The 72,089-nt window shown below is 37.8% G+C and overlaps 2 protein-coding genes across 2 annotated transcripts in view; both read left to right on the plus strand.

Annotated features, from left to right (window-relative positions):
* Positions 1-6,618: 6,618 nt before the first annotated feature.
* LOC149819568 (putative cyclic nucleotide-gated ion channel 5) lies at positions 6,619-43,071 on the plus strand. Its single transcript, XM_089983259.1, has 8 exons — positions 6,619-7,074; positions 8,651-8,846; positions 9,888-10,461; positions 13,220-13,432; positions 37,130-37,431; positions 40,301-40,412; positions 41,709-41,945; positions 42,029-43,071. Exons 2-8 carry the CDS (start codon positions 8,788-8,790, stop codon positions 42,743-42,745), a joined length of 2,214 nt encoding a protein of 737 aa, XP_089839385.1. The 5' UTR covers positions 6,619-7,074; positions 8,651-8,787; the 3' UTR covers positions 42,746-43,071.
* A 28,426-nt stretch (positions 43,072-71,497) lies between these two features.
* Positions 71,498-72,089, plus strand: part of LOC149819569 (uncharacterized) — a 1,989-nt gene continuing 1,397 nt past the window's right edge. The window contains exon 1 of the mRNA XM_089983918.1: positions 71,498-71,566. The gene's annotated coding sequence lies outside the window, so the exon portion shown is untranslated. The remainder of the gene's footprint in view (positions 71,567-72,089) is intronic.

Genomic DNA, 72,089 nt, shown 5'->3' on the forward strand with positions numbered 1-72,089 from the left:
AGTGAGAGAAACGATTCTGCGAGTCAAACTCGACCAAAGTTTTAAAAATGGTTTTGAAAATCACTCGCCTCTGTTTTGAAAATTTGTGGGAAAATTATGTGGAATGGGATCCGCCTGTCGATACGAGGTTCAACCATTCATGGGGCCTTTACCAGGGGTAATCGAACCAAGGATCAATTGTGTGCTTTAACTAAGTTAAATTATCTAAATTATGCTCTATTTTACAAGAATGCACAAAGAATCAGGCATGTGTTATGGAATTTTGAAAAAATGCAAGTTTGAGAAATAACTAAGCGAAGTCCTAAACTGGCTTAGTAGCAAAGAGGGGCATCTGTAAGCACCCCAAATTTTCACTCACCTCCCTGACACTTCCACACAGTCATCACAACTAGTCCTCCGAGAGCTTCAGAGGGCAAAATATTAATTTTTGAGCCTGGACTCTGCAAAAATTCCAAATTTTATCTACAATTCTCAAAATTTTCATATTTTGGCTCAAATCTTTACTTTCAGTCGTAAATTTTCAAAGTCTTACTCTTAACAGGAAACTGGAATCTCCAATCTCTGGGTCAGAATTGTATTTCTCGAGACATGTTATTGCATATCATCGCACCACATTTCATTGCATAACATGTCATTTCGAGGTCCAGAACTCGTGACTTTAAAATTCTCAATCCAGATTTAAATTTCAAACTCTTTTGAAATCAATTTTCAACCCCTGGATCTTCAAAATTGTCATCTTTTTCCATTTTAACCCCCATGACCCTGAATTTCAAAATGTTTTCTTCGAAAAACAATCTGGATAATTTTCAATATTGATTCTTAAATTTTGTCAGCTGGACCAGCTCTGCCTGAAGAAGGGGACGAGGCTCTGAACCTAGAATTTTTATCCCAAATTCGCAAAAAAAGATTTTGAATTTTCGAAAATCTCTTTATTTTAATCCTTTTATCAGCAATTTCAAAATCGTTTTAGAAATTTGCCCTGAAGGGCCACTTTCTTTCAAAAATTTCTACAGTTAGGCCAAGTAATGTTTTTTAATTGCCAATTAGCATAGGTTTTTATGAAAATTCCAAAAAGAGGTGTAAAGTTTTGCTTTTTCCTTTTTAAGTTTGTGTTTCTGAATTTCAACCAATAAAGAGGCAATGTGGGGTCCACCTTGAGGTGGCGCCACATTAGCTTTTCTTTAGAATTAGTTTTTTGCTTAAGCTTTCTGAAAAAAGCCTAAAAGGTAAGAGCTTCCTCTTCTAAGGTGGCGCCACCCTAAGGCATCTCCAAAATTCAAATTCCATGAAGAGCCCACCCTAAGGTGGTGCCATCTGATGATTTTCCTTTTCTTTTATTTTTATTGTCCAAAAGCAATGTGGGTCCACCCTGAGGTGGCGCCACATGTACTCCCCCTCACAAAAAGGTAAAGATTTGCTTGAAATTTGAAAATCCAATAAAAGAGGAGTCGTCCCCCTCTGAGGTGGCACCCCTCCAAAAAAAGCGATTTTCTTTATTTTGTTTGTTTTTATCTCAAAATAAAAAGTGCCCCCCACCCTGAGGTGGCGCCACATTAGCTTCTTTTAAATTAGGTTTTGTTTTAGCTTTTTCAAAAGACCAAAAAAAGTAGGAGCCATCCTCTCTGAGGTGGCACCATCCCCAAAAATATTTTCTTTGTTATTTTTTTTATTCATTATTTCAAAAAGGCCACATGGAGCCCATCTTAGGATGGTGCCACATTTGATTCCCCTTGAAAGTAGCTAACCTTTAGCTATGTTTTAGTAAAAGCAAATGAAAAATTTCAAAATCAAAGTCGTCCTACTTGCTTTTCCTAAAAGGGTCGACCCACCTAATCATCTGGAATTTTGGTTGGTGCTCTCCCTCCTCTTTCTCTCTCCTACCACACGATTTCTTCTAGCTCCTTATTTCCTTCCATCTTCCACTTTCCATCACGTGTAGCCGTCTTCCTCCATCCTTCTTCCTTCAGTCAAACATCCAAGGAACACCAAAGTACCCAAGGATCCAAGCATCCTGCATTTTGAAAGCTCCCATCTTCCTCTCTAGATCCCTCTCATAACACGCCTCCCCTTGAGCTCCCTTTTTCCTTCTTTCCACCTTTCATCAAACCTTCAAGGAGTAGCTGAACCTTCAAGGAGTACTTGGATCACCAAGAAGCAGCCCGACATTGAGGAGCTGACCTCCACCTTCTTTCCTCCAAACTAGTGGCTGAGTGACAGCCGAGTACCAAGGAGTTGACGTCCATCGCCACTACTAATATCAAGGTAAATACTATTCTCCTTGATAGTTTCCTATTTCGTAACGAAATGCGGATCTATTAAGAACGATGGCTGTGAGTACAAATAAAAAATCTAGATGAAAATGGATTCATGAATAATGCAAACTCACCATATGAGCCTATCTCTCGGAATGCCAAGTGAAAGGTGGATTCGCCCAAACCAATGGACCGAACTCCCCTTCTCAATGGTGTATATCGAACAAAATCAAATGTCTCCTTGATCTATCGGCATCATATCATCTTTATCAGCATGTTTTTCATATTAGATGCATTTTATTAATATTTTCATGATTTACTTCAGCTTAGCATGCATATTATGTAGTTTCATCATTTCCTGTTTAATTTATGTAGAGTTCTGAATTTAGCGTGTAGTCCACTCGTTTTCTCATGTTCGTATTTTCTTCAAAAAAATCCCAAAAAATTTATGTAATATGCGGATGGTTGTTCCTGATATTTTGCAAAAAATTCGAAAACATTTGAAATTATCTGCTTTATTCAAAGTCTGAAATACCAAACTGGGTTTCTGGGTGAGGAAAACGATGGATGCATCAAGACCCAAATTGTAAAATCGAGATCTCCCTCATGGGAGATCCGATTACCGATCCAAAAAATGCAGCAGTCTCAGGATTCGATCTATTATTTAATATGATTTTATCATATATTTTTGAAATACTTTATTGCCTGTCAAAAACCTGAGACCAGAGGACATGTGTTAGAGTCTGATATGAGCTCTTGGGACTCTGGATCCACTTGAGTCGACTGTTGCTCTCTGGGGTATAACTCAAAATCCGAGGCTACAAAAGGGAAAGTTCATGTTCGGGATGTCCACTATTTGGGTCTAAAATTTTATAATTTTTGGAATAGATTTGATCACTTTTCAGTAATTTTAGAACAAATCGGTAGTTTTGGTGCTCGTTCATATTTTTCGGAATTACAAAGTAGTTATCGTATTTAATAAAAATGAAATTCGTTTGTTTATGTGTCAGCAATATCCTTTTAAAATTTCAAAATTTTTTGTGGCATATTACTATTTTTTTGTGTGGATAATCCTATTAAATTCGTGCGTATCAGAATTGGATCTATGCTACTGAAGTCATTGTAGATCAAATTCTAGGGCTGCAAAAGCCAAAGTTGTTTATTTTTATGTCTGTCAACGGCCTGCAAAGTCTTAGATATTTCTATGGTGAATTACTTTGTTATCGCATTAAATACCGTGTTTGGTTCGCGCCCGCGGGCAAAATTTACATATTTAGGACTTTGTTCAAATTTTTGCACTTAGATGATACCATTTCATGCATTTTTGTTATTCTATTCTGTTTTGAGAATAATAGGATGTTCCATGTCAAATTTGGCATGATTTTGAAGTCGTTGGATATTCGATTTAGCCGCATTATCAAAAAGGATTCCCGCAGGACCCCGATCCGCGCAAAAAACAGATGAAATTCAATATTTTGGCCAAAATCCACAAAAATTCTTTCTGATTTTATAGTCCCATCATGTTTAGCATGTCATCATATTCCATCTTCAATTTCATCATCATTCAAATTTCAAAACTCCCGAATTTTATCAAAATTCCTTAAAAAACCCTAATTTCAAAGGTATAACCTCGTTATTAGGAGTATTTTTTTCATTTTAACCACAATTCCGAATTTTAAATCTTTGTTATCCTATTTTCTGACATTTTCATGATTTCAAATCATATTCATATCAAGGAGGCATCAGATTGGGGTTTATATCTAGATAAATCCGATGATTTCTGGATATTATCGAAAAATCTGGAAAAACCTACATATTTGCACTAACCTAATTTCAAGTTTTGCAGGAGCATTCAAATGGAGGAGCTTAGTCTGTTAGCTTGCCTTTTCTTTTATTTTTTTGTCATTGATGTAAAATTTTAAGTGTAAATTTAGAATAAGAGTTATTTTCCTGCTTAGATTAGGATGCTTATCATATAGTTTAAATTCTCATATTATCCTGATGTTGACTCATGCATTCTTCTTTGAAAATTACCATGGATGAACACGAATGACACATGCACCAACTCTTAGGGAGTTGACAAACTCGGTGGAGTTCGTATTTGTGGCCATAGTCAGAATACAGACGAGACTTAGATTTGACATCTTTCTATTAGCCACACTGAGCTTACACTCTTAGGCTATTTTCTAAAAAAAAAAATCATAGCATATTTCCATTTTAAAAATATTTTAGAGTTAGCTAAGTTAAATTCCAAGCATATTTATGGACATAGTCAGAATATGTAGTGAATTTACCTTAATTCAATTCTAAAATGCATATTTTCTCAAAATTTCCCTAAAAGTTCTTCATAAAATGGCATTCATTCATCTAGGATAGCTTGCATCATTTCTTTTTGATAAAAAACAAGAAAGTCTCATTTCAAGAAAATCGATTTCTTAAAGATATCCTGCAAAATTTTAAAGAGTTTTGATTTTCTCAAAATTTTGAACTTTTTGTTCTTGAAAAGCTTTCCCTTGAATTTTCAACGATTTCCCAAATCATCTAAGTTGAAATTCCTAGAAAATATTCTTTCTTAGAATCCGTTTCTCAACTTTCCAAAGAGAATCTTCAAGTCAAAATCGATTTCCAATTCCTCGAGATTTGATTTTCCAGAATTTTGATTTTCTAAGGTTTGATTTCCCTTCTTAAAAGAATTTTCCTATGAACTTCCAACAATTTTCCAAAAGCAATTTTCAAGGTTGGAGTCTTCCGACAAATAGTCTCTCTCCAAGTGTTTATTTTCTTCCAAAATTCCTTCCATTTTTCGAGGATTTTCACTCATTTTTCCAATTCCTTCACGATTTTCTCAAGGTTCTAAAAAAAAATACATTTTATCAAGGTTTCTCTGAGAAATCGATTCCCATTTTTTTCAGCAATATTTCCCATTCCAAGATATTTTCCAAAGCATACATTATGTTTTTCAATGTGCATTTTACAAAAGTTTCATAGCACATGCCTGGATTCCCTGTGTATTTAGGATAGAATACAAATTTTGTTAATTTAGGTAAGTTAAACACACTTTTGATCCTTGGTTCAATTACCCCTTGTAAAGGTGCCAGGAATGGTCGAACCTCATACCGACATGCGAGCCTCATCCTACAAATTTTTTCGCTATTTTCAAAACAGAGGCGAGTATTTTCAAAAATCATTTTCAAACTTTGGTCGAGTTTGACTCATAGAATGGTTCCCCGCTCTCCCGCAGAGAAGGAAATTTTTTTGCGACGATAACAGTGCCCTACTCTCTCGTGATTTGAATAATAAAGGCATGTTTGGGATCCTTGCATTATGATGGTAACATGGCTTCAAAATGCGGTCTTGCCAAAAAATGTGGTTTTAACTTTTAAGGATGAAGTTGCCAAAAACATTCTCTTACCAACTGCGTCACAAATAAATGTGTACGGCCTCACACAATTCTTGAGTTCAATATGCCATTTTCAATTTTTTTTTTTTAGAAATATGTCACAAGGACATGGTTTTTTATTTTTTAATCAATAAAATATTTTTATAAATACGTTAGTCTAAAGTTTTTATTAAAATATTATTACAAAATATTGACAACCATTAGAAATATCAAAATGATGTTCATTATGTGTTAGGGTTGTGGTAGCATCCCATAGCGTATCTGACTCGTGTCACCCATGAGAAGCACTCTAAATGGCACACCACTGTAACATATAGCTCATGAATGGTGTAGAAATGTGGTGTTGGTAGATTCCATCTCAATGTAAATAGATACAAGTAAATAAAAAAGCATTTAAAGATCATAAATTTGCACACAACAAAAAAATCAAATGTAAATTGTAGAATCTGATCAAACAGGTATTCGGATTCAAGTTTTGAAAATAATCTGAATACTTAGCAACCTTGAAAAAGATGTTCCCAATGATGTTTGGAATTGAATAATAAAGCGTCTCTCAATCAATCAAGAGTGGCCGTGTGCTTTTAACATAAATGTGAAAATTTATTTGTGATAAACATGAAAAACATATCTGACCAAAACTGCACATTTAGGTGGATTTCGGGTATCTTGTCTTATATCTTACTATTTTATTTCTTCTAGACAGATGAGGGGGGTAAGAATGCGCCAAAATATTTTTCTTTGTGAACTTTCAACATAAAGGCTATGTATGGGGTTCATCTATCGTTCTTTATTTGTTTGAAAAGTTGATAAACTGCCTCCGCCCCGCCACCCCCCCCCCCCCCCCCGAACAGGACAGGAGAGTGATCGTGTTGATCATTAGCCATTTTACCGAAGTATGCTCACGTGGCAAATCTCTCTCTCTCTCTCTCAATTGCCTTAACTTGGTCTAACTTCCCTCCTTCCTTTAGAAACGGCAGGTTTCCTTTTCTGGGGAATATTGACAGGTTGTTAGTCTTTCTTGCAAATTCTGCCACCCATCTTCGGGCATGATCACTTGTATTTCCTTCAGATTTAACCCACCAATCTTTTTTCACTCCCTTTCCCGCAAGCAGATGATTTTCTGTTTTTTCTCCTCTTCATCCCCAAGAATTAGGATTTCCAAGAAGAGTTTTGGGATCTGTGGTGGGTTTCGGGTGTTTTGATCTGGAGAAGGGGTCCCTGCGCACATGGATTTGGTGGGACTGTCTTGGGGTTGCCTGGGTGGCACTTGAGGTTCCTTCGGATGGGGCTTTGTTTGCGTGGGACGAATCTGTTTGTGGAGTTATTTGGCTCGTAATATTGTTTGTTTTATTTGGCGAATTTCGTGATTCCTTTTGGGTTGTGAAGATTCTTCGTGGTAGTCTTGGGCCTCTTGGCATAACGGTACAATTTTTGGATCTCCTGTGTTTATGTTCCCTTTCATTGCTTTTATCCCTACATCCATGTTGTTGCAAGATTGCCTAGAGGCGAACTGTAACAGTTTGAATTGCAACTTTAATTTTTCTGGACGTGCATAGGAATGCAGATTTTTTTTAGGGAAAATATTGCAATTTTACTGAAAATGCCCTAATATTTGATTTTTGACGAATGTGCTCATTTGAGCACAAGTGAGATACGAAAGAATTTCGTGATCATTTAGGGATTATGAAGTAATTTGTTTTGGTTCACAATGAAATGGTTTGCTGAGCGAAGTACATCAACCTCCATAGAACTAATGTAGAATTGAATAGTTATTTTTCCCTGAAAAATAATCAGTTAGATTAAAATACGGCCTTTTTTTCTTTGCATGAAGTTATTATAATGTTAGAGAAAAGCAACATTTTGATTTTTTTCCTACTTGAGTTAAAGTGAGTCATAATAATGTTTTATAGTTCTAAAAGAACTTTGATATGAACAGAAGTAATTTTGTAATCAAGGGATCTTATTTTTTGGAAATCAATAGGTTATTTTGGCAATTCTATGAAAATTATGAAGTTATTGCAACTTTACAACCAAACTGTTTACCAAATACAGAACATTAAACTGTTCAAAACAACTAGAATATGAAAGATTTTAACATGAAATATATATTTTATGGGGACCTTCTATCCCTCCGAAGGTGGAATTTAAGAGTGAATTTACACAAAGAAATCACATTCTTTTAACTATGATTTTTTTCCCTTCCCATATGAAGTTGGTTTTAACATTTTTTGTTTAACAAAGCGAGTACTATTTTCAAATAAGAAAAGAAAGCAAGAAAAGACTAGTTTTCTTGCAATCTTATATTGGTGTTTTTTTTCCTGCTCTTGTTCGAATCTTGCCCACGTGTCTAGAGCAGAATACCTGATTGCAACCAACTTGTCATTTTTTATCTTATTGTTGCCATTGCTATCTGTAGATTGTGATTATGAAATTTTAATAAAAATAATGGTTGCAAAATATATTTTTTCTCTATATGAAACCCTATAAGCTTTTTTGTTCCCTTTTCTTTGGTTCTCCTTTGTCTCTTGGTTATGTTATAGTTTGGTGTAAGTCCTGGTACATGGCTTGCATTTGTAACATATACATAGAGGCCAATTTTGTTTAGCTTCCAGAACAACCTTGTATTTGAAAATCTCCTATAGCTATCTAGGAGATCTCAAAAAATGTTAATTATTTTGTACATGAGATATAACATGGATATTCCTAATTGGGCCAGGGCCTGATTGGGACTTTCAAAACCAGGCTTTGCTTAAAACTTAAAGCGGTCTACATTTTGAGCCTGTACCCAACCCTATGACCACCTCATTTGGGTCGCTAACTTGTCAGGTCATGGGCCAAAGTCAGGATCTCTTGACAGCATTTTCCTGCTATATTTATTGGCACGAGTTGAATGGTATTGTCAATTATGTTTTGTTTTCCCTATAATACTCAGAATTAGACCATCATTTTATTTATTGCAGTTTTTAGGTCCCTTGTGACAGTTTTTTTTTCCTTCCAGGCCTTCTGTGCATTTGCTTTCGTGGTTCTCTCAATGTTCGGTTTAAATGATGCAGTTTATTTATTATCTGATGTTTGGCTAAAATTTAAAAAGTTTAGCATCTTACAGTAGACTACAGCAGTTAACCAATAGCAAAAATGTTTGACTGTGGTTATAGATCACAACTTATGGGAGGTCAAAGAGAAAAGTTTGTAAGGTACTCCTTTCTTCTTCAAGTGTCTCATTGTGTTATTTGCTTCGTAAGCTTGCTTTTGTCATTTCTTTTTATAAGATATATTTCTGTTCAGATTAATGGATTCTGGATCAGCATAGCAACTGAGGCTTGCTCTTGTTTTTTGGCATGGCCCTTCATGCAATGCCCTAAAAGATGTTTAAAACCAATAACTGTTCATTTGTTTAGTTCCAACTGTGGCATGGTTGATTGGACCATTTCACTGTTTGCTGAGGTTGTGTGTGTGTGTGCACGCTTGTGCACAGAAAAAACTAACCTTTAGATCATGTTCATCATGAACTAATTTCTTTTTTCATGTGGTCAAGTTGACTACAAGATGATGTTTTGGCGTTTTCATGAATTGCAAGCTGTTGATTTTTTTCTATCTTGAAAAGTGAATCTAATGATGAACTAGATTGAATTGTTTTATCTGCTGCGATGACTGACTGAACTTATATAAACTATAAGCATTGCCCATGCTTTGTTTCCTAGTGTCTCAAGAGTATTCATATCACAGATAATTATCCGTTAAATGGAATGGCAAGATTGAGCACAGGATATGCAGGTTCCATTTTCCACTTTTTGCAGTCAGGTCAATACGTTTTGGCATTTTCATTGTTAATGTTTAGTTGTGGTTACTTCTAAAATTTGTGTTGACATTTTGTAGCTTTAATTTGAAATCCAAGTTCAAATAGAATGACTCTAGAAGCTGATATCATTTTTAAATGCCAACAAATATTCACTCGTGCTGGTTTTGTTATCCAGGACCAGGTCCTTATATAAGTAGGTTTATCACTGCATAGGCTCATAGGTTTCATTTTTAGGTCTTGATAATCATATTGTTGTTGGGTGTTTGACGTGGTTCATCGTTTTATCCTAATACATAGCTAATATCTGTACCATGTTGACATATGATTCTAGTTACCTTCCTTTAAGTGCAAGCTTTCATGTTTCTAAAGTTGGGCTTTAATTGTTGGGTTTCTTAGTGGGATGTTCGTGGTGATATGGATGCTGATTTTGCTGTAGGCTGGATGATTTGGATTCTCGATCTTCAATAAGTTCACAACATGGTATTAAGCGATGCGGATTTAACTTGGAAGGGTGGAATTCATCAAACCAGAGTACATCAAACTCCTTTAGGAAGGGAATGAGGAAAGGGTCTCAAGGACTTAGATCACTTGGTCGATCGCTTCGGTTTGGTGTTTCTCGAGCAGTATTTCCTGAGGATCTCAAGGTGGCAGATAGGACAATATATGACCCACAAAATAAATCCCTCCTAAAATGGAACAGGCTTTTTATTGTGTGTTGTATTTTTTCAGTATTAGTGGATCCATTGTTTTTTTACCTTCCAGTGGTTGATAATGGGTCAAACTGCCTTGCGATTGATCGGAATTTATCTGTCACACTTATGTCTTTGCGCACTGCCCTTGACTTGTTCTATGGAATTCGCATGTATCTGCAATTTCGTACCGCTTTCATTGCTCCATCATCAAGGGTTTTTGGTAGAGGTGAACTAGTTATAGACCCTGGGCAAATCGCTAAACGGTACCTGAAAAAGCAATTTATTATAGATTTCTGTTCTGTGCTGCCTATTCCACAGGTAAAAAGAACTGTTCTTATTTTCTTCTTTTGTTTTCACTTATATAAACTTGTTTTGCCTCCTTAATGGCAAGTTCTGTATGTTCTGGACAATATGACAAGTTCTATACATGTTCCTAGTGATTGTTTTTAATTTCTTAATTTATGCTATGTTTGGGAGCTAGGCGTCTGGCAGAATTGGAAATGCTAAAGCATCCAACTCCTGGATATTGTCAAGCCCCCCCTAGAAGAGGTATTTGTGAACTTGTTTTACAAAAGGAAAAAAAAAACTTAAACTATGTCCTCAACTCCCCAAATGCACAACATCTTCTTCCAAATTGCCATTATGAATGGAGTTTGAGACAAATTATCCTAAATATTCAACTGCCAGCTTCCGAACAGAGCCTTAAGATATTACAACTTGATTTAACCTTAGATTTAAAATTATGTAAGTTCAAGTTTCATTTTGAGTCTCTGGAATTTGACGTTTGAAGAGAACTCCTTCCATGGAAAAGCAAGAAAAAGGTCCTGCAGTAATTATTAAATGCATCATGCAAAATTACATCATTATCCTTGGTCATAGCAATTAATCTAATGAACCATCATCCTACTCCAAAACTTGTTAGGAACAAAATATTTTCTTGATCTTGTTGACACGCTTCCATTGGCCACCTGCTGGAATAGACTGACTACTGGAGATATTCGTGTTACTTCATCATCTGCAATTTTTGTGGATTTTTACCATTTCACTAAATGTTTTCCCCTAAGTAAGCAATCTCTAGTTTTGTACTAGTTTAGTAGAACGTCCTCGATGATGAAAAATTTAAGGTGCTGCATGTTATGTTCACATTAATGCTCACCTAATTCATATAGGCAATTGGGTCTAGGTGCTTGTCGGAAGACATCCTAACTGTTTGAAATTTTGAATCAATATTAGGCCAGTAAGAGAAATCAGCATACCCAACTCTAGCTTAGAGTCTCCGTGTTGCTGTTATTATTGTGATTTTATAACTTATGAATGGGGTGGACTAATGTTGAATTGGATGGGATGATGTACATTGTTGATTGTCTTAGAGCCAAGGGCATGAGATCCCCATCTGTGGGTCTTTCACTGCCATATTGTCAAACCACCCTATGACCTAGAAAGATGCCATTGCCCATTACACGGGTGCCCACCATTGACTCATGCTGAGTCTATCCAAGTTTTCCAAGTTGAGACGTTCTTCTAGGTAAGCATCATACTCTGCTGTCAATGTGAATTGCCTGTGTGGGATTTTGTTCTAGCCTAAGGTGAGCAGTGGCTGGACCTACGAATTGGCAGAGTATTATAATATGATTATTTTATTCAAATCTGCTTTGTAAGCATGACCTTTTTTTAATGAGCCAGAAGTAGGTATTTGAGTTGTGTGCAGTGTGCCATGATTCTGATCTTCTAAACAGCATTCATGGTTTTAACATTATTTTCCCTGAGACTACAGAACTTGTTTACTCTTTTCCATATCTTTATGAACTTCAAATGTGGAACTTTGTTGGTTTGATATTTATTACTGGTAGTAACTGCCAGTTGTCTTGTCCTCTTTGTGCTTATAGCTGTATTTTATTTCAGAAATGATGCCCTGATTGAACTTTCTAATCTGGGTAACTTTGTTTACGTTTTTTTAAAAGCATTTTGTTGAGTTGATGATGCTATCTATAATTTTCTGCCATGACCTTATATTGACTATTGTGATATCGTGATGCTTTTACTAATCATTTGTTAATACAAAGTATCAATTCAAATGTGAGAATATGATTTAGTGTACAAAAGTAACAGTTTATTCATTTCTAAATTGATGCCATAGAGCCTTGTGACTAAGCCACTCATGTTACTCAGGACACCATTGTTTATTACTAGGCTGCACTAAATATTAGAAGCGCAATTTGATAATTTAGATTGCTCAAATTGTTTGTACTTTTCCATGATGGAAATGATGTTCCATCACTTAAGCTGAAGTGAGGTGGTTCCTAAGAGGACCAATTTGCTCTGAGTATGGTTACTCCTTGCAAGTGACTTAATTTGAGAAAAATTAAAGACCTTTCAGGATGATACTAGTTTAAAGTTTAAACATCTGCGTGCTCTCATTCGACCCCACATATTTCCTTCCTCTGAGATCTTTATGCATCCAAAGTTTATATTACTATATGCTATTCATGATTAGTTTCTTTGGAATAGATATATGAGGAACCTCAAAATCCAGTCAGTTGTAAAACTTTAGGCACTGTTTAAGTACACGTAAGGATATGCAATATGCATCCTTGTAGCTGGAATGTGCATCTCTGGTTAATAAGAAAAACCATTTTTCTGATTAGCTTATCAGTGGTGTCAGCTTTGCTTATAGGCATATATAGTTAAAATCATAAATATTCTTGTATCAGTTGAACTTAAGAGAATTTTGTGTACAGAATGTTCCATTGATCAAGTTCTTGGCCTTGTTTAGGTTTTCACTGCCAGAATTATCTGTGTTTGCTTATTGTTGTGCCAACCTTCTAAACGGAGAATCATCTCTGGGAAATCTGTGTAGATAATTCCCTTTTTAGGAAACTAGGTATGTGAATCCTTGTTTCCTGTGTAGCATTCTTAGCCTTCAAGAAACCTGCCTGTAATCCTAATTATCATTTGGTGTTTAAAGATGCATTCTTGGTACATTGTGGAGTGTTTTATTTTTGTTGTTTTCTATTGGAGGTTTAGCTGAAAATAGTAACAATAGACAATCATGTCGACTTTTTTGTATCTTTTGCAGATTGTAGTTGCTAGATTTCTCCATAATTCAGAGGGTTCAGTTGTGTTGGCTACAAAAACTGCACTGCATTATACTATATTACTTCAATCTGTTCCAAGGCTTGTCCGAATATTTCCATTAACTTCAGAGCTGAAAAGGACAGCTGGTATCTTTGCTGAAACTGCTTGGGCTGGTGCTGCGTACTATTTACTCTGGTACATGCTTGCCAGCCATGTAAGTGCTAAGATATATTTATTTACTTCATATATTCTTTTTATGTTCTCTTGTTTGGAAAGCCAAGGGGCAGATCAGATGGGCTTGTCAACAGAGGAATTTAGTGTAGTAGGATACAATAGCTATAATGATAGCATTTTCACTTCTCTCATGTATAATCCAATTACTCTGGTACGTGCTTGCCAGCCATGTAAGTGCTAAGACATATTTATTTACTTCATATATTCTTTTTATGTTCTCTTGTTTGGAAAGCCAAGGGGCAGATCAGATGGGCTTGTCAACAGAGGAATTTAGTGTAGTAGGATACAATAGCTATAATGATAGCATTTTTGCTTCTCTCATGTATAATCCAATTGTTTATTATTGTTGCTTCCCCTCAAGGGGGAAAATATGTCAATGAATATGAAAATAACTTTATCGAGGGTGACAGCTTGTTTTTTCCCTTTTTGTTCCCTTTGTTTAGCTATGTCAGATCCTGCTGCCAATATGGGATATTGCCATTTTTACAAAGTTTTTAATATGATTAGTATATAACAAGACATGATACGAAAGTCGATCAGTGCAACAGTTTAGTTTGTGGCCATACATGGATGATATTGTAAATCAAGCCTGGTTCTTTGCTGCATGCAAACCAAGGCTGTAGCTGCACGTGAACTCAAGAGGAATAAAAGAAACAGATCAGCTATGTCTCAGTAATGAAATCTTGAATACAAGCACAAACAATATGGGTGAGACCCCATATATATACAAGATGTAGGAAGCATGAGGGCTAGTCCAACTAGCCATTGGGCTAGTCCCAATGGTTACAAGAATAAAATGAAAAATAAAAATAAAAATAAAAATACAAAACTGTGCCTAATGGGTAGAACCTATTAATGACAGAAGACAAATATATATATATATATATATATATATATATATATATATATATATAAACACTCCCCTTCAAACTTATGGTGTGATAACCAAAAGTTTGCTAAGGAGAAAAATAAATTGAGGTGAAGGAAGGGCTTTGGTGAAGAAATATGCTAGCTGGCACTCGAAAGTCACATACGTCAACTCAGTTGTTCTTCTTAAATACTTTTCTCTTATATAGTGACAATCCATCTCTATATGCTTTGTCCGTTCATGGTATATATATATATATATATATATATATATATATATATATATATATATATATATATATATATATATATATATATATAAACACTCCCCTTCAGACTTGTGGTATGATAACCAAAAGTTTGCTAAGGAGAAAAATAAATCGAGGTGAAAGAAGGGCTTTGGTGAAGAAATCTGCTAGCTGGCACTCGAAAGTCATATACATCAATTCGGTTGTTCCTCTTAAATACTCTTCTATTTTATAGTGACAGACCATCTCTATATGCTTTGTCCGTTTATGGAAGGTGTGGTTGCTTGCAATGTAGATGACACTTTTGTTGTCGCAACACATCTTTGAAGGTTCAAAGATGACAACTCTCATGTCTTTGAGAAGACTTTCTAACCATATAATTTTTATAGTTGTCGTAGTTATGACACAATACTCGGCTTTCATTGAAGACAATGAGACTTTTGTTGCTTTTTGCACTTTTAGGATATTTAAGAGTCCCCTAAAAACAGACAAAAAACAGTCTTTGAGACTATCATTAGGATTTCCTCCCAATTTTGTATCAGTATAAGCTATTAATTCTAAAGAAGAAGAGGAGGATAAAAAAACTTTTAGTTATAGAGTTTTTTATAATCCTTAAAACTGCACTCATACGTACAATAATTAATGCATGTTGAAACTGACTTGCTGAGTGAACTGCATGAGCAATATCTGGTCTTGTAATGGAAAAGTAGGTTAGAGACCCAATCAACTAACTATATGGTGTTGGATTTTCAAAAAGAGTTCCATCTTTCAACCTTAATTTTGCGTTGACAACTTTCAATGTATTAACTTGTCATATGAAATTTTTGATTTAGCTATAATATCTACGATGTACGACACTTTTATACCTAAAAGGTATCTCAAATAACCAAGATCAAGCATATCAAAATGTTTCTTAAGAATATTTTTTATTTCTTTAACTCTCTTTTTATCACTTCCCGGAATGATCATATCATCTATATATAGCAAGAGAATAACAATGTTAGTGCCTTTATTCTTGGCAAAAATAGCAGTGTCAGTGTAATATGATCGATAATTCAAACTTATCATAACTTTGTTAAATCTATCATACCAAGCTTTAGGAGCTTGATTTAAGTCCATACAAAGCTTTTCTAAGTTTGAGTCTTACCATCTTCAATATCAAATCCCGGCGGAGGATCCATATACACTAATTCATTAAGCTCACCATTAATAAAGACATTTTAGACATCTAATTGTTAAATAAGCCAATGTTGAATAAAAGCTACAATTGTTAAGGTCCTAACACTAATCATTCTTGCTATAGGTGCAAAGGTTTCTTCATAATCAATACCATACTTTTGATAATACACTTTAGCAACTAACCTTGTCTTGTATCTTTCTAAGGTTCCATCACTTTTTGTTTTAACTTTAAACACCCATATACATCCTTATGAGCTTCTTTCTTAAAAGTAGGTTAACAACTTTCCAAGTATTGACTTTACGGAGAGCATCTAGTTCCACGCACAAGATAAAAATGGGTTAGAGCCTATATATCAGATAGAAGAGATGCATGGGAATCCATGCAAAAAGAAGGCCCCGAGTCAAGAATCCAAGAGGACATACCCGAAGGAGAGGATGATGCGATTGCGGCACTGTACGTAGAAGGTGATGACTTTACAAATTATTGAAGTGCCTCCACTAATTGTGCAATGGACAAATCTTTGAATTATCTTCCTTTCTTATTTGTCTAATTGCTTGTTTTGGATGAAGGATCTCCAATGGAAGCCACCTTGGTCTTTAATTTTGGACAAGCTAGTTTGATATGCCCCAACTCATTGTAAAAACGACAAATAATCCTCCTTGGTCCTCTATTGTTTTGTCGGGACGAGTCTCTTCTTGACAAATTTCACCAAGTGCTTCATTCAATGGAATAGGAGGAGATCTATGAAGGAGAGATGCCCACACTTGTTCAAATTCTAGACGAAGGCCATGAAGGAATTCGAAAAAATATATTTTTTTCATTTGCCTTTGTCTAAGTTCAATGGCGGGTCCCTCTCATTGAGGCTTAAGAAGTACTAGCTCATCCCATAATGGAGACAAGACACATTGTAACACCCCAAAATTTTTTAACCCAAATTTATATGATTTTTTTTCCATAACAGCGAAAAGAATAACCAATATAGGGTTAAGCATTTCAGAACATTACATTTGAGAGAAAACTCAACACAGGTATTTCATTTCATTATGATATCAACATTTAAATTATCATAAACCCAAGAAATCACTAGAACAGTAAATCAACAATCTCGATCCAATATCTCATCCCGCAACCGCTTATAAGTCTACTCGTTTACCTGAAAATGGTAAAAATTATAGGAATTAGACTACCACGTCTAAGTAGGAAAACTGTAACTTTTAATGCAGTCTAGCATATAATGTAGGTGTCAAAAGTGAATCTCAACATATGTCTAAACAAGTAGGCAATTTATGCAACAGAAGCCAACCTTCGTATACATGAGTATGTGAACAGTTATACAACAACCATAACTAAGCAGGTAAAGCATAGTGTGCAACATTAATAAGAGAGGTATGGTATGCAACAGTCATAATAATAACAGAGTGTAACATTAATAAGTAAGTGAGATGTGTATTGCAATTTTCATAATTATTAACATGTACAACTCTCACGATAAGTGTTCAACTACCTGGTATATACACATTTCATAATTTTATTTCATCATAAGCTTAGAATATAAAGCATGTTAAAGAACATAAACACATACCTCCAGTATTTCCACTCACTGTGATACCTAACTGCTCTAAAATTGTGTTTAAATTATCTTACTCTGCGGGTACACACGGGCACAGGTGACCATCTCAGAAGAGAACGTTCGGGGGTATATTATTCAAGAGTATTTTATTAACCCGAACATTTTAACTGAGACTGAATCCCCAAGGAAGCGACCAATAGCCTAGAGAATCTCCCCAAGGGCTCAACTCAAGACAGGATGCATCCCTAACTTCTGCAGAAGACATGAAACTACCACCTAGGACACATAGGTAGTCCTGGTCCCTAACTCCGAAGACGGGGACCAACGAGCCACTTCATGCTCGAAACACAACACAAGTCCTCGAAGTTTTGTACCACCTACCCTCTCCAAGGTAAGCCTCAAAAACTGGTTTTATTAGTTAATCATTTTCCCGAAGTTCAGGACATTTCCTAACTTCCTTCTACTGCCATAGCAGTAGATCCCAACCTTAGTCATTTTACCAAGGTGTATAAACCATCCATATACTTTTTCCACATTGATTTCTTAATCCCACTCAGAGTATTCTGGTGCTTTTAAACCAGTCAAGTACACCATAATTACAATTAAGTTTTCATCACTCTTATTAACATAGCACATAAATCAATAGCACAAGTACCTGCATCGGGTAACCCATTCATATTGCCCCTTTAGGCAATGCACATATCCATATATCACTAAGTGCACCATCATACGATTGAAACCAATATAACAACCTCATTTCTCAAACGCAATTAATATGTTGCATACAAGCAATTCAAATCGTACAATTTCTGATAAAAGACAGTTAATGCATATGTTTGATCATTTGTTTATGATTCCACTGACTTCATTGAGGTACAACTCCTGATCTAAAATAGAAGTTGGAATGTAATAGAACTTACGGTTTTATGTGGAATCTAGGCCGAAATTAACAGAAAGTGTAAACCCATTCAGCCTATTTCAGTTATACAAACACAGGAAATTCAGTGCACAAGAGAAGTGACGACTAGGTATCATTAGCTAACATACTGTAATTCTTAAAACAAAACCTGGATCGCTCAGTCATTGCACAACATTTTACCGAATAATTAAGTACCATATATCATGCTGAGTTACGCAAGAAAACAATAAAGCCAACTAGACTTCGTTCAACCATATGAACTAACTATTCTTTAACATTTCAGTTCAGCTAATATACAACTTGTGCAATAACAATCGGTTCAGCCACGTACTATACTTTACAGACTAAGTAAGTATCCTACAGCATGCTGTGTTACGTAGGAAAACAAAGAAAGAACCATATTCCATTCAGCTATCAAAAATTCCTGGTATGTTTTACTAAATGAAATAGACGCATGCGGTGAATCAGGAATTTACGTAAACCTGTTATGTTTCCCTAAATGAAACAAACACCAATCGGTTAACAGGGATTATACATACTCAAATTAGGATAACAAGAGTTACATAAACCATGCTATGTAATATTAAATGAAACAACCTCAAAAGATTGGTTAACAGGAGCATGTTAAGTTTAACTAAATGAAACAGACTCCAACGCACCCAAATAACACAAGAAAGAAAATCAGGGAGATATTACAGATCAAAACAATATTTCTAGGTATTTCTTGTCAATCGAAAACAGTATATATGTTTTTTTCATTGACCGCACCAAGAAAAATTAAACAAGAATCGACACCCCTCATCAAGTTTTACCTAATACTACGACAAAAACCCCAACTGATGGGATTAGGTATTGCCGGGTTAGGGTTTAGCAAGAAAACCCCCAAAATCGCTGCCATCACCACAGAGGACCCCGATTCTTGTCTCCCAACACCAAGAATCGAACCCTTTCTCCAAATCTAGGTTTATCATACTCTAGAATATGAAACCCCCCAATCATCTACTGTCTTTTGTTTCCTGGCAGCCAAGAACCCTAACAAGAACGACTGAACATGCAATAGGTGTGCTTTCTTGACCGACCCACAACACACACAAGTTACAATCAACACCAAACAAGAAAGGTGTAGAAATCCTACCTGTTTCCGCGCTCAGAAGTTGCTGTCGCAGAAGGAGGGTTGCCGGCTCCGGTGAGGGTTGCTGCTGCAGCGAGGAATCGAGAGTTGAGGAAGAGAGTGAGATACAGAGGGAACCTAAGAAGAAGGTGAGAAAGAGAGACTCGTTTCCCCTCCCTTTATGTATCGTACCCCTCCTCGCATCTCCGAGAACGACGGGCGTAACCCCCTCCCCTTCTTGACTCTGTTTGCCAGAATCGTGCCCTAAGCACGATTCGTGTTTTTTAAGCTTTTACATTCCTTGCTCGGTTCGGGTCCTGCGACCCACGATGTTGGATCCACTATCAAAGTGGATCCAGGTCCCAAGCGAGAGGCGGATCCGGGTCAATAATAAGTTATGGATCCACTCTAATGTGGATCCGAGTTGGCAGCTATTTGACAGATCCACATGGATCCACCTGAATTCGAGTAATGGATCCATAAATTGGATCTGGGTGGCTCCAATGTGGGTCCAAACCCCAATTACCCAAATCTTTTATTATATATATTCTTTTGGATCCGGTAATGGATCTTGGACCCAAAATGCATAAAATTACTCAAATTTTTGGGTTATTACATCCTACCCCCTAAAAAGAATTTTGTCATCGAAATTGCCTGTAAAAGTCTTACTCGAAAAGATTAGGGTACTATCTCATATATTAGCTTCAGGCTCCCACATGCTTTAATCGATGCCATAATGTTGTCATCTCACCTTGACAAAAGAAATGGTCTTAGATCGTAAGACCCGCTCGCTTCGATCTAATATTTTCACAGGCTTTTCTTCCAAATTCTCAAATGGTCTCATGTATCTGGGCTTAACTCTCCCCCTAAAAAGAATTTCGTCCTCGAAATTCCATTGCAGGATTCTCGTAGAGATCGTAGTTTGAGGGAATTGGTATCAACAAGGACACACGTATGTGTGTGAGCCTCTCAACATATATCCCAACATATCAGGATCATGACAACACACAATGAGTTTCTAAGAGAAGTTTGGAGCTAAAAGCCGGTCTCGATAAAATTCATACATGATTCCTTTGATGGCAAAATCTGTACTAAATCGCGGAAAGTCTTAACCTAAGACAGTTAGAGTGTATGTTCACTACTTTCTACTAGTTTAGTCAATGACGTTAGACACAACATGAGTTTCATCTATTTTATCATAATCATGTCATTGTTTGTTGTCCTTGCTATTTCTAACAGACTCGTTCTGAATAACCTCCACTTATTCTCATTTCTCAAGACCTTGCGCAACTAGTTGTCTCCAATCGAGACCTTGCTAAGGTGTAATTCTCTCACCGAATAGCTCATCTATCCACGAAAGACATAAACATAACATTGTATCAAGATCTAAAATCAATAACGATCCAATTCTGCTATAACTAAAAGCCAAATCTATTGATTCATGACAAGTTATCTCCACCACTCTTGGCAAATCTTCACAATTTACCATACTCTTTATAACAAGATTCACGTCAGATCACCTGGTCTGGGAAATGCACTACCTCACAAGGAATTACCACCCTAGATGGTATACCCGGTCTTGAACAATACACTTCCTTACAGGAATTCATTGTCTTTGCGGCTACCCGCTCTTGGACAGTGTAATTCCTCACAGAGATCTACAACTCTAACCGGATTACCTGATCTTAATCATACGTACCCCTCACAGATAATCCTTGGTGACAAGTTCTCAACAGGTGCCAAAATAGTGATATATGCATAAGTATAAATAACCACTCTCGAGGTCGATAACCATCGATATGGGCACAAACATACATATCGTCCACATGCATCACATCACTTTATATGACACTAAAAATCATGAAAGCACACCTTTCACCAATAAGGTTTTCATGAACTACAGTCTACTATTGAACCTAAGCATATATCAGGAATCAACTAAACCTCAAGATACATAACTTTTACGTAGTTTGAGTTATGCATACAGGACTCAAATCATATATGTGTCTAAGACACGCAGATCATTTCATGTGCACTGATAATTTTGACATCATATCACATTCGATGATTTCGATGTGAAACACACACACATATCTACTAAGAAATTTAGTCGGATATTCGTGATACGCACATCGATCGTGCTACGCAAGCATGATAGATTCCTTCAGACAATCATAACACCATCATTTATAATAAAACTATGTAAGCGTGACACATCATTAGCCTAGTAAGTTAAACTAATTAGTTTTAGATGTGAATTTCCCTATATACCAATATGGGCAATACAATAAAAAGAATAAGTAACATGACTAATAACAACAAAACAGATTATACTCACAGAGCGCTTGCAGGGAGTGGCACGATCGTGATCTTGATTTAGTGTTCCCAGGCTCTGATACCATTTGTAACACCCCGAATTTTTTTAACCAAAATTTATGTGATTTTTTTTTATAACAGCGGAAAGAATAACCAATATAGGGTTAAGCATTTCAGAACATTACATTTGAGAGAAAACTCAACACAGGTATTTCATTTCATTATGATATGAACATTTAAATTATCATAAACCCAAGGAATCACTGGAACAGTAAATCAACAATCTCGATCCAATGGCTCATACCGCAACCGCTCATAAGTCTGCTCGTTTACTTGAAAATGGTAAAAATTGTAGGAATTAGACTACCACGTCTAAGTAGGAAAACTGTAACTTTTAATGCATGTATGTCATGAATCTAGCATGTGATGTAGGTGTCAAAAGTGAATCTCAACATATGTCTAAACAAGTAGGCAATTTATGCAACAGAAGCCAACCTTCGTATACATGAGTATGTGAACAGTTATACAACAACCATAACTAAGCAGGTAAAGCATAGTGTGCAACATTAATAAGAGAGGTATGGTATGCAACAGTCATAATAATAACAGAGTGTAACATTAATAAGTAAGTGAGATGTGTATTGCAATTTTCATAATCATTAACATGTACAACTCTCACGATAAGTGTTCAACTACCTGGTATATACACATTTCATAATTTTATTTCATCATAAGCTCAGAATATAAAGCATGTTAAAGAACATAAACACATACCTCCAGTATTTCCACTCACTGTGATACCTAACTGCTCTAAAATTGTGTTTAAATTATCTTACTCTGCGGGTACACACGGGCACAGGTGACCATCTCAGAAGAGAACGTTCGGGGGTATATTATTCAAGAGTATTTTATTAACCCGAACATTTTAACTGAGACTGAATCCCCAAGGGAGCGACCAATAGCCTAGAGAATCTCCCCAAGGGCTCAACTCAAGACAGGATGCATCCCTAACTTCTGCAGAAGACATGAAACTACCACCTAGGACACATAGGTAGTCCTGGTCCCTAACTCCGAAGACGGGGACCAACGAGCCACTTCACGCTCGAAACACAACACAAGTCCTCGAAGTTTTGTACCACCTACCCTCTCCAAGGTAAGCCTCAAAAACTGGTTTCATTAGTTAATCATTTTCGCGAAGTTCAGGACATTTCCCAACTTCCTTCTACTGCCATAGCAGTAGATCCCAACCTTAGTCATTTTACTAAGGTGTATAAACCATCCATATACTTTTTCCACATTGATTTCTTAATCCCACTCAGAGTGCTCTGGTGCTTTTAAACCAGTCAAGCACACCATAATTACAATTAAGTTTTCATCACTCTTATTATCATAACACATAAATCAATAGCACAAGTACCCGCATCGGGTAACCCATTCATATTGCCCCTTTAGGCAATGCACATATCCATATGTCACTAAGTGCACCATCATATGATTGAAACCAATATAACAACCTCATTTCTCGAACGCAATTAACATGTTGCATACAAACAATTCAAATCATACAATTTCTGACAAAAGACAGTTAATGCATATGTTTGATCATTTGTTTATGATTCCACTAACTTCACTGAGGCACAACTCCTGATCTAAAATAGAAGTTGGAATGTAATAGAACTTACGGTTTTATGTGGAATCTAGGCCGAAATTAACAGAAACTGTAAACCCATTCAGCCTATTTCAGTAGGAAATTCAATGCACAAGAGAAGTGACGATTAGGTATCAATAGCTAACATGCAGTAATTCTTAAAACAAAACATGGATCACTCAGTCATTGCACAACATTTTACCGAATAATTAAGTACCATATATCATGCTGAGTTACACAAGAAAACAATAAAGCCAACTAGACTTCGTTCAGCCATATGAACTAACTATTCTTTAACATTTCAGTTCAGCTAATATACAGCTTGTGCAATAACAATCGGTTCAACCACTTACTATACTTTACAGACTAAGTATCCTACAACATGTTGTGTTACATAGGAAAATAAAGAAAGAACCATATTCCATTCAGCTAACAGAAATTCCTGGTATGTTTTACTAAATGAATTAGACGCATGCGGTGAATCAGGAATTTACGTAAACCTGTTATGTTTCCCTAAATGAAACAAACACCAATCGGTTAACAGGGATTAATCTGAACCTGTTAAGTGCTACTGAACTATACATACTCAAATTAGGATAACAAGAGTTACATAAACCATGCTATGTAATATTTAATGAAACAGCCTCAAAAGATCGGTTAACAGGAGCATGTTAAGTTTAACTAAATGAAACAGATTCCAATGCACCCAAATAACACAAGAAAATCAGGGAGATATTACAGATCAGAACAATATTTCTAGGTATTTCTTGTTAATCGAAAACAATATATATTTTTTTCATTGACCGCACCAAGAAAAATTAAACAAGAATCGGCACCCCTCATCAAGTTTTACCTAATACTACAACAAAAACCCCAAACCGATGGGATTAGGTGTTGCCAGGTTAGGGTTTAGCAAGAAAATCCCCAAAATTGCTGTCATCACCACAGAAGACCCCGATTCTTGTCTCCCAACACCAAGAATCGAACCCTTTCTCCAAATCTAGGTTTATCATACTCTAGAATATGAAACCCCCCAATCATCTACTGTCTTTTGTTTCCTGGCAGCCAAGAACCCTAACAAGAACGACTGAGCATGCAATAGGTGTGCTTTCTTGACCGACCCACAACACACACAAGATACAATCAACACCAACCAAGAAAGGTGCAGAAATCCTACCTGTTTCCGTGCTCAGAAGTTGCTGTCGCAGAAGGAGGGTTGCCGGCTCCGGTGAGGGTTGCTGCTGCAGCGAGGAATCGAGAGTCGAGGAAGAGAGTGAGATGCAGAGGGAACCTAAGAAGAAGGTGAGAAAGAGAGACTTGTTTCCCCTCCCTTTATCGATCGTACCCCCTCCTCGCATCTCCGAGAACGACGAGCGTAACCCCCTCCCCTTCTTGACTCTGTTTGCCAGAATCGTGCCCTAAGCATGATTCATGTTTTATAAGCTTTACATTCCTTGCTCGGTTCGGGTCCTGCGACCCACGATGTTGGATCCACTATCAAAGTGGATCTGGGTCCCAAGCGAGAGGCGGATCCGGGTCAATAATAAGTTATGGATCCACTCTAATGTGGATCTGAGTTGGCAGCCATTTGACAGATCCACATGGATCCACCTGAATTCGGGTAATGGATCCATAAATTGGATCTAGGTGGCTCCAATGTGGGTCCAAACCCTAATTACCAAAATCTTTTATTATATATATTCTTTTGGATCCGGTAATGGATCTTGGACCCAAAATGCATAAAATTACTCAAAATTTTGTGTTATTACACACTTCATGTCTCCTTGCTTTGTGGATTTAATTTTTTCTTGCAAGAAGTATTGTCTTGCAAGATCCTTTTGAGTGAACATCCCTTTCAAGAAGGTCCATGCTTCATTTGTCTTCTTGAATTTGGTTAGATTTGTGAGCAACTTTTTCAATATAGTATTTTAAAAAGATATTTTCAGTAAAAAATGTTTGTGCAAACCGTGCATCAAATCATAAAAACCGGTTCACACTAGTGATGAAGTCCGGGTCAAACTCAGGGAACGGGAAAATACTTTGTATTCAAGCAAACAGTTAACTACTCTTTATTGTCAAAAATAAAAAGAATTACTTAAATAAATAAAAGAGAGTGTTGCCCTCTGCAGAGGGCTTAAACAAATAAATAAATGAAATCTTAATATAAAAATAAGAGAAAAGTCTTCAGTGCTTGAGCTTCTTGTCCCTCCTTTCTTCTTCTATGCTTTAGCTGGTTTCCTTTCTTCTGAGGGCTCCTTAAGGGGCTCTTTGAAGGCCTGAAGGGCCTTTTGAGAAAACCTTTTGGGGACCTCAGAGGGCTTTTCGGGGGTACGAAAAGGAGCTCACCACACATCTAAACGCTTCCTTGTAAGAATAAACAGACAAAATACAAAATAGAGAAAGAAAACTATGAGAAAATCACAAGTTAGTTTTGAGAAAAATCATAAAAACACTAAACAAACTATAAAATAGCACTACACTACAAGACAAAATAGCATAACTAATTCTATAACTAACATGAGTTAAGTTATGAAACTAATTAACTAAAAGACAAATTAGCATAACTAATCAACTAGCTAACAAGAAACAAGTTATTGAATAAACTAAGAACAAATAACAAGAAATAAACTAAACTAATTAACTAACAATAAAACGTGAACAATATTTAGCATAAAATAACTAATCTAACGTGAAAACTATACTAACTGAATTAAAAAATAATAATTTTAATTAACTAATTAATCAAGCAAATAACAAATTGATCTATCTAATAAAAATTGATAGTTTAATTGCAAGAAAATAAAATCGGGTAATATAATTAAATCAAATAATTGAAATCTAATAATTCTAATGACATAAAACTGAACCTAAATGAATTTAATTGCTGAGAAAAATAAATTTAATATTGAATTAAAAATCAACTAATAAACTAAAATTAAAACTACCTAAATCGACTAGGAGGATTTCTACCTAAAAAATGATAATTAATTAACAACTAAATTATGATCTAAATACCAAAAATATAAATTCTCGATTTGTAAATAAACTCAACTAATTGCTGATAACAATGATTAATTTTACTCTAATTTGCTAAAAAAAAATAACTATCTACTCTACCTACCGATTTCTAATATAATGGAATAACGAGTTAAAAATTAATTAAGGCTAAACTAACTAATCTAACATGCTGGAAATAATGAAGGACATAATTAAAGACCTAAATGAACGAGTTTATGAAAGAAAACACACAAGAAATGATTAAATCTACTTATTGCAATTCATAAATTAACTAAAAAGATAAAAACCCTAGTTGGCTAATATTATTAAATCTAATCTAAATTTAAGTAAACTAATTTTTGAAACTAAATTAACTAAATCTAAGAAAACAATAACTATCGTGAAACAAGATTAACAACTAAAAAAACAATTATCTATTGGCATGCAAATCGAGAAAAACGCTGATTTTATGATTTTCTATTTTTTCCTTTTTTTTTAAAGTTTTCAGATGCAAGAAAACTAAACTAAACTAGATTAAATCAAATGAATATGCAATGAGATGATTTATGATATGCAAAAACTAAAACTACGATGAAACAAAGAAGAAGAAGAAGAAGAAGCAAATCGTACGATCCGCTTCCGACAGATGGGTTGAAAAAAAGAAAATAATTTTTTTCGCTGCAATTAAACAAACTCCGCTCTCTCTTCGACGACGGGGTTTAGAAGGATTGAAAAGCATAAGAAGCAAGAAGAATGAGGTAGGCAACCGGTCGATCAAAAAAGGGGAAGAAAAGAAGAAAGGGAGGCAGAGAGGAGAGAAATGTAATAAAATAGAACTTCAAACAGAACTCCAAAAGCAAGCTCATAAAAGATCTCTTTCAATGAACACAAAGGTTCATTCAATACACTCACAAGAATAAAAAATACTCAAGAGAGTATATACCAGAGTTACTGAAAACACCTAGGTAAGTGGGGAAGCGTGCTTCCCCGAAGCGCATTTCGGAAGAGCGCTTCCTTGAAGCGCGTTTCGAAAGCGCGAAATGTCGTGCTTCCGAAACGCATTGGAAAGCACGATTTTTTTGGGGGAAGCGTGCTTCCCCCATTTTTTTCTTTTTTTTGTATTTTTCTTTTTTTTGCTTCCCCTTGCTTCCTTGGCCGCTTTCGGTTCGCTTTTGAGACGATTCCTGATTCGCTCCTAAGTCGTCCCACGCTTCTCGCTTCCTAAAATTTTGAAAGTGCCTTGCTTCTCGCTCCTGCTTCCTCGACTGGCAACCATGGTATATACACCAAGAGAGAAAAAGAAAATATCACATTCAAGTGGGGAAAACCCAGACAAAAAGTGAATACAAAGTCATGGGGTATTGCCTCATATTTTAACAAGTAACTCGCTCGATTAAACGGAAACACACTTCCCATTAAAAGAAAACACACTTCCCATTAAAGGAAAACACACTTCCTAATTAAACAAGGTGTTTCTCTGCACGTTTTGGAAGTGCCACATTTCAAACTTTCGAAGAGCATTTTGGGGAAGCACGCTTCCCCAAGCCAATTGGTGCTTCTGGTAACTCTAGCCCGACCCAATAACAAGGCTAAGAAAGAATGCCATAAAAAGGCAATACGTACATAATTCAATTTCCAAATAAGTGAGTTCATATCAAATATCCAATTTTAAAAGACAAGTTTCGAATCAAACCCAAAAAAAGTTAAGTAAAAACCTTAGTATAAAAATTGATGCAATTATATGCACAACAATATGTCAATGGATGCAATTATATGTAATACAAGATGTCTCATGACAATTTTTACAATTTTGAATAAGCAAATAACGAGTCATGCCCAATATAAGCACTCTTCATAAAAGTGGTGGAATTATGAAGTTTGAGATTCCTTTAAAAGATCATAAATCCACTAATGAAAACCAAGTGCACTAAGCATATCACATACAAAAGATCAATACATCTCATTAAAGAGACAATAACACATATGACTAAGAAGTTAGAGCTAAATTATAAGTCTATTATGAAGCAATTGAAGACAATCAAATGGAGATTCTCAAAGAGCTATATATGTCCGCACATATATGATCACACTAAACAAGAGAATTTTCTCACAATGTAACATTTTTCAATAAGCATGATGTAAAATATCAATATGCAAGAGAGAAATCACAAAAGATAATCACATTTTTTATACGATAACAAGTCATGCTTATGCCTTTCAATAATTAAGGCATATACAAAAAAGAAAATCTTAATCCAACATGTGTCATTTGAAAATAATCTTTACTTAACAGAGCAATATTGCTCAGATATATATGAAATAACATATTAAAAAATGCCTCAACACGATAAAAGATTATGCTTGATCACATTATAATATATTAAAAAAATTCAAAGATAGTCTATACATGTGTTAAGAAATATAAATTTTAGTATTTTGCAAAACATATATAATTATAAGAAGCCACATATTCAACTTGAGTGGATACCTACAAAGGTGTTATCCAAAGAATACACTCACAATACCTACAAAGGGAACCAAAAAGAGGTGTTCTATAAAGAACACACTCACAATACCCACAAAGGGAACCAAAAAGAGGTATTCTAAAAGAACACAATCACAAATCCCACATGAGGATACACAATAAGGCATAATATATAAAAAAAATGATCAAATAAATGAGTGTGTATAAGTATATGCAAAATATAGTTTTTCACTGCACATTTCCATAATCTAAGACATCAAAACACCACAATTTTCACATACTTCACAAAAATATTTATTTTTAACATAACTCTTTTTTTTAAAACTTGCCATACATATAAAAAACAAGAAGCCAAAGATACATACCAGAATGTGAAATCTTTGAATACATTTCTTTTATTAGTATGAATCATTTCTAAGACTGACCTTGCTCTAATACCATATCACGAAATGGTGTGGATTCCAATGCACTCCATGATGATCTCCAAGACTCAAAACATTATACATTTAAACAACAAACTTAAAAATTAAAAGACATATCAAAATATAAATAAATAATTTTATTCATAATGGATATTTAAAGAAATGCAAAATAAAATTACATTCAAGCCTCATCACTCTCTCAACCTTACACATTCACACACACTCTTTATTTATAGAGGAGAAAGAGAGGAAGAGGTAAAGTTGAGAAAGAGAGGAAGCCCTCTCAAAAGCCAAAAAGGAGAAACCTCCCAACGGCTAGGGAGCCCTAATACTACCCATCACTCTCTCGACCTTACATATTCATACACACTTTTTATTTGTAGAGGAGAAAGGGAGGAAGAGGTAAAGGAGAGGAAGCCCTCTCAAAAACAAAAAAGGAGTAGCCTCCCAACGGCTAGAATTCTAGCGGTTGGGACTAAGTCAACTTGTTTGACTTAGTCCTCAATATATATATATATATATATATATATATATACAAAAAGGATACATTTAATCTTAACAGGTGCTATCATATCTCAATGATTTGTTTATATGGTATTAATCGTGTTGTGCACCAATTTGTCCATTTCCACCTCCTTGCCTGAGTAAATTTAGCATTATACTTCCTATTATGAAATATTTAACACAAATATCTATCTAAAAACCCCATCACTTTATTCTCTTCAGTTACCATTGGGAATTTGATTTCTGAAATGATGCTTTTGATCAATGTTCAACTACTGGCTTTTGCATTCTTTTGTGATTTGATGGTGCTTTAAGAAGCATTTACATGTCCATCTTTTGTCTACTGGGGAATGAAACTAAGTGGTTCATGTACTGATGTAGAGTTATGTGGTTGAGGTCTTTTTCACTGACCTCAAGGGGATTCATATCCTGATATAGGGTTGTGGTTAAGGTTTTTCGTAGTGATCTCAAGGGATTCATATCCTGATATAGGGATATATGGTTGAGGTTCTTCTTGACTGTCATCATTTTATGCCAATAAGCATGCATGTATTGTAAGGTTATACCAGGAGAAAGTGTAACTATACAACATAAAATCTTAATTTTAGATCTTAGAATTAGACAATGCCGCAAAAGGGATAGACATAGGATAAATCCTAGAATTAAGTGGTGGGCACTGAAAGGAGCTAAACAAGGAATGCTTGTAGAGCAGGTAGTTAAGGAAGTTGATGTTAGAAAGTGACTTGAAATACATTGGGTTCAATAATGAACCCATATCTATGCACGTGAAGTGCAAATATACCCATTAAAGGGAAACAACATAAGCACATAATGTGCTAACACATAAAACCCATAAAAAGGGAAAAATATGACATAAAGTCATAAGTTGCATATCATTGAAGAATAATGGAGAAGGGGTAAAAACCCCATTACAATGGAGCATAAGCTCCCTCAAGAAGTAAGAAATACAAAGGGGAGAGCCCCTATTTATAACAACAAAAAGGAGCCTTGGAGGGGCTCCACTCATAGACGTTAAAGCCCCTCCAACGGTCACAAATGTTACCGTTGGAAGGGGCCCAACGTCTATTTGAGTAGGCCCCCCAAGGTACCTTTTGGTACTTGAGAAAAAAGAAATAAAAAATAAAATAAAAATAAAAATAAAATAAATTACAATCACATTCATAAAGTGAATGTGCGTAAAATAGAGGAAAAGACTAAAATACCCCTACGGCTAAACAAAAGGAAAATATATATTTTATATATATAAATAGGAGGATACATATACATATATACCATATATGTATATGTATCATCTTTTATATATATAAAATATGTCTAATTACAACAATTGATGGGTACATTTTAACACCCCCCCTCAAGCTTTGCAGGGAAACGAAAAGATTGAAAAAAGGGCAAAACTCTACGAGGCTTCGGCGACTCCAAGAGGCTTCGGCAAGGATGCAATGAAACTTGAAATAGCCTTCCTCCAATTGTCTTCAAATGATGAACCATTTCCCGAACCATCCAGGGTACTTCCCTTTGTCCTATCTCCAAGATCCTGAGAAAAGAAAACAACAAAGAACAAGTAAACAATATCTTTGCACTTTACTCAAAAAGGAACATTCCTAACAAGGTGCAAAATTTATGCATAATATGATAGTTACTTTAGTATGAAACGAAAAATTTAGAAAACCAAAGTTTCTAAATCATACATTATGTTAAAAAAAATGAGCGGAAGCAAATTATGCAAAAATTGCAAGAATGCATAATGCATTCATAAGGTCCACCATTGGACAAATATAACCCCATAATGGGGAATAACAAAATGATCCACTAAGGGATACCACAAGAAGCCTACGAAGAGGCATAACATACATATGCTTTATTGAATGAGAGCCCAAAAAAGGGCATAAAGAGCATATGCATATACGAATCATAATATGAATTGATACTCAAAGAACTAAAACATGCTTCAAACATGTAGTGAAGTTCCAAAAAAGAGAAACGAAGTCTCCAAGCATACTTTAGGCAAAATAAACCCAAGAGTTCACAAGGTTTTTAAAAACATTTATGAAAGTCACACTTAATAAAAAAAACATTTTACATATAAGGGTGACAAAAACCATAAGCACTTAATATATAGATTAAATGCTAAGAAATCAACTTGATATGCATATCAAAAAGATGATTTACTTGAAAAACACAAGTCATGAATGAAATTTTGCAAATTTCAATAATAGTTTATTCATTACAAACAACTTCCTCATTAGTCCTCCAAAACCCATAAATCAAGTGTATAAACTACTAGATCAAGAATATAAAACCATTAAAGGCAAAAGACACACACAAAGGTGTGTAAACGAACCTCTTGTCTACATATAATAATACTTGAAATAAGTGCATCTACGACAAGAGCAAGAGAATACATGCCAACATGGACTAAAAAATATCTCTTGTCTACGTAAAAATACACTTAAAACCAAGTATGTTCAGCTACTAGAACAAGAGTAATAAGCCAACCATGGGCTAAAACATAATACATCTCTTGTCTACATAAGATGGCACTTGAAATGAGTGAAATAAGCCAACCATGGACATACATCTAAGCGACTAGAACAAGAACACAAACGCCAACATGGACTAAGATCACACACGATGGTGTGAATCAACGTGTCTTGTCTACATATAAGATCACTCAAGACAAGTGTGTTCAGCTACTAGACCAAGAGAGCAAAAGCCAACAAAGGGCTAAAAACACACAAAGGTGTAATAAAATTCTTGTCTACATATGATGACACTTAGATAATGGGCATAAAAGGAAAGGACTTTTGAGGCAATAAAGCTTGTAATGACAACATATAAATAAAACCTCGAATGAAACAATATTCCTTTTAAAAAAGAATACTCATAACAATAACATTTTGGAATAAATGCATGTAAAAAGTATCTTCAACAAGATACTACAATCGATAAAATAATATTCTTGAGAACAAATGTGTGAACATACACACACCAAGAACACTTGTGAAAAAACACAAGAACACATGTGCACAACAAGCACAACATACGGAATCACAAATGTGCAAGTGCACTCATAAGATTCTTAAACAAATAAAAGGTTGGGCTATAATCCCAAAACACCTTGATTTTAAATATACCTTAAAACATTTAAGGTTTCAAACACCATATGTCCATCACATTTACATAGAGGCATCCATAATATCAATGGCCACAAGAGAAAAAATGAGTGACACACTCATAATTAGAGATCAAATAACAAATCATTTTAGAGTCCCAAGGTGCCCATAACTCACCTCAACAACCATCTATAATATGGAAGGTGGACAATCTAAAATGATACAACACGAGGTGCCCATAACTCACCTCGACAAACATCTCTAATATAACAAAAAATAAGGCCAAATAAATGATGCATTAAATAACATGTGATGGACAAATATAAGTGCCACAAAAGGGCAGTAACCACATAAGGAATCATTTTCCAAATAAAAGTTTTTACCAAGAGGACCGATTAACAAATTGAATCAAAGGTCCAATATAATCCATCAAAACAATTTTGCATAAACACGAATTATGCTTAATCTTCAAAAGAAGTCTTGTACCAAAAAAGACTTATTAAGCAACAAACACAACAACATAAAGAATTCATCAAGACAATCAAGCTTTTAATCAAAGAAATCATAAGAACCGTAATGGTTCAGAAAGAAGGCTTTAACACAATACTCAAGGAAAGAATATTCAAAAAACACTTGAAAATTTATAGATTTGGAATTAAATCCCATACAACAATTTTAAAATATTCTTTGATTGTGATGAGATATGCGGACACATACAAAGTGCTATAAGCACTTACAATGATTTAACAAGAACTCAATATCTAAATTCATTATATTTTTCACAAAAGAAATGTGCATAAAATACAAAAATACACAAAAGTGAGCAAGTATGCACTTTATAAAAAGAGCAATGCTTGAAATTCTCAAATTTTAATTATGTAATTACATGCTTGATAAGTGCAATTGAGGACAAAGAAAACCATATTATGGCCAATGTAGGCATCTTTAAAGATATTATTAAGAGGTTTCGAAACCTTATGAAAAATACAAACCAACAAGTTTATAAGGATGAAAAATGAAATCATTTATACCAAAAAGGATGTAATAGATGAACTATGCACTCTATGTGGGAAATTCCTTTTAAAACAATCTTTCCTAATGGTTTATCATAGATAATTTTTCAAAAAAGAAACATTGAAAAAGATGAAAATTGATGATGGGGTTCCTCTTTTGGATCCTACACCCTACAGACAGCTTGTAGGATCTCTGATGTATCTGAGTATTACCAGACCAGATATATCCCATGCAGTCCATACTGCAAGTCAGTTTCAGCATACGCCTACATCCGTTCACATGAGTGCCATCTTACGAGTCGTAAGATACATAAAGGGTACTCTAAACAAGGGAGTTTTTCTGTCATCTTCTTCCGATTTAAAATTAATCGCTTATACTGATTCTGATTGGGGAGGTGACCCAAATAACCGTCACTCCACCACTGGTTTTTGTGTATTCTTAGGTGACTCACTGATTTCATGGAGATGCAAGAAGCAACAAAAGGTGTCTCTCTCCTCAACAGAAGCTGAATATCGTGCCATGGCAACCACTACCATGGAGATTGTTTGGATTCATCAACTGCTTGAAGACATGAGAGTCACAATAGAAGGGCCCACCAAGCTGTGTTGCGACAACAAGAGCGCAATTTACATTGCGAAAAACCACACATTCCATGAGCGGACCAAACACATTGAAATGGACTGTCACTACGTTCGCGAAACATATCTCCGAGGAGTCATTGATCTTCCTTATGTTACGTCCGAATATCAGTTGGTAGACTTCTTTACCAAAGCCTTGTGTGCTCTGCGGTTCAACTTCCTTCTTGGCAAACTATCGGTCATCCTGCCCTAAGTTTGAGGGGGGGTGTTAAATTATGTAATTCAATCTTGTAACTTCGTATATATATTTTACATATATAAGGTAATACATATACATATATATAATATATGTATATGTATCTACCTATTATATATGTAAAATATATATATAATTCTATCTTTAGTCTTAGGGGTAGTTTAGACATTTTTACACATATTCTTTTTCGAATATGTTTTGTAATTTCTTTTTCCCTTTTTATTTTTATTTTTTCATTTAATAAATGCCTTGTACCTACCTTGGGAGGGGCCCAACACACTAGTCGTTGGACCCCTCCAACGGTCACATTTGTGACCGTTGGAGGGGCTCCAACGACTATGTGGAGCCCCTTCCAAGGTCTTCTTTAGCCCTATAAATATGGGCACTCTCTCTTGTATTTAGTAGTGGTTGTTGGGATTTATTGCCCAACCATTTTAGTGTTTATATAACTTATGAGTGCATTTGCACTTTTGTGATTTCGTATTTTGTGCTTTTGGTGCACAAGTGTTCTTGGTGTGTGTATGCTTGCACATTTATATCGTTCCGTTGACATTAGTATCTTGTTGAAGATACTTTTACAGAAGGTTGTCATGATATCGGAGAATCAATTTGGTTTTATGCCTGGAAGATCAACTATGGAAGCTATACATCTTCTTAGACAACTTATTGAGAGAAATAGAGAGAGGAACAAAGATTTACATATGGTTTTTATTGATTTGGAGAAGGCATACGATAGAGTACCTAGGGACGTTCTCTGGTGGACAATGATGAAGAAAGGTGTTTCTCTCAAGTACATTAGTATAATTAAGGATATGTATGAAGGAGCAGTAACCAATGTCCGCACTTGTGGAGGGGTGACAACCAATTTTCCTATAACGGTTGGTTACATCAAGGATCTGATTTAAGCCCTTTCCTATTTGCTATAGTGATGGATGAACTTACGAGATCAATTCAAGAAAATGTGCCGTGGTGTATGTTGTTTGCTGATGATATTGTTTTGATTGATGAGTCTAGAGCTGGGGTTAATGCTAAGTTAGAATTATGGAGACAGACATTGGAAGCAAGAGGTTTTAAGTTGAGTAAGAGTAAGACAAAATATATGGAATGTCGGTTTAGTAAGCAACGAAGTAGTGATGGGAGTGTAGTGAAGCTTGGTGAGCAAGAAATACTGGTGGATGATTGTTTCAAATATTTGGGATCTATCATTCAGAAGTATGGAGAAATTAATGGAGATGTAAATCATAGGATAAAGGTTGGGTGGATGAAATGGAAAAGTGCAATTGGAGTGTTGTGCGATCGTAGAATGCCATTGCAGTTGAAGAGAAAGTTTTATAGGACGACTATTAGGCCCGCTTTACTATATGGTACGGAATGTTGGGCTGTCAAGAGACATCATATTAAAAAAATGAGTGTAGCTTAGATGCGTATGCTTAGATGGATGTGTGAAAATACAATAAAAGATAAGATTCAGAACGAGGAGATACATAAGAAGGTAGGCGTTGCACCCATTGAAAATAAGATAAGAGAGAATCGTTTACGGTGGTTTGGACATATTCGACGAAGGTCTAATGATGCTCTAGTTAGAAGGATGGAGAAATGGGAAAATATATTAGTTAAAAGAGGTCGGGGTAGGCCTAGGAAGACTTGGATGGAGACGATAGGAAAGGATATGAATGCTTTGAACCTCACCGAGGACATGGCATTGGATAGAAATGATTGGAGGAGAAGGATTCATGTGGAAGACCCAGAATGATTTTCTTTGTTGGGTCATATCGCCGGCCCCAATTGTTTTGGGATGAAGGCGTAGTTGTTGTTGTTGTTTGAAGCATGCATGTGTTTTACAGTTAGAATACCTATGAGAAGTGTCTCAACCTCATTGACATGGACCCTTGATAGTAGTTTATAGTGGATTGTATGATTTTTTCATGCATAACATGCCATCTGCTTCTTTCTGCTTCTTAGCAAACTCTCATTGGTTTCACCAAAAGGAGGTTACATGTTGGGAAGGTTTCTGTGGTTTAGTGCATATGTTCTGTTACTTGTGCACTATTTTGACTTAGCGGTGGCAGTGGCTTCTGTGACGGGGATGCGTATTTCTGTCATTTATCTCTTTTTGTTATATTTTTTCAATCCACTAGCAGTTCAGGGTATATGGGTATTTTTGTTGTTATATGATGTATACTTTAAAAGTCTGTCATCTGTGGTGCACAGAATAAATTCATGCTTCCAAACTCTTGAATTTGTCATTGTACATATAAACTTATCACAAAACATTATCATTGTGCAGAAAATGTTCATCAATACATCCATGGAAAACAGATTATCGTCTCTATTGCTAGTGATATTGCAAGGCTTTTCCTTTGAATTTGTTCTCTCTGAAGTTGAATAAACAAACACTAACATTTGGTTATGTATCTTTTTTTAGTCTGTTGGTGCTTATTGGTATCTTCTAGCTGTTGAACGTGAAGATGCATGTTGGCGTAGAGCTTGTAGCGATCCAAGTTGCAATTTGGATTACCTATACTGTGGCAATCAGAACTTCGTAGGTTTTGCCACCTGGCAAAATATAAGTGGTGCTGTCTTAAATAAGCAGTGCTCAGCAGGAGGTGACAATGATCCTTTCAACTTTGGGATATACACTCAAGCCCTATCCTCAGGCATTGTTTCATCAAGAAAGTTCTTATCGAAGTACTGTTATTGCTTGTGGTGGGGTTTACAGAATTTGAGGTAAGCACTCATGTTTTGAATCATTACTAGCATTCATGATGGATTGCTTGCATTAGACCAATATCTGTAACAGATCCTTGTAGATCATGGTACTATTGGCTTATAAAATTCACATTCTTCATGGAACAGCAGCCTATCTTAGATTAGATCTTGATTTCAGATTGTTTTTATCATCAGGTCAATTTTCCAGTCTAAACTCAAGATGGGTAAGGCTTGGCAGACCTTGGCCCAACCTGAACCCAGGTTTTTTACATTTTTTTTCACATTTCTCAGCCTATTCTTAATATACTAAAAGAACTTCAAAGAAGAAAGAATAGGGATAGACCAATAAAAAGCAATGCTGCAAAATTAAGAAAAACAACTATGAAGGAATTTCTGTATATGGTCAGCTTAATTAATGAAGTTCGATAGATTGGTTGGTGTTCTAGAAAATGCAAAGAACAATGGTATTTCTCATTAAGGATATTAATGTGAGGTACTTCAAGGGTCAAATTGATATGTTTTCTCATTATGACATGAAGAACAGGTTTTCTCCTTAGTGGGTGACAGGCTGCTGGAGTAGTATTGGGGCTTTTGTATGTTGCTGCAGGGATTTGGATTTTAATAACCTGTGGTAGCTCTAATCTTGATCAACCAATTGTCTCCTTGGTGGGCATAGGCTGATACAAGGATTTGGATCCATTCTTCCACAGTATAGATGATTCCAGTTGAGTAATTGATCCAAACTGATACAGTCTGATTTGTTTTCTGCTTCACTACACTAAAACACATAACATGGTTCTGATTGATAGGATTCCTCTTGGTCTTGATGCATCATTCGTCACCCACATGATCCCAGCCCATGAGTCCTTGTGACCTTCACACAAGCAAGCCACAGGCTTAGTCTGGGTTGTGAAACTTCCACCATGCTCGCATGCTTGAGCCTGCCTGTAGTGAGTCCTCTGCACCATGGTCAAGCTGTTTCATTGACCCAAACCAGCCTACCAGATCCCATTTAGAGGAGCTGGGTTTGTCACAGCCTTGCACCACTACTTGGTGCTGTATATGGTCTACAACTTAGCCAACTTGAAGTGGTTTGATCAGGTTAAACTAGCATAAATTCCCACATCTTGAACATTACTAAATTAGGGCTGTTTCAGCCCAACAGAAACTTGCAGTTCAACTAAGAAACTTCACCAGGGCATACAATATTTGAAAGTCCAAAGTCCACTAAAATTTTTATCACGTCTTTGTGCATCACATCCTAACTAAACTAAATCTGATTTACTTAAATTTAGCAATGCTATCCAACTGGATTATATCCTGGCTACCTGTAACCTTGACAACTTGTTTTGTGAATAATCTGAACTACTACATGCTGGGCTGAATTTTGTCAGTAGTGCAGGCTGTGCAGCTTGGTTAGGTTTTAGCTCAAGCTGAACCTGCTTGATCGACTGACACTGTGGCCAGTTTTTTGTCCCCTGCAACTCTAATGTGTCATTGTGCTGTCTCTCCTATGACAGCCTTATTATTTTTTTAATATGCAAGCTAGGGGAAATCCCCATGGGTTCGTACCCGAGGCCCCTAGGTTATGATAGTGCAACCTAACGACCCAGCTTTTGCCTAGTTCTTTGGGTAAAATAATTGGGATATTATTGGATTAATGTTCTTAAAAAGGACCCAAGTGTTAGTCCATTTGATTTTGTTGGGACCAGGGTGGTTTTGCTAGAAGCATCAACCAACCAGAATTGGGTTAGTTGAGTTTGTGTCAACCAACCAGGATTAGCCTAGTTGAATTTAGCTTAAACTGGGCCATCAAAACTTGCACGAGCCATTTCAACTAGATGGATTCCATCTTTGTTCATAGCCTTTCCATCCATTTGGGGAATGAGACCTTCCATAGCTCGTTGCTTTATGTCTGGTCTAGTCGCTACTTAGAAATCCTGAAAACTAGAGTTTTCCGACTGTTGATATCTGTCTGACTGGACCTGATTCAAACAAGTGGCTCAGCTGATTCAGAACAAACTTTGAACCTTCTAAACCAATCATTTGCTGATTTTGTATCAGTTCCATCATAATCTTGGTTATCATGCATAACTTATTCCTTGACATTGTTTCTACTTTCTTCTTTGACAACTTCCTCTTGATTTTGTGTATTGAGGTGTACTCTTCAATCCAGATCCACAATTAAAAACCACCAAAGGTCGGGTCCATATAATTTTTAGATCAGTTTCCTCGATTGACCCCTGGCTGCAGATGGCATCATAGGTACACAAGCTTGACCAGGACTTGCTGCGTTGATGTTAAAATGCCAAAATCAAGAGTAGAGTTTCTCCTGCAGAAGACAAGACCTATTGACTTGTTCGTGAGTCAAGGTTCTTATATGATATTTTAAGGGAGGGAGAAACATCAGAAAGTTGCTTAATCATCATTTAGGGTATATGGCCGTTATGGTGAAAAAGGAAACCAAAATAGTGGCAATCAACACAATAACTAACAAAGGCAAAGAGGAGAGTTGTGAGAAGAATCTAGCTAAAACTGTAAAATAATGAATTTATCATGGTTATGAGTGATTTTGAAAAATTAATGCACCTGAAATGAAATATGAACTTTTGAAGCATTGTGAAGTGCAGTTTTAAAATGAGAAGTTGGTATCTTGAGATAATTCTAAACAGTTGTCTGCTGTAGCCTGTGAAGTCATTAGTGTTTTCTCTAAAAAATATCCTTCACTTTGTCCTGTTTATTCCACATATTCCCATGGTTTTATGGCAGAACAACATGATCTGACATTTTGGTTATATTCTGTTTCGGAATGACGAAATCTTAAGAGTTTAGTAGGTACTTTTTATGGCCTTCGAGAGGCTTGTGTTTAACCTACCTTTGCTTGCAGTACTCTAGGGCAAGGTCTCCAAACCAGCACCTACCTTGGAGAGGTCATATTTTCTATCGCACTTGCAATATTTGGTCTCATCCTATTTGCTCTTCTCATTGGAAACATGCAGGTACATTATCTGAATTTCTGCAATTACATGTACGAAAAGGGCATAAATTTTCATTGTTTTACTGTTTCTGCTGTGCTTTTTTTACTTTATGATATCTTCATTACCTACTTTGAGGCAATTGCAACCTGTTCATACTTGGTGTGTAGGGTGTGTGCATGAGAGAGAGAGAGAGAGAGAGAGAGAGAGAGAGAGAGAGAGAGAGAGAGAGAGAGAGAGAGAGAGAGAGAGAGAGGTGATTTGCTATTTTTGATAGGGCCTCAAATTCTGAAAGATTAAAAAAAATACTGGTCCAAATGGCAATTATGTAACTTTCCCTATAAGGTATCCCTTGACCATCCATTTGACACAATCTTAGTGCGTCCACATGGTAAGATTGTTTGATACATCGTAATGGTTCTGGTCTAGGAGAATCAGATCTACACAAACCTAATGCGGATGTTAAAGGGATGTCATGTCTTGTCAAAGTCCACTCTGGGCTGTTACTCTCTCTCTCTCTCTCTCTGAACTTGTACTTGGAAAATATGCGCAGTGGCATCTGCCTTTTGACTCGTTTTTTTTTCATACACAATCATCGGAGGCCTCCCCGACTTTTGTCCTTTTAGACTGTCATCGTGGTGGTGCTGCCTGGAAACAAATGCAAACTGTTACCGTGCTGGATTTTGCCAGATATAACCCACGAATGGCTTTTTTGTGTTTTTATCATGCAAGATATTGGCCACAAGATGGCTGGAGTCAACATGATGTGGTACATCTTGCTAGTCTTTTGGCAACGTGAATGACATGAGTGTTCACACACACATACACACATAGATGTCCATATGACCTGTATATGTAAAATGCTTATCAGAGCTATTTGTGGAGATAATGTTTGAATTTCTGAAAGAAATATGGCAAGAAATCACATTTCTTCAAGCGTCATGAGCTCATTTAAGATTTTTTTTAAAGGGAGGGGTTTGTTGGGGGACTGTGGTCAAACCTGCCAGAACAGTAAACTATAGTACGACTTACCATGTCTGGATTCAAGATGAATTTGACTTTGATGCACATTATGTTTGTGTTTCCAGTGCTTTCTGTTGGAAGACCCCTCATGCATGTATTTCTCTGTAAAGTTCAACATAGATATGCCTATGGTCAGATCCTCTGCTTTTCTAATGCACAGGCACGAATGCATTGTATTGTACCTGTATCAGTTTAGCCACTTCACAACAATGGTTGTGTCAAGCCATTTTTTGCATGTATGTGACAAATGAGTTCTTCTCTCAAGCATGTGTTTATGCTTTGTTTTTCAATTGATAGACATATCTGCAATCTCTAACAATTCGTCTGGAAGAGATGAGAGTGAAAAGGCGTGACTCAGAGCAATGGATGCACCACCGATTGCTCCCCAAGGATCTGAGGGAGCGTGTGAGACGGTATGATCAGTACAAGTGGTTAGAGACACGAGGAGTGGATGAGGAGAGCTTGGTTCAGAGTCTTCCCAAAGACCTAAGAAGGGATATTAAGCGCCACCTTTGCTTAGCTTTAGTCAGAAGAGTAAGCATTTACTCGATTCACATACTACCTTATATCATATTGAACTTTCACTCATGTTTCTTCTTGGTGATACATTTATTCAGGTACCACTGTTTGAGAGTATGGATGAACGCTTACTTGATGCTATATGTGAGCGGCTTAAACCAGCCTTGTACACGGAGGGTACTTACATTGTGAGGGAGGGAGACCCTGTGGATGAGATGCTCTTCATTATACGCGGTCGACTAGAGAGTGTGACAACAGATGGAGGGCGTAGCGGCTTCTTCAATCGGGGCTTACTAAAAGAAGGAGATTTTTGTGGAGAGGAGCTTCTGACCTGGGCTTTGGATCCCAAATCAAGTGGCAATCTTCCATCTTCTACTAGGACAGTAAAGGCGCTATCAGAAGTTGAAGCCTTTGCTTTGATAGCTGAGGAGTTGAAATTCGTTGCAAGCCAATTCAGGCGCCTGCACAGCAGGCAAGTGCAGCAGACGTTTCGCTTCTACTCACAGCAGTGGAGGACATGGGCTGCCTGCTTCATCCAAGCAGCATGGCGACGTTACTCCAAGAGGAAGAATGCTGAATTCCGACGCATGGAAGAGGAAGAAGAAGGTGCTGGATTTGGTGAGATGGATGGTGATTCTGTTGCAGCTGGCTCATCTGGTTTTGGGGCAACAATCTACGCCTCGCGATTTGCAGCTAATGCACTCCGAGGCCTTCACATGATAAGGAAAACAAGGAGTTCAGGTGGCGGTGCAAGGGATTTGGTAAAACTTCAGAAGCCACCGGAACCTGACTTCGCACTGGAAGACAAGGATTGAGGCGGCATGCAGAGCCGCCTCCAAAACTGATATTTCTTCCATATTTCTGGTCCTGCTGGTGACGTCTGTGGCAGAATGGCTGGGCTGGAACTGATCCTTCAGCCTGAACAAATGACTTGCGGTTGTATAAATTGTTGCATGTAATTATTTATTATTATTATTATTATTATTTTTTTATTTTTATCCACTGAATAGACCCGCCCCCTAGTGGGGCAAACCCCAAATGGGGCCCATGACCACAAGCTACGGACACACCCATTGTAAATTATGCCAAACATTTGAGGACTCGCAGACCGCTTATCTACCATAAATTTATGGTTTACTACTATGAGTTGTCTTCTATTTGCTATAAATAAATAAATAAATCAAACATGAAATCCATTGTATGTAGATCACATCTTTGGAGTCTGATTTGATCAAAACAACTTGCGCCAATGAAATCTCGAGGGGTATGAAGATAGGGCTGACTTTGGTATGAGTCGAACTTCAATGATATGCCCGACTTATATCTTGAGAACAAATAAGGAATTTCACTAAGCTTTTCCTAAAATTGGCCAAGATTTTTTTTGCTGAGTTTTGTACACCAGTGCTTCATGACTCTCTCTCTCTCTCTCTCTCTCATTTCAGAAAAAAAGTGGCAAAAACAACTAGCAAGAAAGCAGGAAAATATTATCAACATTCATCTTGTTGAACATATATATATATATATATATATATATATATATATATATATATATATATATATATATATATATATATATATATATAGGGTGCTCCAGAAGCACATACTCACACCTAATAAAAGCTTTATATTTTCAAAGTTCATGATTTTTTTTTTGTTGATCAGTCCCTATAGATATGATCTATAAGCATTATTTAGTAGAAAACAAATTTTGGATCACGTGATTATAGCATACATGTAGGTTTTTAAAACCATTAAAAATCAACGACTCACAATGTATCAAAATTTTATCACTTAAAAAATCATATTTTTATGTCCAAAAAACAAGATCCAAAGCGTGATTCTTATCAAATAAGCTAGGTTGAGTACATCCATAAGGTCTGATTGAGAAGATACAACCTACAACTATGATTTCTAGTATGTAGGAGTAGATGCTCCCTAAGTGTAGCATTACTTATATATATATATATATATATATATATATATATATATATATATATATATATATATATATATAATGGCACGGTCTTAAATGAGACATGCTAATGTTTCTCTGGTATTTTTTTTTAAATTCTGACCTCATAGAAGTGTTCACCATGAACGGTTTACCAAAAATCGACACTTGGATCATCCATTTTGGATGTAAAAATGATATTTAGAGCCTCAAAAATTTATGAAAATTAAAGACAGTTGATTTTTTAAAACCTTATAAAAACTTATCCATTCATCCGAATAAAATGTTTCAAGAGGTGATTCCTATAAAATAAGCATATAGATCACATCTCTACTGTCAGAATTTTGAAAAAATACTGAAAATCTAATAGCATGCTTTATTTAACACTGTTCATTCTGTAGGTTTTCATTTCTCTCACACACACATACATACATACATATATATATATATATATATATATATATATATATATAGATAGATAGATAGAGAGAGAGAGAGAGAGAGAGAGAGAGAGATGTGTAAGTTCCAAACCATTTATTTTAGAGGTCCTTCCAAACTCTTTTAAAAAAATATTTACATGTGTTTTTTACCTAATCTAAATGTGTAAATGTGATTTTTATACTTTATTTAGTATAAACATATATTGGTTTAAACATTTTAGATGTGTTTTTATCTCAACAAAAAAAATCAACGATTGTGACACCACGGCATGAGGGTGGTCTAGGGATCAGATCATTCATCCCTTGGGCACAACAATCCAGCATTCTTAGTCAAATGGACCGGGGTGGGGCGGGGATGGGGGACAAGGTCTCCACCCCCGCCCCATTTCAAAATCAGAACCTCCATCTTGCACAGGGATCGATTTTAAGCTCCACCCCCGGTCCAAAAGGGGGGCGAGACCGGGCTGTTTCCCCTTGGTCATCCCTTGAAGGATTGTGGATGGGACGGGGCGGGTCAAGGGGGGATTGAGATGGGGGCGGGAAAAAGCATGTGTCCTTCCCCGCCTCCATCACTGCACAGGAATAGATTTTAACCTTCATCCCCGCCTCCATCCCCATTTCATGCCCTTCAACCCCGGTCCAAACGGGGCGGACCCCACTGTCCCCCCATCCCTAGTGGTACCTCTGTCGAACCGGAGATGACAAGGAAGATCATAAGTTCCTACTCATTGCCAAATACCGGCTACATAACCTCTCAACGGGTGGCAATACACTCCAAAGGCAGTTGGCCCCCTATCAACTGGGCGACCTGGTCTACAGTTTGGAAGGCCTTCTCTGAGCGGATTAAGGGCCACCAAGACACGTCATCTGGTTATGTGCTAAGGACGACCGCTACTTGTGCCATCTTCGGCCTACTTAATTATCCCTCTTGAACCCAGGGATGGAGTGGAGGTTCTACCATCCACATGTATTTTGGATCCCAGCCTGATGTAAATCGAGGGGCCTCGATTTAAGAAGTTTCTCAATAAAACTAGAAATAAATTGAATTGAATCAAATAATTAAACTAAGTTGCATGGAATTAACAATGAGAAATTAAAATAGCAAAAGAATAAAAAAGAGTTCTTTCCCCCCAAAAATGGTCTCTCTCTCTAAAATAATGTATTTATAAGAAACCCTAGCTCTGATGGATCTAGATCTGAATCTGGATGGGAGGAGACGTAAACTAGGGTGACGGGCTGTAGGCGAGCCTTTGTTGTCCTCTCATACACTCCGTACAGACCTCTGAAGAGTACCACCGGATTCTCGATATGCAATCAAGTCCACCTGAGAGTTGGACCCACCATCCTCCAACGAAATTAGTTCAAGTGTACCTGGATCTGGGTCTCCCTGCACCTTCATCATTCTCTCATTGTTGGAAAGAATTCAGCTCTGACGAATTGGATTGCTCATTATAAGGATATATAGATCAACAACATTGAAGATAGACGAGATTTGCCTCCTCAGGCAACTCAATGACATGAGCATTGTTCCCTACATGCTTTAACACACCAAACAAACCAAATTTTCACTAGAGAAACGCTCACAAAGCAAGTAAATCATGAGCAAATCACCCTCTACAAAACTGACGTTGACCCGAGACTTATAAACACCATGATTCTCCTCGAAGGTCTTTTTAATGTGGGAATGGACTTTCTGCATATAATCAACTATGCGTGAGCTCTCTTAACACAAGGAATCAGTGCCAAATCAACAACATGAATAGAGGTGAAGGACCATGATGTTGTATGCGAACTCAGCCTGGGGTAAGACCAAATCCCACGTTTTGATGTTCAAGGGAGGGTTGCATAATCAAAGGAACATCTGGAATCACAATGCAAACCTTTCTCACTAGGTACAACAGCTAAGTAATAGCCATCCTCGTGATACGAGTCCACAAACTTCTTATAAGAGGGACCCGACACTCCAGTCTTCCTAACTGGCTTAGGAACACTAGCTAGGCTAAAAAGACTCGAAGGGGAAGAAGTTTGAAGTTTGTATCACTGGCAGCCAAAACGAATAGCTAGGTGTTCTTGTCCCCTAGATGCATTGTTTTCCTATCAAACTACCATGGGCGGCGGCCTAATAGGATATGGCATGCGTCCATAAGGGCAACGTCACACCACCACTCATCATGGTAATGTTAATGTTGTCCCAGATTAAAACGTGTGGTAATTGGGACCTCATTACCTTTCTTAAACTAGGACATCGTGTAGATGCTTTTTAACCCTTAACTTAAGCAAATCTACAACTGCATAAGACACCATATTTTCACCTGCACTATTATCACATAAGTATAACCCTAACAAGTGCACCGGGTGCAAAAATTATTGATCCTCAACCATTTTTGGGACGGGACGGGAAGTTTTAGGAGAAATCATGGCATGATGAATAGACATCTTCAGGATTCATCTCAATCGCTTTGATGTCGTCGTGAACATACCCATCTCTAGATCACAACTCTATAAGACCAGATTCATCTCAATGGTAGCGCAGTTTCAGCATTAAGGATATAGGGGTTGGACGCAGCATGAATTGAAGTGTGGACCGCCCGAATCATGGCGCCAAAGTGGAAGGCAACTCTATAAATATTGTAGTCCTTGTAATTTTGGGGATATTTGGTGAAATGTAATCTTGATAATTTAGAGAAATAAAATTAGCTTTTCCTTTTGTCTCCATTTGGAGATAGGCATCAAATCAAGGACAGGCTTTTCTAATTTGTTTCCAGAACTAGTGAAGGATTCATCTTCACTCTTTCCACTTCTCATTTATGATCACTCCTCTAATCTGCAGATCAATGTTATCTCATCTTAAGGCACCTATCACTACTCACGAATTACAAACGATCATCGCTCAGCAGTCGTACATGCTTAACTGTGCATAGCGATAGACAATTCATTCAGCAATTTAGCTCAAGAACGTCTTGATCATCATGCAGATGAGTGTATTCGCAATTCTTTTAGTATTAACGTTAATTAGTTCATAACGCACAATTGACTTGCAGCTGCAGTGCTTCTACCGCTTGAGTTTCAAACTCAATTGTCTGAAGCAATCGATCGGCAATAGCTAACTGATCTTCAACGAAACTGTGCTTTCGACGAATTGATGAGCCATCTGCTCACATCGACGATCATCTGATTCATGCTAAGTGCAAGATCATTGTATTGAGTCCAATTACTTTATGGTATCCTTTCATTTACCGTGTGAATGCAGGGAGGGTGGTGTGTGTTCTCCCCGGAACACAAATTTGCGTGTTCCTGTGTCTACTGGAGGAATATCTTGGGACTCGTGATAATTCATATGCCAATGTTGCACACGATGACTTTATAATAAAATAACATATAAGAAAATGTCCTCCCGTAAGATAGATATGCGTTGGATGAAAATGTTGTCTCACTCCCTGTAAATAGATTTGCACGTTTCGTTTTTGTTTTTAACTTGTGTTACAACACATGGCCGCCTTCTCGTTCTTGCCTGATGAGTTGTGGAGCTTGATTTATAATTTTTTTCCTTACAGAATGGGGGTTCGGGGGTTTCCTCCGGCGCGGTCAGCGGGCGGGGGTCTAGAGGGGGGTGCCCCTGGCGGGGGGTCTCTGGGGGGCAGCGCCCCCCAGAACAAATTTTTCTTGGGCTTATATTTGAGACTCAGTTTCTTATAGATCAGACCCGACTTGTTTAGGTTTAGGGTTGTTGTCTTTGCCTTGTATAAATTCTTTCTTTCTCTCTTGTAACTGTTGAAAAAAGCAATAAGATTTTTCTCCGGACGGCCGTGGTTTTTTTTACTCTCTTTATTGAAAAGAGCGATTTACAGTATAAATCATATAAGAGAGTAGCAATTTACAGTAGAAATCAAATCAAAGAGTAGCGATTTACAGTAGAAATCAGATCAGAGAATAACGATTTACAGTAGAAATCAAATAAGAGAGTAGCAATTTACAGTAAAAATCAAATCGGAGAGTAGCGATTTACAATAGAAATCAGATCGGAGAGTAGTGATTTATAATATAAATCAGATCAGAGAATAACGATTTACAGTAGAATCAAATCAGAGAGTAGCGATTTACAGTAGAAATCAGATCAGAGAGTAGTGATTTACAATAGAAATCATATAAGAGAGTAGCAATTTACAATAGAAATCTAATTTGTAGTGTAAATTTCTACTCTCTGATTTGATTTCTATTGTAAATCGCTACTCTTTGATCTGATTTTTATTATAAATCGCTACTCTCTGATTTGATTTCTACTGTAAATCGTTACTCTCTTATCTAATTTCTACTGTAAATTGCTACTCTCTTATCTGATTTTTAGTGTAAATTGTTACTCTCTGATTTGATTTCTACTGTAAATTGCTACTCTCTTGTCTGATTTTTATTATAAATCGCTATTATCTGATCTGATTTCTATTGTAAATCGCTACTCTATAATCTGATTTCTACTACAAATCGCTACTCTCTGATCTGATTTCTATTATAAATCGCTACTCTCTTATCTGATTTCTATTATAAATCGGTACTCTACCCAGTTCAAAGTTGCCACCATTATCTTTGTTGTAAATCACTATTCTCTGTCTACTTAGTTCGATGCTTGTACCCTGGTATCATGATGAACAATAGATAGAATATAGATTTCTCGGGTAGTTTAACTATTTTTCATGAACAGACGACGACAAAGGGTTCTCTAACGATAATAGATGACGACGACGACAAATGGTGGTCCAGCGGCAGCAGATGACGACAAAGGGTGCTCTGATGACAGCAGACAACGACAAATGGTGCTCCGACGGTAGCAAATGACAACAAAGGGTGTATCGTCAATCGAAGCTCCTGTTACAGCAGATGGTGCATCATCAAAGGGTGATATGAAACGTTTAGGGCGACATATTGCGAGGAGCTCCTGTTAAAGCCGAGGAGTTTACTCCTTTGGGCAAAACCGATAATGATTTTAAACCTTTCTAGTGGGAGGGTTTTTTTGTCCTTTACTCAAAACATCATTTTATGGTGCTAATGGCAGAAAAGGGTACTTAAGTCTTTGCAAATGCACCAGACTCCGATGCTAAGTGATGCCGACACACACGGGGAAACGAGCCCTGCGTGCTTATATACGTGGCACTCATTCAGACCCAAGAACACGCACCTGCGTGTTCCGGGGGGGGGGGGGACATATAACCTGCTTCGGTGAATGCAAAACTGGAGCGCAACAAGCTTTTGGGTCCCGATCTTGTTGCTAAAGCTCCAACATCGTTGGATTCATAGCGTCGATGTAATATGCAAGCTATCCATGTGGTAGTGCACCCTACTTCACTGAGCGCCTACATGCACCTTCTATTATGTGCCTACGTGTGCCTTTCATTGCGTGCCTTCCATCCCGTATGCGCCAGTGACGAGTGCCGTGAGCATCAAGCGGTCTAGAGCCTGCATGCATCTCATAGGAGCGTTTAGTGCAGTAAGATTCTTGTCGCTACTGCAACAATTGGTATCAGAGCTATGCCGTCGAAAGCAACACCGCTCAAGGAGATTGTGATAGATCAACTTCAGCAACACGTAGTTGAATGACTCGAGGAGCCTTTCGCCCGAACCTCTTCTTTAGAAGAAAAATTGGAGCAAGTGGATGATCAGATGTCCGGCCTAGAATCACAGATATCAACGATGTAGCAGAATCTCTCAAACATGTTTGCAAATCTGAAGTCGCAACTTTGTGCAGAGGGCAAGAGAACCAAACATCATGATCCGTCTTCCGAAGTGTGCATGCCTACCGCACGACTGACGGGAGATACTAAGGATGTTGTGGGTCCTTCTGTGACTCAAGCGTGTGATATGCGGAATGTCCAACAAAATGTGCGTGAAGCACCGCCGCCTGAGGATGTCGTATGTCTCTTGTGTGTGCATGGTTTGGCCAAGAATTATTTGCAATTTGCACGTGCTTTTTCGTGTGAGGGACAAGCTGGGGAAGGTTGTGTGCCTAACATGCAAAATATACGGGCCAACAACCCTGTGTGTGATGCACCAGGTGTATACACTAATGCACACTCCATTGAGATGCGCAACGCGTGTGGCACGAATGTGCGCTACATTAAGATGTGAGGCGCACATGGCGTGAATGTGTGTTATACTGAAATATGTGATATGTGTTGCCCAGCGAAGCGTCAAGTGCGATGCATGGGTATACTGCACAGAGGATATGATGCATGAAGCGCACGATAGAGCGCCTCCCATGATGCAACAATGGCTATACACATGGTGACAGAATTGGGGTGAATGCTCTGATGCATGATTAGTTTCATGAAGATGCTTTTAAACAAAATGATGACATGCAGGATTATGAGTTCATGCCCGAGCGTGAGTATAGTGGACGAAACTATGGCCACTATGAAAATTACAATGATGCAAATCTACCTAGATTGATCACACTTCCATTTCCAATATTTGCGGGAAGGAACCGATAGAGTGGTTGTATAAGGCACGATAGGTAAAGCTCTTTGTTGGTTTCATTGGTTTGACCAACGAGATGTGTACCCTACTTGAAACATACTTGAGCATGAGCTTCTCAAGCGATTTGGCCCAACTCCATACACTAATCATGGTATAGAAATGAAACAACTTCGCCAAGTGAGATCCATTCAAGAGTACCAAGCACAATTTGAGGATTTATATTCTCTTTGTGGAGAATAGAATGATGATGCTCTCTTGAGCACATTCCTTGGTGGATTAAAAGATGATATCCGTTATGAGCTCTTAGCTTAAAATCTACATATACTTGAGGAGTGCTATCTTCAAGCTTGTATCATCAAAGAAAAATACAAGAGAATACATGGTTTTCGCAAAAGCTCCATGAATGTCAATCATAACTCTAAGTTCATACTTAGGCCTACACCAAAAAATGGGGTTAAATTATGGGGTTCTAATCACCCTAAGGCGGAGCACATCTCTAGAGAGGAGATGGATGAATTGCGAAGAAAAAACTTATGTTCCAATTGCAAGAGCAATTGGATGTCGAGTCACAAATATAAATTATTAAAGTGCTTGATAGTAACTGACAATAAAGATGACTATGAGTAAGAAGGAGAGACTATCAAAGAATTAGGCCAACAGGAAATTGAAGTAATTCAAGAACCAATTGTTCAATGATATACTTTGGAAAGCAAATCAACCTCTAATTCCATGTGAGTCTTTGGCACTTTATTCGACAAAAAAGTGAATGTTTTGATAGACACAGAGTTTACCCACAACTTTGTAAGAGAGAACTTAGTGTCTAAACTCAAGTTCTGGCCACATGAACATCTAAAGTTTGATGTTATGGTGGAAGATGAAAGTCATCTCAAATGTGGTCAATTATGCATCGATGTGGAGATTAATCTCCAAGGGTCACATTTTAAACTTAATTTATTTGTATTGCCTATGCACTGGGCCGATATTGTGTTAGGGATGTGGTGGCTTCACTTTTTAGGAAGTGTTACATGAAACTTCAGTAACATAAAAATGTCATTTGCTAAAGCGGGTCGACCAATGATTTTAAAAGCTAACTCTATCCACGATGGCGAGGTAGTTGATGGGCAAGAGGCTATAAAAAATTTTGAGGCTACTCATATGGCTTTCTTATGTGTGGCACAACCTATAGAGCTAAAAGAGGAGTCTAAGTTAGAAGACATTGTTCCATCAGACATGAGTGAATTGCTTGAGTCATATGGGGATACTTTTGGAGAACCTAAAGGGTTACCTCCTTCATGCACTCAAGACCATCACATACCTCTTATTCTAGGGCAATGGCCAGTTAGTGTAAGACCATATCGGTATGCTTTTGCACAAAAAAGTAAATTTGAAAAATTAGTGCAAGAGATGCTTACTAGTGGTATCATTCGCCTAAGTTCAAATGCCTACTCCTCGCCGGCTCTTCTCGTGCGAAAGAAAGATAATACTTGGCAGTTTTGTATTGACTATAGGGCATTGAACGAGGTGTCATTTAAGGATAAATATCCAATTCCGGTAATTAATGAATTATTGGATGAGTTGTTCGGTGCTAAGTATTTTTTAAAGCTTGATTTAAGATTCGGATATCACCAAATCTGAATAGCTAAGGAAGACATATAAAAAACTGATTTTCGCACACATGATGGTCACTATGAACTCTTGGTTATGCTATTTTGTTTGACCAATGCGTCGGTCACCTTCTAGAGAACTATGAATGACATCTTTAGACCTATGTTGAGAAAGTTTGTGTTGGTATTCTTTGATGGAATATTGGTCTATAGTTCTAATTGGAAGGATCACCTCAAGCATGTGGGGATTGTGTTGAATGTGTTAAGAGAACATACCCTCTTTGGCAAGTGAAGCAAATGTAACTTTGGACAAGAGAGTGTGTCTTATCTTGGACACATAGTGGGAAGCCAAGGTGTGAGTGCCGATCTGGGCAAGATTGAAGCCATGTCTAGTTGGTCTACTCCATGCGCCATCAAACCTTAAGAGGTTTCTTGGGTCTTACAGGGTGCTATCGACGGTTCATTCGACACTATGGCATTATTGCCCAACCTCATACTTCCTTGTTGAAAAAAAAATTATGAGGGTGGAATAGTGAAGTCGAGTAAGTTTTTCAAAAGCTTAAGCAAGCTATGGTAGAGGCACCAATTCTTGATTTGCCCGACTTTGATAAAGTTTTTGTATTAGAGACCAATGCTTGTGACACTGGGATAGGGGTCATCCTAATGCAAGATCGACGTTCATTGGCATACTTAAGCAAAGTTCTTCTGAGAAAGAGTAAAAGCCTTTCTACTTATGAAAATGAACTTCTTGCCATTGTGTTGGCATTAGATAAGTAGAGACCATACTTGGGAGATATTTTCTAATCCAAAAGGATCACCAAAGTGTCAAGTATATTTTGCAACAACGAGTCTCAACTCCTCTTCCACAAAAATGGTTGACTAAGCTCATGGGGTATGATTTTAAAATTAAGTATAAGAAGGGTGTTGAAAATGTAGTAGCTGATACCTTGTCTAGAAAGATGAAAAATGACTCTCTCTTAATCATTTCCAAAGTCACTTGCATATTTGAAAAAAGATTGAGCCAAGCTCAAGTAGAGAGTGAGAAAATTCAAAAAAATTATTCAAGAGTTGTTAGAAGACTCTACTAATCATCCCTCTTACTCGGTAAAGAGAGACAAGTTATATATTTCGAAGATAAGCTTGTGTTTCCTAATGACTCTCATTTACTTAAAGATATTTTGGAACACTTCCTTAACTCAAGAGAGGGAGGACATGAAGGTATGCACAAAACTTGGTAAAAAATCAAATCTGAGCTATATTGGCCCAAAATGAGGAAAGATATAAGAAATTATGTATGAGAATGCCAAGTTTGTCAAGCAAACAAATATGAGAGAATTTAACCTTCCGATTTACTCCAACCTTTGACCATTCCTTCACAAGCTTGGATCAGTATAAGTATGGATTTCATTGAGAAACTTTCTTCTTTACAAAAGAAAGAAGTCATCTTTGTAGTGGTGGATAGACTCATGAAGTTTACTCACTTCATCGCCTTGCGTAGCACCTATTCGGTTCAATTGGTAACAAGATCATTTTTGCAAAATATGTCAAAGTTATATGGTATGCCAAAGACAATTATATGTGATAGAGATCCAGTCTTTCTTAGTAAGTTTTGAAAAAAATACTTCACATTAATGGGTACTAAGATGTGTTATAGTACGACAAACCATCCACAAACCGATGGACAAATTAAGGTAGTTATATAATAGAGCACTTGAGACCTACTTAAGATGCTTTACTAGTGAAAAACAAGATGAATGGGTTGAGTTCCTACCTTAAGCCGAGTGGTGTTACAATACTTTATTTCATTCTTCCACTAGAATGACACCTTATGAGGCCTTATATGGATGTATGGCTCCTCAACCTATCTTTTATGAAGATGGATCGGTGAAATATCCCACAATTGAGAAGCAATTAAGGGAAAGAGACGACATATTAAGAATTTTAAAGAAAATATCGAGCGTCCCCAAACTCAGAATAAGACAAATCTACAACAAGCAAAGAAAGGATATAGAATTCCAAGTTGGAATTTGGGTTTGGCTAAAGCGACTGACATATAGACAATTCTCTTTGAGTAAAGGTCCCATCACGAAGCTTACTCCAAGATACTTTGGTCCTTACCAAATAATTGCATCAGTTAGAGAAGTTTTCAATAAGTTGAAGCTATCAAAAGGTGTATGTGTGCATCCGGTTTTTCATGTTTCTCATCTAAAAGCTTATCGTGAACCGATTCCTACATAAGAGTATGACAACCGTCATAAGGCAACCTACTAGAGTTTTGAAAACTTGGAAGGAGCGTAGAGGTTGTCGACGCATAAAGAAATATCTAATAAAATGGGACAATGAAGGAGAGGTCGCGACTACGTGGGAATGGGATGTCAACATCCGTAAGAAATATCTTGGACTCCTTCCTAGAGGACTATGAATTACTTTCAAGAGGGAGGGATTGATGCGGACCCTATATATTGAGAACTTAGCCAATGAGAAGGGAGAATCCAGTGACGGCAGGACGCAGGGAACCAAGACAGTGACAAGAGTGTCGGATAGCTTAGCGCCGCACGAGCAGCAGTCGGGTCAGAGCAAACGCTGGGATTGAGTGTGTGCACAGCGGGTCAGTTGGGTGAACCTAAGTGCGAAACAAGCTGGACAACACCGAATCAGAGTTATGGCAGTGCAGTTTCAACATTAAGGATAGGAGTTGGCCGCAATATGAATTGAAGTGTGGGCCTCCCGAATCATGGTGCCAAAGTGGAAGGCAACTCTATAAATATTGTAGTCCTTGTAATTTAAGGGATATCTGGTGAATTGTAATCTTGAGAATTTAGAGAAATAAAATTAGCTTTTCCTTTTGGCTCCATTTGGAGATAGGCCTCGAATCGAGGATAGGCTTTCTCTAGTTCGATTCCAGAACTGGTGAAGGATTCATCTTAACTCTTTCCACTTGTCATTTTTTATCACTCCTCCAATCTGCAGTTGAATGTTATCCGATCTTAAGGAGCCTATCGCTACTCACGATTTGCAAGCGATCATCGTTCAGCAGCTGCACATGCTTAACTGTGCATAGCGACAGATGATTCATTGAGCAATTCAACTCAAGAACGTCTTGATCATCCTGTAGATGAGTGTATTTGCAATTCTTTTAGTATTAGCGTTAATTAGTTCATAACACACAACTGACTTGCAACTGCAGTGCCGCTACCAACTTGAGTTCCAAACTCAACTGTCTGAAGCAACCGATCGGCAATAGCTAACTGATCTTCAATGAAACTGTGCTTCTGACGAATTGATGAGCCATCCGCTCACATCGTCGATCATCTGATTCAAGCTAAGTGCAAGATCACTGTATTGAGTCCAATTACTTTCCGATGTCCTTTCGTTTGTCGTGTGAATGCAGGACTAGAGCGCAACAAGCTTTTGAGTCCCGATCTTGCTGTTGAAGCTCAAACCTTGTTGGATCCATATAGCGTCGATGCAATACACAAGCTATCTGCGCGGCAGTGCACCCTAGTTCGCTGGGCACCTGCGTGCGCCTTCTATTGTGCACTTGTGTGCGCCTTTCAGTGCGCGCCTACGTGCACCTTTCATTGTGCGCCTTACCTTGCACACCTGTGTGCGTGTGCTTTGTGTGCCTGTGTGCACCAAGGATGAGCACCGTGCGGTCTAGAGCCTGTGTGCATCTCATAAAGATTGTTGTCATTGTTGCAACACTAAGTTGCCAAGTGTCTGAGCCCTTGACAACGAAAACAACAAGTTGCTTCTTTTGGGGCACGGGTCTTAGATCTAGTATGGGCTACGTGCCCATCAGTCACAGGACGTGTTGTGGCCTTTGGGTCTGCTTTAGCAGACTTGCCACTTCCCATACTAGAAGAGGGTGTTCCCCTGGCTGGGGGGCGCCTCTTATTCTGTCAGATGCCTCCCGCATAGGAAGTCACAATTTGTTCTTATGTTTGAACTTTTCCTCAATGGTTAAAGCATATGTTGTGTTGCCAGTGGGTGGCCCTCATCGGTTGCTGTCTTGATGTGGAGGGCACGTGACTGCCGCAGGGAGCAACCCACAAATGTGGGGTGGCAGCTGACCGTCGGTGGGCAGGCCCTGCCGACAGTCCATTTGGCATCGGCGGCGAATCCTCCCACCCCTCCTGCTGCTTCTTGGTGATGAGCTCTTGTTATTGTAGACGGGTGGAACGTGAAGGGGTCAGGGGAACAGGTGGAGTTGGGAAGAGAACAGGCAACCCATCGATCGTAGTATCTGATTGTTGATCGTTCGACGTAGTCTCCATCCTAATGCACATCAACGGTTGCTCGACCACCATTGATACTGTATCGCCAAACTCTTGTGGGGTCCCTTCGATTGAGCCCTTTTCTAAATGTCGTTCAAGCCCCCCTCAACTCGTCATTCTACTGCTTCAAATCAATGAGCCATTGATCTCTGATAGCCTTGAACATCGCCCATCTTTCTGCTTAAGGGGAGAAAAGCTTGCGCCGCTATGTCCGTCAGCAGTTCCAACTAAGCATCTTTGTTTTCTATCTCGATTTCTTCAATATTCTCTTCGTTTTTGCTGCTCGACATTGTCAATCTGATCAGTAATTTCGGCTTTGATACGAATTGATGTAAAATCGAGGGAGCTCGATTTGCGAAGTTTCTCAATACAATTAAAAATAAAGTGAATTGAATCAAAGAGTTAACGTAAGGTGCAGGGAATTAACATTGGGAAATTAAAATAGCAGAAGAATAGAAAAGAGTTCTTTCTCCAAAAAAATGTTCCCTCTCTCTAAAATAATGTATTTATAAGAAACCCTAGCTATAATGAATCTAGATTTGGATCGAAAGTGGGTCTCTATGTGAAACTGCTGAATTGATCCAATTGAACTTCCCTCGTGGCAGCAAGAGACGTAAACTACGGTGTAGGCAATCCTTCGTTGTCCTCTCGTGTACTCCGTACAGACCTTCGAAGAGTACCACCATCTCGATCCGCAATCAGGTTCACTTGAGAGTTTGACCTACCATCCTCCAACGGAGTTGGTTCAAGTATACTTGGATCTGGGTCTCCTGGGTGGTTCTGGACCCACTCTGCACTGCATCACGGCCCATCACCATGTGTAAAATTTTGTCATGGTTGCTGTTGTATGACAGAGCACCCCATGCATACAAACCTGCGCAAATGGGGTTACCATCTACCAAGTTGCTGTTACCTCTGTGGTGTTGCAAAGGAATCCGATCTGCACTTGTTTTGGGAATGCCCCTTCTTCCAACGTCTCTATATATGTAGCAGCTTGGGGTGCCAAACTTGTAATGGTCTGCTCCGAATCTTGGAGTAGGGACCTGTTGCTAGCTAGCCCCCCAACAACTCTCACAACACAAGAGATGGGCCTTTGCCTAGAGATATTGGATCACCACTGCTTTGGCGGTTTGTTTGGAAAGAAAGAAAAACACGTTTGCATTCAGATGAGAAACTAGATTACCAACATATCTGCAATTGGATTTTGACAGATTTTTTTTTTTTTACATGGCAGGATCGAAATGGGGTTTCTCATCACTCAACTGGTTGCAGTGCATATTCCGTTGTAATCCCTCTCTTTTTAATTCATTGAGTATTGACTGTTTGTCGATCTCATCACAAGTGTAATCTCTTTCTGAGAGATTAATGAATTGTTTTTTTTCTCTTAAAAAAATGATTAACTAAAAATAAAAATAAAAATTTGTCAAATTGATTTGATTCAAATCATGGTTCTTAATGAATAAGTAATGATAAATACATCTAAAGCTTGGGATTAAGCAAAAATACATGAAAGTATTTTATGAAAGGGTTTGAGACTGAAAGATAGATGATATGAAACCATTAGTGATCGCCAGGTTGCACCTCTCATGTCAACTCATTTAACTGGAAGTGTCATTCTTTGCATTTTTTATATCGTAGTGACATACGTCTTTTACACGTGGTTGGGATTCATGCTGCCGTGGGACAGAAATTGGTTAGTAGTAGGTAAAGTTAGTAGTGGTGGTACTCATGCTCTAAAGAGAGTAAAACAGATGGATGGGGATGATATGAGCACCAGTGGGGGGCACCCACCTTCCTACATTACTACCCGGATGGAAAAAGGAAAAAAACAGAGGAGTTGATGGCTCTTCCTATGCAATTCAACCACTCGAACAATCTTTAAAAGATGAGTAAATAAGATATGGTTGGGTGTGGTGGGGCTTCAAACTTCCCCAGTTTCAACAACTCCAAATTCATGAAGCCAAACAAGAGTACTGTGGTTGATAGAGGCATAAGCTTCCTTTATGACGAGGACACGATAAAGAGCAAAAGCATTGAAAAAAAGTTACTTGCCTAATTTATTCTTGATCGCATAAGCCAAGCAGTAAATAAAGGTATACGATCCGATTTCGTAGACGAACGAGAGGACTTGTTTCTCCTTTTTTTTTTTTTTTAAGGCAAACTTGTGGAGGGATATCATAAGTAGGATTGAAACCATGCCGGCTCGTTAAGAACTTGGGCTCATAAAATACTGACGTGGATTACTGCATTTAGCACCAATAATGTCTTTCCCGCATAAGTTTATATATATGATGAAAGAAAAACATGGGGTGAGGCCTTATGAGTTATGACCACACTGCCCCCCACAGTACAGGTACATAAGAAATATATCAACCACAAAAAAATGCAATGCATTGAAAATGTTTCTTGACTTACATTGAAAAGTTGCATCTAATTTCTGTTTTGATTTTGTTAAGTCTGATGTAAGCTGCTCCGTTCAAGTTAATCAATACCCTGGAGGAGCAACTCGTATACTTGCAGGCCAAATTGTGAATGAATCAAATGCATTGAGATTTCTTTTGTTCACTCTCATTGAGTTTGCTCATTCATTTTTTTTTTTTTGCCATCAGAAGGGCAACACCTAAGAGACTCGACTTTTTGGTGTCATCATGCGTCAATGGCAACATTTCTTCTGAATAAATAAATATACGAGTAATTAAAAAATGAATTCTACCCAATCGGAGACCCTTTCAACTCTCTCGGTTGCTTGCTTCCATTTATTTTGTTAATTAAATCTTCCAACACATCTTGTTTTTGACTTTCGATTGCTCTCTATTATTTTCTTCGTTTTTTAAAAAAATTCTATTTATTTTTGTGGGTTTTGTTAGTTAAGAAATTGGGAAGCGTCCTGGAGAAGCCATCTCCCGTTTCGCACATAACGAATGCAGGTGCCTTCTGCTTTTGTTGTTATCCCTCCTCTTCCTTCCTAAAACCCTACTTTCCTTCTTGCCTGCTGCACCTTCGCAGGGTTTTATGACGCCGATTCCCCTCTTCTTCTTCTTCTTCTTCTTCTTTTTCTTCTTCAACATCGTCTTCACCTCTGTGAGTATGGATTTCATATTTTCTTCTATTCTTGGCAGAATCGAGTTATTGATCGTCCGTATTTGGAAGAAAATCCATCATTCTGATGATTTTATTTGTTTTTCTACTCATGTTTTGGTACCTAGTTTTCTTGATTATCCTGAATTTTACTGACGAAGGTGCAAAAGGAGCGATTCCTTTTCTGTTTTAAGTATCAGGCCATATGATGATCATATGCTTCATCATATTCGAATTTCAGTATAAGGATTGATTTTTCTTTTCAATCGTGTGAGACGTCGGATTAATGTGGTTCAAACGTTTGAATTCATGTTAGTTTGAATTTTGACGGTCAATTGTCATGAATCTGTGTTAGAAAGAAATGTGCTTCCTTTAAATAGTAATTATGCTCTTATTGCTTGGTGAAGATTTTTGTTTAAGCACTCTGTCTTATTCGAAGGTAGAGTTATCTTCTGATGATTTTCATGTAATTTTCAGTCTTCATGTTCTCCCTCTTTTTGACTGGTTAGCTTGAGTTCTACTGATGATGATATTAATAAGTAAAAATGGCTTTATTTTCCTCCTAATATGGATTATGGTGATTTCATGTCCAGTTTGAGTCTGCGACAAATTTTCCCAATTAAGAACCGTGTGGTTTTCTTTTTATTATTATAGAATGGGTTTGTGGTGAAATTTTGATTTTAGAACTCTATTTTCTCCTTTTCTTACACTTTTGTGTCTCTCATAAGAATTCATGTGTGTGTCTGCGGGTTTAGTCATAGTTTAGTAACTGTTTTTCCAGAAGTGATTGGATTTAAAGTTGAAGGATGCGAATACTCTATGTTTCAACCATACCTGCAAATGGAGCTTGATTTTGTTATTTTTCATGTGAAATTGATTTGGTTTTTCAGTTGAAATTTGTGCTTTTCAATTAGTTCCACCATTTATCTATTTGAAGATTTTTTCTTTTCAAATTAATTGTACCGTGTTGAGGGTTTTGAATTGTTAACAAGCTCGTTTTGATGTTGTCAGGATTTTTCCTTATCTGGTTGTTTTACTTCTTTTTCAAAATTTTCTCATGTAATCCACAAATATCCTTGTGGATTTCAAAATTAATCTCATGTGCTTAATTCTTCTCTTTATATTCTCTCTTGCACTCTGATTACAAGCTTCTGCGACTGGCAAGCGAACGATAAGTTGGCTTGCGGTAGTGAGGAAGGATCGTCACATCGCACTAGCCCATTAAAAGAAATAGGCATGTGATAAGTGGTACCAGAGCCCATTCTCGTACAGAAGAAGGGACTCCAGAGTCGGTATCGACAGACACGCCGACAGGCTATGATTTGTGAGCAAGACATCGTGACGCCCTATCAAAACTTTTGTAACATCAAAGGCAAGACTGGTGCCAAAGCTAAGGAGATAGGTTCATCTCGGGACCAAGAGCAGATGGCTGCAACTGTCAACAAGTTGGTAGAAGATGTGACTTTGCACGAAGAAACAATTTCACGTGTAGTTGAATCATTTGATAGACTGAATGATATGGTGGCGAGCCTACGAGAGCAGGTGATATTGTTGATGGACCATGTCACTTCACTGACGATAACAGTGACTGACTTGCAGACTCAAGTAGGAGTGCTTTAGTTGAAAAATCACACATTGCAGTGGACAGTGATCCTAAATGGGAGAAATGGTGAGAAGCCATCAAGGATTGATGTGTCAAGACCAGCAAAGTTCAATGAATCTCACAACAGCAAAGCCATTAAGAACTTTTTGTTCCAAGTAGAAGACTACTTGGATATTCAGAATCTCAGGATTAAGGCTGCAACAACTCTACTTGATGGAAATGATATCGCTTAGTGGAGGCAGAAATGTAGTGACATGGAGAGAGGTCAATGCGTAATAGACACTTTTGACGACTTCAAAATGAAGTTACGTAACTACTTCATACCGAGAAATGTGCAGAGACAGACGTACATGATGGTTGGTGAGCTTAAACATACTGGTTAATTACAAGACTATGTCAGAACGTTCCAGATGCTTATGCTGAAGATGCCTAATATGCCAGAAGAGGACAAGCTCAACTGGTTCATTATTAGACTTCAACCATAGGCACAGTCTGAAGTAAAAAGGAGCAACCCCCGTATTTTGAAAGATGCATATGTGACAACCGAGCTCTTAGTTGACACTCAATGCAAGCCCTTCACCCCATCAACCAAAGTCGGTAAGAAGCCTGACCACAGAGGCAAAAAGGATGAGCAATGTGACAACAAAGGTGAGACATTGATACGCCATCAATCCGACAAGAGACAGAACTACACAAAGTATAACAACAAAAACAACAAGGGTGCAGTTATGGCATGCTAGTTCTATGACGATAGGCATATCGTCAGGCAGTGCCCAAAGTGACTCATGAAGGACGATAAGCAAACCAATGTGGCGCAGGAAGAATGCAGTGACACTGTGACTATGCAACCACGGATGGAAGTCATGCGGTCGATCAATGCAGTTAGAAGTTACGCAATTGAGAACATGTAGGTTAGCAAAGAACTGATGTATCTTGAAGTCATTACGAATGAAAAGTTTACTTCAGCAATGATAAACTCTAGGGCCACACACAACTTTGTCTTGCGGGATGAGGCAGAGCGGTTGGGCTTGAAGCCTGAGCCAAAACAGAGAACCATCAAAATGGTAAACTCTTAGGCCAAGCCCATCCATGGTGAATCACGAGATGTGGCTATCCAAGTGGAGAGTTTGGCCGGCAAAGCCAACTTCTCTGTGGTGCCCTTGGACGATTTTAAGATGATTTTGGGTATAAAATTTCTACGAAGCCAAAATATTATGATGCAGTCAAAGTTTGATACGTTGATGATCATGGTGCCAAACCTGTCCCACACAATGCAGTGCCTTACGCAAAAAAAGGCAAGTCTTCAGTGTTATCGGCAGTGCAACTGAAGAAGGATGTTAAGCATAGGGAACAAACATTCTTAGTTGTTGTGCGTGCAGAAGAAGGAAAGGTGCAAGCAGTAGTGTTGCCAACCCTAGCCCCACTGTTGGAGGAGTTTTGGGGGGTGATGCCTCCAGAATTATCGAAGTGTCTACCACCTAGACGTGAGGTCGACCACAAGATTGAGTTGACCCTGGGAGCAAAGCCTCCCGCAATGGTTTTATACCGTATGGGGCCAACTGAGTTAAAAGAGATGCGTAGGAAGCTAGACGAGATGTTGAATGCAAGCATCATTCATCCATCAAAAGCACCATTTGGTGCCTCGATCCTATTTCAGATAAAATATGGCAGCTTCAAAAGGTTATGTGTGGATTACCGTGCTTTGAACAAGGTCACGGTGAAGAACAAATATTTGTTGTCACTGGTAGCAAACTTGTTCGATCAGCTAGGCAGTGCCCATATCTTTTCCAAGCTAGATCTGTGATCAGGTTACTGGCAGGTGAGGATTGTTGAAGGTGACAAGCCGAAGATAACTTGTATTAGTTGCTATAGTGTATACAAATTCTTAGTAATGTCATTCGGGTTAACGAATGCTCCAACCATGTTCACGACTTTAATGAACCAAATCTTCTACCCCTACTTAGACAAGTTTATGGTAGTCTAATTGGATGATATCGTGATCTACAATAACAACATGAAGGAACATGTCAGGCACTTGTGAACAGTGTTTCAGGTGCTAAAGGAGAATTATCTCTGTGTCAAATGAGAGAAGTGTATCTTCGAACAGTAGGAGATCAATTTTCTTGGCCATGTTGTGGGACGTGGTGTGTTGCGTATGGATGGGCAAAAGATAAGGGTCATCCAGGAATGAGTTCTACCAAGCAAAGTGCTAAAGTTGCGCTCATTCCTTAGTTTGACAAACTATTATCAGCGTTTCATCGAAGGTTATTCCCTCATTATTGTGCTTCTCACAGATTTGTTAAAGAAGAATCAGGTATGACTCTAGATAGGAGTGTGCCAAGATGCCTTCGACGGCTTAAAGAAAGCCTTAGTGAGGGAACCAGTGTTGCAACTGTCTAACCACTCAAAAACCTTTGAGGTCCACACAGACGCCTCAAACTTTGCCATCGGCAGAGTTACTATGCAAGATGGTCATCCGATTGTATATGAGAGTCGCAAATTGAATCAAGCAAAGAGGCGTTACACAGTACATGAACGTGAGATGACAACCATCGTGTATTGCCTCAGGACCTGACGACACTACCTTATGGGTGCCCAGTTCATCGTTAAGACAAACAATATTGCTATGAGCTATTTTCAGACACAGAAGAAACTGACGCTCAAGCAAGCTTGGTGAGAGATGTTTTGGGCTGAGTTCAACTTTGCCTTGAGTACAAGGTTGGAAAGACCAATGTTGTGGTGGATGCCTTGAGTCGCAGGGCTGAACTGACAGCTACGTGCATGGAGCCTTCTTAAGTATATTTGGAGGGCACATTACTGAGTTGCATCCGCGAAGGTACACAACAGGACCCGACAACACAACACCTTGTTTCTCTGGCACGGGCAAAGAAGACTCGACGATTTTGGTTACAGGACAACCTTCTCGTGACAAAAGGAGGACGTGTCTTCGTGTCGTGGTGGGGAAGCCTTCACCGATAACTGCTTAAGGAGTGTCATGATACACTATGGGTCGACCATCCTGGTCAGGAGCGGACCTTAGCACTCTTTGAGCGCAACTACTATTGGCCATAGATGAGAGACGATGTGGAGGGGTATGTGCGAACATGCCTCGTCTGCCAACAAGATAAATGGACAAACTGGAAGACTGTTAGTCTCCTTGAGCCTCTACCAATTCTAGAACGTTCTTGGGATAACATCTCCATGAACTTCATTGTTAGTCTGCCAAAGGTAGATGGTCTCAGTTCTATCCTGGTTGTGGTGGATCATTTATCAAAATATGCCACATTCATCCTAGCTTCGAAAGAGTGTCATGCAGAGAAGACTGCAGAGTTGTTTGTAAGACATACCAAAGAGCATTATGAGTGATCGTGATGCTCATTTCACAGGTAAGTTCTGGCATGAAGTATTTAAACTACTTGGCTCTAATTTGCTATTTTTAACAATCTTCAATCCGTAGATAGAAGGGCAAACAAAGCGCATCAACGGGATACTCAAGTAGTACCTTAGGCACTTTGTTAGTGCCAATCAGAAAAATTAGGTAAAACTCCTTGACATGGCACAATTCTGTTACAATTTGCAGAAGAGCGAGTCTTTAGGCCACAACTCATTCGAGATAGCCACGAAGTAGCAGTCGCTAACCTCGCACACTCTTATCGTGTAAGAAAAGGGAAGGTCATCCTTTGTCTATCAGTTTGTTCGAGACATGTACAAGTAGAATGAGTTGACAAAGGTATTCTTACATAAGGCGGCAAAGAGAATGAAGAAGTGGGTGGACAAGCATCGTCGGCCTGCTAGATTCCAAGTTGAGGACCAAGTGTTGGTGAAGCTCTATCTCGGTCGCACATGCATCTTTCACTGGTGGCAACACAGACTAATCAGAAAGTATGAAGGACCATTCACCATCACAAAGAAGGTGGGCAAGCTGGCGTACAAGCCGGAGTTGATCCAGATTTTAAGGTGCACCTGGTGTTCCACGTGTGCAACCTCAAACAGTTCTATCCAGATGACAGAGATCCGGAATGTAGCATGCCACAATGCGCTCCCATCATGCAGAGGGCCTGGACAACACAATGGATTGAGAAGCATCTTAGTCAGATCCTTCGCCATAAGGTCAACTACTTGGGTGAAGCAAAGAAGTACCTAGTGTAGTGCGAGGAAACATTAGAGCCTACGTGGGAGCTAGTTTTCTGGATGAACAACTGCTACCCGACTGAAGTCAGGGCTTACCATGAAACCAATGGCACTGACACTACAAGAAAAACGTTAATTAGCGACAGAAGTTCGCGACAAAAATAATTCATCACAAATTTACGATGGATTAGCTAGATAAAACTATTTGTCGCTAAAATTCAGATTATATACAAAATTAGCGATGAAAAAACTTTTGTCGCTAATTCATCGCTAATTAGCGACAACAAAATTTTGTCTCAAGATCCATCACAACTTAGCAATGAATCAGCAGTAGAAATTTTTTATCGCTACTCTGTCGCCAAGTAGCGACAAAATTATTCCGTCGTTAATCCATCGCTAATTTCTCCTGTAAAACCCTAATACAAGCCCATTTCTTTCCCATTCTGTTTCATCCCTCGCCCATCGCTCGTCGCTCGCCCCCTTCAACTCAGTCTCTCTCTCACCTCCGCTCCCCTCTCTCTCGCTCTTATTATTTTTCCAGTCGGCAAGCCTCGTCTGGCAACCCCCTTCTGACCTCACCCCTTTCGAGGTTTCCTGAAACGGCTCCCCCCCCCTAAGCTATCAAGTAGTTGCAGAAGGGGACCCAAGTTGCGACCTCCTCTCTTGTTGCTCCCCCTCTGCGATTTTTGGTGAGCCGACAACCCCAACATGCTCTCCCCGCACCAACCATGCCCGCGACGATCGTTAGTGTCGCCTGCAGGTAACCCTCCCCCTTTCCCCCTTGTTGTTTCCACTTGAAATCAGGGTCGCTGGAGGTTCGATTGAGGGCCGCCAACCTATGTTGAAGCCTCCCCTTTCTTCCTATGATTGTCAGAGGGCTAGCAGAGGCCTGACAGCCTATGCCGGGCCCTCCCCATTCCTCTATAGTCGGCGGGGGCTGGCAGAGGCCCCGATCGCCTCTGCCAGGCCCTCCCCTTGCCCTTGATCTCTTCGGCAGAACAGGGGGCTCTGCCTCTGTCCTCTTGTTTTCTCTGGTAGGATAGGAAGCTTTGCCCATGTCCTTTCGAATGCCAATAAAGGGCTTTGCCCCCTATCCTCTTGACTTCTCCGATAGTGGGGCTCCGCCCCCTGTCCTCGTTATGATCGGCAGAGGGAGAAGCCCCCTGCCCCTTATTTGTTTTCCCAGTAGAGGGCAGAACCCCCTGCTCTGCTATTTTGCCTCGATAGGGGGCGAGACCTCCTGCCTCGTGATTGATTTTCGGTAAGGGGATCCACCCCTGCCTCTCGATGCTTTCCTTTAGGGGGTCCCACCCCTGCCTCCTATTAATGTTTCGGCAGGGGGTTTTGCTTCCTGCCTTGACCTTACTGCTGACATGAGCAACACCCCTGCCTGTCTCGCTTTCAGCAGAGGGATGCGTCTCTCTGTCTGGGCTCATTTTCAACAGGGGGCGTCACCCCCATTATCATCGGGTAATAAACTTCATTATAACACAGTGCCTTCTCCAGATTTCGCAATGGATCCCGCTTGTGCCCTCAGACCCGAGCCCCGCATCGCCTACACACATAAGCGCTCATAGCGACACAACCTCTCAAGGTAGGGTCCAGTCGTACGAGGACTTTGGATGAATTAAATAAAGAAAATATAGATAAATTACTTATTTCTGCATTTGCTTTATGGTAACTTTTGTATGCACAGTTCCTTAATTGTCATTATTTTGCTTCGTGCGGTTCTTCTGGTTGTAGTCATAAATTATAGACTCAAATAGGTCTGATATCATGTACAAAGTATGAAATTCATCTGGATATGTTACTTACAACTAAATATACCTAAATCTGTTACTCAGGAAAAAAATGCAAATGCTAAAGCAATGCAAATCAGGTAAATACCCGTGGTGAGTAAGTGATGTAAGTGCATCACAGGTTATTTAATTTCTTGGATGTAACACTTTTCTTTTCACATACTCACTTAGTTGTAGATATTTAGGACTGCTTTGATGGAGTTCAGAGATCATGTTGAGCATGATTTTAATGTATGAAAATAAAAGTGTTTTTATTTTTAAAGTGCGGATTTCATGCTAGTCATGATAGTAGTTAGCGGGATATTGGAGTGTGTTTGCTGAAGGTACATGTTTGACATTGTTTTGATATAAATGATTTGAATGTATTGCAATTTTTGATGTGGCTGTATTCGTGCATGCATGAAATTATTTTCAATTTGATTATGCCTTCTATGTGAAATTGTATCGTAAAAATATGTTTCTAATGAATTGAATGATTTGCATGATTTGATGTGAATTCAAATGCCTTCCATGTGAAGTTATTTTTGCAATGTTTGATGTGAATGATTTGAATGTATTGCAATGTTTGATGTAAATGATTTGAATGATTTGCAATGTATTGCAATGATTTGATGTGAATGATTTTAATGATTTTAATGTATTGCAATGATTTGAATGTATTGCAATGTTTGAATGTATTACATGAAGTTATTTTCGATTTGATTATGTATCCATGAAGATATATAGTTGTGTAACTGATCTAAATAAAATTTTTATCTGTTAGAATATGGTTCATGGAGGTCACAGTGGGCGAGCAATGAATTTTGAAACCGCTTAGCAAAGGTTGCACAAAACCGACCGAAGATGACTGATGCCCCATTTACACAGGTGGATCTAGGACTTTTGGGAACCACCAGAAGAAAATGATAACTCATCAATATATATATATATATATATATATATATATATATATATATATATATTGTCAAATTTATAAGTATTTCTGTATACTTTTTAATTGATTTTTTTATCATTTAACCTTGCAGGAAGTAGAAAGAGGAGGCATTGTGCCTTACAAGGACGTGTTTGTTGAAACATATAAACGTAAGAGCACGGGAGAGTTTGTATCAAAGAAGGCGAGAGTGACATCGATATGTATTTATTGTATTAATAAATATTGTAGTATATAAGTTATTATAACTTACATTATCATAAATATTGTAATTCTTAATTATTAATTCATATTGTAATCATTATTTTGTAGGAGTTATATGAGCACTAGATGGTAGAGCGATATGGTGATGACTCCACTCAATATTCGCCTTTTGATCATGCAACATGGGTGACTGCAACCGGCGAACCCAAAAAAGGGTTGTGTATTCGGGTTTGGAAGTAACATGAACCTCATACCAGTTGTTGCATTCTGCAGCCAGGGCTCTTAGAGTTCTCTCGCCAGCATCAACTTCCACCGTTCGATTGACCCTGCTATGTCTTGAGATGGTGTTTGTCAACGTCTTGAGGACAAAATGTGTGACTTTTTACATGAAGTCATTATCAACCTTGTCCATAATAAGTTGTGCAACTTTTTTCAGGACAGAAGAACTTTGACTGAATTCAACATGAGCTCTGGTGCTCGTCAGATATAAAGATTCATGTAATTCGTTTCATGTTGTTAGATTTCAAGCTAGTATATGCATGATTAAACACATATAAGCATGATTTCATCACTATAAATTTTTTTGACTGCCTTATAACACATATATGCATGATTGAATCACTATAAAAGTTTTTTTACAACCTTAGAATACATACAAGCATTCTTTCATCACTATGACAACTTAAGAACACATATGAGCATGATATTAGCATATATGAAAGTTTTTTGACTGCTTTATAACACATATATGCATGATTGAATCAATATGAAAGTTTTTTGAGAATCTTAAAACACATATATGCATGATTGAATAACTATGAAAGTTTTTTTACTGCCTTAGAACACATATGAGCATGATTGAATCACTATGAAAGTTTTTTGACAACCTTAGAACACATATGAGTATGATATTAGCATATACGAAAGTTTTTTAACTGCCTTATAACACATATATGCATGATTGAATCAATATGAAAGTTTTTGACAACCTTAGAACACATATATGCATGATTGAATCACTATAAAAGTTTTTTGACAACCTTAGAACACATATAAGCATGATTGAATCACTATGAAAGTTTTTTGACAACCTTAGAACACATATAAGCATGATTTTATCACTGAAATTGTTTTACTACCTTAGAACACATATATGCATGATTGAATCACTATAAAATTTTTTTACTGCCTTAAAATACATATATGCATGATTGAATCACTATAAAAGTTTTTTGACAACTTTAGAACATATATAAGCATGATTTCATCACTATGAAAGTTTTTTAACTGCCTTATAAAACATATATGCATGATTGTGATACATAACACATTTATTTGACAGTCTTATAAACATTATATGCATGCGTGAATCACTGTGACATATTTTTGACAACCGTAGAACACATATCTGCATGATTGAATCATTATGATTTTTTTTTGTCAGTCTTAGAACACATATCTGAATTCTGTTATTGTCCTTCACTTTATTTCTAGTCTATGTGTCATTCAACCATTTACTTTGATTGCATTAGACTAGGTGCATTGCATATAATTTATTTCATTATATTTTGTTTATCAATACTAACATTTCGGTTCTCTTGTAGGATGCTGGAGATGATCATCGTAGAGGAGCTGATGGAGGCATGGATGAAGGGGCAGATCGAGACAATGAAGAGGATGATGCTCTAAATCTTGGCAAAAATTAGATTCATTTGTTTAATGTGTTTCACGTACTTGTAACTAATTAGAACTTGGCAAGGACTGTACTGTAACTTATAACTTGTGTTAAATTTATTTCACCTGCTTTGTATATATATTTTTTATGTGTACTTTATTTTTTATACATAGGTTATATAAATTGTATAACAACAAAATTTTCTTGATATTTATATTTAAAAAAAAATGATTTTTTTTTAAAAAAATTTATGACAAATTAGCGACGAATATTATCAGTCGCTAATATCCATCGTCAATTTAAATCAGTCAATGTTTTGCGATAGAATTTAATCCGTCACTAATCCCTCACTCAAATTGGCGACGAACATTAGCGACGGATACATATTCGTTGTTAAATTTTAGTGATGGATTAGCGACGAAATATATTCCTTCGTAAAACCAGATCAGTCCTTATTTAGCGACGGATTAGCGATAGACATTATCTGTCGCTAATCCATTGTTAATTAGTGATGGATTGGCGACAAATAAATTTTGTCTCTATTTTAGATATCAGGATTATGCGACGGCCAATTTCTGTCATTAATTCATCGCTAATCTGTCGCTAAACATAATAGCGATGGATTAACGACGGATAGCGTCTGTCGCTAATCTGCATTTTTCTTGTAGTGCGAGAACAATGCATGATTTGAAGGAGAAAACATGTTTTCTTGTGACTTATGTTGTAAAGTTGCGTCTAAAGTCTGTTTTGCTTTTGTTGAGTCTAATGTAAGCCGCTCGGTTTAAGTTAATCAATACCCTGAAAAGGTAACCCGTATACTTGAACTGTAAATACCTGTAGGCAAAATTATGAATGAATCAAATGTGTTGAGCTTTCTTTTGTTCATCCTCGTTGTGATTGCTTCTTGTAATTGCAATTCTTCTTCATCTATTCTTTCTTGCACTCTGACTATAAGCTTTCGCGATTGGAAGGCGAGTGATGAGTTGACTTGGGGGGTGAGAAAAGATCATCGCGTGGCACTAGCTCATTGAAAGAAATAGGCTTGCTAAAAAATAACGAGGCATTTATAAATGAAACACTAAAGCCTAAATACTCTCCGATATCTGTCGATTTGATGGAGTGCCAGATCGGTCCTCATGGTGAACAACAGGGCTAACTAAGTAATTAGAGATAAAGTTAAAGAACGGGGCGGTTGGGTGCAAGGTGATGCGCCCAGATGGCGTGAGATTGTGGGATTTTGCTGCTGCGGAATGAAATTGACCGACGCGGGCGTTTTTGTTTTTCCCTTCGTTCCCATTTATTTCCACGAAAAAAAAAATCTCGGATCCGATATCGATTTTCGTGATTCTGCATTTCTGTTTGTGCCTCTCCGGCGGCAGAGAGAGAGAGAGAGTCCTTTCGATTCCGATCGGGTGTGGAGGCGAGTGGAGAAATCGATATCGAGACGTCTCTGGAACTCTTCACAGTCCTCAATTCAGGTGCACCCCCCATCTCCTCTTTCGTCTCCGTCTTCTCCTTCGATTTCTTCTTTTGTCTCTCCGTCGAATCCTACGCTCAGAAACATCGCGATCGTTAATTTCTTAGATAGATGTCGAAAAAATATTGCAGAAAATTTTTGGGCGATGTTGTACCTCGTAAGTGTTTGGATGGGCGCCGGTTCGGAAAGAGCGGCTCTCTTGTCTTCGCGAAAATTTTGTTATGTTCTCAACTCTTCTTATTTTTTTTAATCGGCCCAGATCCGTGGATCTGTGAACAAGTGTTAGGGTATCGGTCTTCGCATGCCCTAAGCTGTGAAAACCGATCAAATTCCGTGATTTTAGATCTAGTTTTGGTTGTTGGAAGCCTCTTTGAATTGAGGATCTGCGATCGAGATCAGGGAGATCGATCGTCGTCGTCGTCGTCAATTTGTGATACTGGAGCTTAAAAGTGTGTTGATGGAATCGAGCATAGGAGTAGTAAGCGTTTGAGTGAGTATTTGTTTGACTTTTGCCCTCCCGATGA

Source organism: Nuphar pumila, chromosome 12 (assembly GCF_984573655.1).
Source record: "Nuphar pumila chromosome 12, dmNupPumi1.hap1.1, whole genome shotgun sequence".
Taxonomy (NCBI): Eukaryota; Viridiplantae; Streptophyta; class Magnoliopsida; order Nymphaeales; family Nymphaeaceae; genus Nuphar; species Nuphar pumila.

Coding starts and splice junctions, on each gene's coding strand:
- LOC149819568 (XM_089983259.1), top strand. CDS start 8,788: ATGTTTGACTGTGGTTATAGATCACAACTTATGGGAGGTCAAAGAGAA. Junction 37,432..40,300: donor TGGGGTTTACAGAATTTGAG/GTAAGCACTCAT, acceptor CTTTGCTTGCAG/TACTCTAGGGCAAGGTCTCC. Junction 41,946..42,028: donor GCTTAGCTTTAGTCAGAAGA/GTAAGCATTTAC, acceptor ACATTTATTCAG/GTACCACTGTTTGAGAGTAT.